Source organism: Pyrgilauda ruficollis, unplaced genomic scaffold, assembly GCF_017590135.1.
Source record: "Pyrgilauda ruficollis isolate IOZ18807 unplaced genomic scaffold, ASM1759013v1 scaffold290, whole genome shotgun sequence".
Lineage (NCBI taxonomy): Eukaryota > Metazoa > Chordata > Aves > Passeriformes > Passeridae > Pyrgilauda > Pyrgilauda ruficollis.
Window position 1 is genome coordinate 1 of NW_024524267.1, and position 72,089 is coordinate 72,089.

General features: G+C 38.5%; 1 long non-coding RNA gene across 2 annotated transcripts; it reads left to right on the forward strand.

The window, feature by feature from the left end:
- The first annotated feature begins 6 nt into the window (after positions 1-6).
- On the forward strand, positions 7-28,359 carry LOC121356287. Of its 2 annotated transcripts, XR_005955534.1 has the most exons (4): positions 7-217; positions 2,753-2,966; positions 20,497-20,617; positions 26,855-28,359. It is a non-coding gene; the product is annotated as an uncharacterized LOC121356287 (long non-coding RNA). The 2 variants fall into 2 exon arrangements; XR_005955535.1 differs by lacking the exons at positions 20,497-20,617; positions 26,855-28,359 and adding an exon at positions 6,532-6,747.
- Positions 28,360-72,089: the final 43,730 nt, after the last annotated feature.

Below are 72,089 nucleotides of genomic sequence, written 5' to 3' on the forward strand. Positions count from 1 at the left end.
CAATCTAGGTGGTCCAGTCTGGATTGCTGAACTGGCCTTTCCAGCATCACACATCTGTGTACTTCAAATTGCTTTACTGGGTCTTCCTCAGCTGTGTCCATTCTCTGGGATGCTTCACTCCCCAGGACATCAGCAGGAATCCATCAGATCACGAGGCCATACATTCACAGCCTTAATGGTCTGAGTTTAGTGCACAATCAAGCATCGAAGAAGCAAAGTGAATATAATTCAAGCTTCTTTTTTTCTTTTTTACTTTTTCTTTTCTTTTTTTTTTTTTTTAATTGTTTAAACATTTTATTTTAATGGCCCCTGGTATGCTGAATAGCACAAAGAACATCATGTGATGAATTCTGTTTGATAATCAATGGATGCTCTGGTGAACTTATTACATGAAATCACAACAGACAACCTGACCTTCAATGCATATCCTTCCTTTTTAAAGAATTCTGCCTTCTGGGCTGGCATTCTCCTTTTATGTGCTTCATTCTCCAGGGGACTGGGAGATTGAATTTAATAGTTAGCTGAGCAAGGATGAGCTGAACTCCACTCATGTTAACTTAATCATTCTTCTCAATGAGAAAACTTATTTTGGGAGTGTTTATGCACCTTATTTAGCCCAGTAACTGTAAATATAATATGCAAAAAAGGGATTGTTTTGAAACCCCTTACTGATCACATATAATTTTATTTAATATAGAAGTCCCTGGTTAAGGATTTGCAGTCTTAGATGAGTTGAGATTTTGAACCACTTGGAATCATACAAGACAAATTTAAGATTGCTCATGTAATAGATAAATCTGTATTTTAATTGGCATAATTTTAAATGTCAAATGTATCAGGAATGTATCTTTATGTGATACATTCCTGATAGTTACATATATTTAATTGGAATGAAGCATAGGATTTAATGCTGAATTCTTTGTGCAAATTCTGCTGGCCCAGGCTGTGATATCATCATGAAGGACATGCTAGGACATAGCACGAGCAGTTGGCATCCTTTAGTGTAAACCCAAGCCACAGTGATTAAATTCCACCAGAGCTAACAGGAACACAATTAACAGGTACTGTGGAGACAGAAAACCCCAGGAACTCAGAACTGAACTAGGGGTGGAAGTGTGTGGCCCTGCTGAACTGAGGCCTTAAGCACACCCTTTTCCTTCCCTGTTTCTCAGCCAGTCCTCTGACCAGTGCCTGTCTGACTCCAGTGAGGGCATTTAAATCACTCTTCAAATGCACAAGTTTCTCACTTTTCATCTTACTGTTCTCTCCCCCATCCTGCTGAGGGGGAGGGTGTAACTGCTCCTGTGGTACTCAGTTCCTGACTGGGAGGCAACACTCCACACCAGTAAGGGGACAAAAGGAGAGACGTGTGTGCATGGCAGGCACTGAGACAGAGAGAAAAAGGTGTGAAAGCAGAGCAACAGTTTGGGGTCATCCTTTTTGGTGATAACAAACCATTCCATAATTTAACTACATTATCTGACCACATACTTGTGAGAAGACCAAGCAAAGACCAGGAAGCAGCTGTAAAACAAAGCAAATATTCCTACAGCTTTGGCCAATAAGAACAAAAAAGTTTAAGTTGAAGGTCAGAGATACCCAGTGCCCATGACTTCCTACACCAGGACAGGGAACATGGCCAGCACCAGCATTGCATTAAATCTCTGCCCGTGCCTTAGGTGTCAGGTAAACCTGAATGAATAAATACATAATGTTCAGGTGATTGTGTCTGAAGATATACACAGTGCTCCCGAGGCATGGAGCCTCAGAGAGTTTCTATGAAGGAGAAGCAGGAATGAAGTTTCCTTTCCTACAGGCTTTAAATGAGCCCAGGTTATTTCCCAAGTCAAGCTGTATCAGTGAGTGACACTTCCTGAACTGCAATTTTTGCAACCTCAAAGAAGGCCTGGTTAAAGCAGCAGTTACCCATTTACGTAACCTTTACTGCTGGTAATTGAGAGTGTGCATTTCTCAGACAGTTTGGAATCAGAATTAGGCAGAGGGACCTTTAAAAGAAAACATGTAAAAAGCTTCATTCTGAGTCTGATTAGAGCTAAGGTCAATCTTCTTTAGCTCATCTCATTAGTGCTCTCTGGCAGCAAAACTTACTTCAAGACTCAAATATTTAATTCTTGGATATTTGTTTTGAATGGACAGCTAATAGGGGAGCTAATAGGGGAGATGTATCAAGATGTAAAAAGTCACTTAAGCTAATTATTGTGCAAATAACATGTGTAATTTTACATAATTTTCCCTCATCCTGTAATGGACATAATCCATTCACATACCCATGTAATGGCTATCCATATAATGGATCTAACCCTGCATGAAGTCAATCCCTTTTTTTGAGTAGCCTCTGTGTCTTTCACTCTACTGGGAGTCGATGCATTACATTGAGGCTTCATGAATATCCTGTTCCCAAATGAGGAACATCTGAAATTCATTGGGAAAAATAAATAGGAAAGTAAATCCAGGTAAACACTCTCAGTTTGATAAAGGTGGTGGAGTTTGCATTCAGGATCACCACACATATACAATGACAAGTTTGACTGAAATCCTGTGAAATCTTACTTCATGAGTGGCTGTGTTATTGTAGCTACACAACAGAAATAAATTCAGAAGCAATTCATATTCTATAAGAATATAGGGAGATAAAATGTATTTCCCTTCCTGAGTGTACCTAGAATATGTAATAGGATATAGATCTGAGTAGTCATTTATTTCCTGTCTTTCTTTCTTTATGTCCTTGCAGGTGCTAAATTACTTAAGCATCTTAAATAATTGCAGACAAAAATTTCTACACCAGAGCGAGGAACCAGGAGCAATTGCTTGTCTTGGAGTCAATTCCAAACCTCCCAACAGCATGCTCAGGATCTGGAACTCAGTACGTCCAGGCTATTTTAAAAATAAGTCCCTTTCGTATCATCCCCTCCCATCCTCAGCCAAAACTGCATTTCCTTCCACAGGTATGTAAAGCCTTGGACCCTTCCTAGGTGAGACGTCAATGTTGTTCTTGAAAATTTGAAACAAAAATCAGGTGGTTGGGATAAACCTCAATCCTAAAGTCACTTGAGGGTTTCCCAGTCTTCATATGACATTTTTCATTATGTTTATTGAATAAGTTTCAAGACAGAGATGAGTTTTTTTCCTCTTTCTTTTTTTTTTTTTTGAAAATACAGTAGTTTCAGCAATTAGATAGAAACAGTTTGTAAATGGCTTGTAATGAAAACTCTGAGTTAAAACTTAGAATCTTTTAAACTGATGTTTAACAAGCATTAGAATGAAAGGCTTCTGAGGGAATGAGGCTGCTGCTGCCATGAAAGAGCAGACACCCAGCCTGTTCCAGGTGCTTTAAACCATGTTCTCCTCACAAAGACTCCTCACAGGACTGTGAGGAGCTGCTGATAGGACAGATTTTTCTTAGGATTAGGCAGAGCAGATGTAACAGGACACAATTCAGCACTTTCTATACAAAAAAATGTCTTTGCATTAAAGCTACAACCTTTCAAAATCTCATCTTAACATCTCGTTTCATTATTGGGCCTGCATTTCCTGTCCCTAGACATGCCAAATGACTGTTTCTAAGATGCAGATGATACAATTATATCCAAGTGAAATTAAGTTTTCCAAGCAGTCTTTTACTTGACTTTCTTATCTTTACCTTATTTCCCTTCTAACTCATTTCATGTTGTAAATTTTGATGGAGGTAGCCTCCCAAAGCAATCTCTAGCTACGGGTCACTGCTGGCTATATTTTTATATGTATTTAGAGTTTTATTAGTAATTTCAACTAATTTCCTTTATTTTGGTAGAAGGAAAATTGAAGAGAATAGTTTAGTGGATATTAAAAACTAAAACACAATGGACCCCATATATCCAATTTAAGTGCTCCAGATATGAAAAGCAGATATATAGGAAAAGAAGGAAGTGTCTTTCATAAATGCTTCATGGTTCATATATTTTATTTCTGTGATTCAGAATGCAGAAAAGCTGAATTATGGCTTGCAGAGAGGATTACCATATTGGTAAAACAGATAATTTTCCAAGGATTTTACTATGAATTCCACTAAAGTACTATCAAAGAATGGTTTGGTTTAGGAGGGACCTTAAAGTTCATCCCATTCCACCCCTGCCATGGGCAGGGACACCTTCCACTATCCCAGGCTGCTCCTAGCCCCAGTGTCCAGCCTGGCCTTGGGATCCCTGTCCAACTGCCAGGGATCCAGGGGCAGCCACAGTTGAGTAATAACTCATAAATATCAAACTATACTTAATTCAATGGAAAAGAATGCTAACATGGTCAAACTTGTAAGGAGCTGTAGTTAAAAGGGAGAAAAATCTTGAATATGTTAACCAAATGACACTCTACAGAAATGAGACATAATTGTAAAACAGGCTGAGTAGTAACTAGAAATAAATTTTTATGGATATATTTTTAATGTTTTCTAATAATTCCAAAGGAAAAAAAAAATGGATGGTGAAAAAAAATTATTAACTTAGATAAAGCATTAGATTAGAAATTGTTTTACCTCAGCAAGAAAGCACTGCTACAAGGAGTGATAACAAATTGTGTCTGTTGGGAGTTCTGAGACTGCAGAGGAGGAGAGAGCACAAAAAGGGTTTATTTGGCTTGGAGGTGGCAACAGAGCTAATTTGTGGGCAGGCTGTGACTGTGTGTGGAAGGCATTAGGAAATATCAGGGTTTGGGTTCATTGATCAGGACTGTTATCTCCACTGGAATCAGGACTGTGGGAGGAATGGTGGCTGGAGAGATGTCAGGGGTTGTTTTTCCTTCACTGTACAGGCAAGGTTTATGGTGCTTTTGCTACTTTTTTTCTAATTGTGAAATCTAAGGGGAAAAATAGAAATCAGCTGCTTGGTGATGGGTTTTCCACAAAATCCTCACATGCTTCCATAGGCACAGGTTTCATTCAACTTGTTTAGTATATTTTGAAAGAAAGAAATAATATTGTTTTTTGAATGAATTAATGAACAGTTTAAGGACAGTCTCTAAGCAACCTGCAGCCTTATGTGTCATAAGAGATGAGTGCAGAGAGTATTTTAATTTTTTTTCTGAAGGGTAAAAATATTTCTACTGAAAAGGCAAAAGTAGCTCTTTCCCTTAATTATAGTTGGAAATTAACTAGTGAAAGAAAGACTAATTCTGAAGCTACAGTTGTAAGCATGGCCATTTTAGCCATGAAGGGGGATAGAGGAGACCTTTTAATTCCATTTGGTCAGGAGGGGAGAGCAGGGTGAGAATTTTGTATCATTCAAAATGTAGTAATAGCTATAAGTATAATATATTACTGGTATGCAAATAGGTTTGATCACTTGAAAATCAAAAGCAACCTTGCTTTAAGAAGTGTTAGCATGTTTGGTTAATTTTTCAATGGCCAAAATATCCTTGTCTTTTATATCATGAATATACTCCAAGAGCATTTTGAACATAATACATTTTCAATTCTCTCAGGCTCTTCCTTTATCTTTTTTTAAAAAAACCCACTGGCATGTGAATACTGAAGTGCATGAATGCATGGGGAAAAAAAGAATAATTTGTTGTAGTTTCATTTGTAGTGGGATGTTTGTGAATGAAAATAAAAATAATAGACTAATGTATAGCATAGAAGATTTTTGCTTATATTCTCAATTTGTCTTCTATTTTTTAATTATATATTCTATTATTTTATATTCTGTATAATCTCTGTGATCTATTTTTCTATACTTATTCAGGTAACAAACAAAATACTTGTCCTGTACCTTGCTATTCATTGAAAATGGTATTCAGTTTTTGAAGTGTTTCTTAAATCATTAACTAAAACACACTGAAAAAGTGTTCAACCAGTGCAAACTGTTAGAGTGAGAATTATATGATTAAAAAGCCATTTGCTTCAGTGATTTTAAATCTAAATATAGGATTTGAAATGAAAAGAAATGACTTATTAAGTAAAAATGTGTAAAAAAAAAACTTTAGCACAACTACCTCCTGACTAGTGTTCAAGGACATCAGAAATGCTCACAGGAAAAGCCCTTCCAAGGGACTCTTGCTCTATGCTTCATGATGCCAAGATTCATTAAGTTGACTGTACATGCAAAACACAACCTCCCCTGTTGTTTGTGTAACCTCTTCCAGCACGTCCAGGCAAAGTCAACAAATGGCAACAAATCACTCCCAAATCCATCAGCACGACAGCAAAGTGCATGATCCATGTTCTGGCATTATTTATAATTTTTCCTCATGGAAACATTGTTTCTTGGTGTGGTGCACAGCAGTTAGGAGATGCAGAGGTGTGGGAAGCTGTGTGAGGGTGTACCTGGGATGTTTCCAGGGTATTATTTCACTTATATCCATTTTTATGAAGCAATAGCAAAGTTTGGGAGGGTAAAACTGGCACTGGGAATAAAATGCACTGACTACAACACATCATGAATTAGGGGAAAACCAGTTAACATGGTCCTCACACCAACACATCCCTGGCTTCTCACTGAGTTGAAAACTGCTCACCAGCTTCCTGTAATTCTTATTCCCTAGGACTGATAAAGTACAGCCTTTTACCAATGCATACAACCCCCTATGAGACTGACTTCTAATTATAGAAACTGCAAGCTGCACAAGCAGAAATGGCTGAAATGAGCTTCACATCACATCTTGCCTTAACCCTCCTAGACAAAAAAGCAATTTTGATTACTCAAAATACCTGAGAATGTTTAACTTATGCCATTATTATTGAATAAATGTATTATTAAATTGAATAAACTCCTTCTGATAAAGGGATTAGTAATACCTGCACTATTTTTCAATATTTTCCCTAGTCAGCCAGCAGCAATCTTATTTTTTTTCTGCCTTGTGGAGAAAATATTGAGTTAGTTGCTCTTCCTTCAGGATTGCTGTAGTGTTCTCTTACAAAAAAAAAAAAAAATCCTGTGTAGTTTTACTTATCCCAGAAAGTGATAATTAAAATCTGAATAAAGGTGAGTAAATGTGATTCTACATCACGTACCTCCTCAGCTGCAACATAAATTAGGAATTGCAATGACTTTTCCGTGGTTCAACCTCTAAGTGTGCAAAAATTTTGGAAATGGTGGTGAGGGATTTAATAGAAGTATATGAAACTCCCTCCTTATATATAATAAAATCATAAAATGGTCTGTGTTGGGAGAAGCTTTAAACTCATCTTGTTCTACCCCCTGCCATGGCAGGGAGGTCCTGGCTGTGCTGGAACCCCAGGGCTCTTATGTGTCTGTGATGACTCTTTCCTGTCATGGTGTGAATTGTACAATTTTGTTGCCTTTCTTTTGGGAATTTGCCACACTCTTAGATTTTGGAGATTTTTTTTTTCTTCTTTTTCTTTGCCTGCTTATACACAGAATTTACCTAAGTGTGAATTATTTCTGAGAAGCTGCTGTGATTGATCATAGTGCCAGAGTAGGAGCAGATTATCATTCCTGGATCTCAAGCTTTCCTGTTATAAATATCTTACACTAAAAGATGATTACATTCAGCTTATTTAGTGAGTCCCAATGCTACAGAAGAGATAGTACAAAAATAATAAACAAGAAAAATTCAGTGTTGCTGCAACACCAATGGGAGCCACAGTTTGAGGTAAAACATATGCTGAAGAGTCAGTACCACAATTCAGAGGAATATCTGAGATAAATGCACTTCATTCAACAGAAATTAGAGTGGTGTTTTTTAAAATGCATCTGACAGACTGTAAGAAAATGGAGAAAAAATGCATAACTCTGAATTTTAGACTATAGACAGATAATTCAATCTTCTGGATAAAGTGTATGCAACAGCTTTTGATTCCTGTGAACATCACAAATGTTGTAGATGGAGCAGTGGTTGGTACAGAGTGGTTGGTACAGAATGGGAATTCTGTACTCAAACTCCTGCAAAACAGACAAAAATGTAAGGGAGAAGGGGTTGGAAATGCTCCTTTGAGTAAAGTTTTTATTTTATATTGCAAGGGATAGAATAATGTGCTTCACTTCTGAAACCCCGGGGCTGTGTAAGGGCAGGACAGATTCATGATGCATTTTAAGCCTTCAGTCAGCTCTGTTTTGGACCCAGGCAGAGAACTCTGGATTCTGTCTGTGCTGTCTTCTGGCTTATCCTGAGTAAATCGCAAACTGCACAGCAGGAATTCTTTAATGTGCACATTGGGGAACTGATTTTGCTGCTGCAATTTCTCTTTATAAGGGATTACATGAACCTGTTTCATAGGTCATAACCTCAAACTGTACAAACTATATTAGTCTGACAGGACTCCATTAATTTGGCCAGTGATTTCCTCTGGGACAGTGTGGTAGTGGTTCAGACTGATAAATAATCAGGTTTTTCAGGAGAAATAAACAAGGCTATTTACCTGTACGCCCAGAAGAATGTAGTAGCAGGATGAAGAGGTGTAATGAAAATGTTAATATATGTATTTCTTAGTATGGTTGATAAAATGCAATATTAAAACCTATTATTAAAAGGAAGAAAGCAAAGTGTTCACTGAAGCGTCTGTGGGGTTTTTCTGATTTTATAATGAGGTGTTTCTACTGGCACCCTCACTCTGAGGAGCTCCTGAGACCCCATTCAAATTGTCTTCTTATATCCCTTTTGAAATTTCATGTTCTTTTTTATCCTGGGCTCGTAGAGGGGAGAATAAAACCATGTGTGAGAACAGAGAGGCTCTGAGAGCTCTTTGGGTTCTTCAGGTGGCTTTATCACTCCCAATCTCTTTTAATTGAACTATTTACTGTAAAGTAAACCTGTAACAAACAGGTGATCTGCCATGCATATGAAATTCATAAACAAAATATCCAGAGTCACATTTTTTCCTTACAAGATAAACTGGAGAGTGCAATCTAATAATTTCCTGGAATGTAATTAAGTGGCAAGGTATTTGCTCCCACAAGAGCTTCCCCTAAGGAGCTGAGATAACACGCTTGGTAGAATTGCTTGAAAGGTGATGAATTTGAACAAACCAGACAAAGCAGAAATAGAGAGCTAGGGAGAAGATTACGTTAATTGTACTTAGAGGGGGTTTCAAAGAGTCAAAGGCATTGAATTCAGTTGCAATAGGAGCAAATCCTACATGTGTAACAGACAAATAGACATTATTTCATCCATGAATTAAGTATTAATAAATGAACAAATATTTAATCACTGGTCAGAATGAAAAGAATGTTCTTTTATACAGATGAGGAACTTATCAAAATGAAAAAAGAAGAAATAGTTGGAGACTGTATGTTAAGCTAACATTTAAATTCTGTACTAAGTATCAGCAGCTACGTGGATGTATAATGAGGCAACAATATAAATCCAATGCCTAAATCACTGAGGTAGAAATGGGGTTGGGATATGAAAACAGCTGGGTTTTGAACAGCATACAGGAAGAGATTTATATCATAGTGCAGCATATTTATATTATAGTCCAGGACAGTTGATAAAAATATTAATATAGTTAGTAATAAATATTTTTAAATAGCTTTTTCCAATCCCATGTGTTTTTCTGCTAAATCTTTATGTCTGCACAGAACTTTCCTCATGAGGTATCACCTTTTTTAGCTGGTCACGAATGTTCCTCGAGGATTTGTTTTAGAGTGGAAGCTTCCACAATTCCTTAAATATTTTCACTCAGACTTCCTATTTTCCTTTTGCTTTCCCAGTCAGCATTTATTCTTTTTAGATGCTTCTCTTTTCCTTCTGTCCTTCTGTTTCTCTTTTACCTGTAGCTGATGTTTACGAGTGGGATAGCTTGAGTCCCACCACAACTGAGAGCTCAGCCTGAGTAGTTCTGACTTGAAAACCTGGATCTAAGGCAGCATTTCCAGCCCAGCACACAGAGGGTTTCAGCAAGAATCTCATCTGAGATAAAAGTCCTACAGATAAGCTCCAGGAAAGTGCAGCCTGATCCTCTCTGTGAGTGCAGCCTGGTCCTGCTGGAGCTCATTGGTATGGCCAGATACTGGCTTTGCTATTTAATTATTTCCTTGAGGTTTCCCAAGTTCCCTCCATTCCAGTCTGCTGTCACTTCTGATAAATGAAGACCTTGCTGGGAGTTAACTGATTGGATTAATGGTGACAGAGGGTGTTTTTTAAACACATGATATAAAATTAGATACTTTACTTGTGGATTCTTAAGTGTTGTAAGTTTAAGTGTTTTTTAAAAGTGTGAAAGTTTAGTATTCTCTTGCTTGTGTGAGGGTTTTAGATTATTTTCCTTGCTTAGTATTTTAGTTCATTTGGAGTTAGTCTCATTTGCACTAATGAAAAGCAATAATGATTTCGTTTCCATTTGGATAGCCCAATGTTTTTGACAAAATAAAATATTTCCCTGTTCAGGTACTTTTAAAGTAACACACTAACAAATATTTGTATCTTATAGAGAAAATAATTGCATTTGCTCCCCATCAAAGCATTTTCTGAGTTTCATGGATCTCAGGCATCTGCCACAGGACAATCCAATTAAGGCCCTAAACAGTGTAAGGACAATGAAGGTTGAGAAAATGATAATTTTTAAAATTTTAATTTGATAAAATCAGTATTATCCACTGACAGTAATATCCAGTCACATATGTTTTAATACAAAGAGGGTTTGTGTCATGTCCTGTGAGGCACTTGGTCAATATGGGGCTGATATCAGCTCCAGTGGCACCAAACTGGAGGGGATAGACAGAGTGACCCTTCAGTGGACCTTAGAAGGGCTGAAGGAATGGTCAGGGTGGCCTCCTGCTGCCCCTTCAACCTGAATTGTTTTATGGCCATTGATTCTGTGTACTGTAATGATCCTTTGTACAAGCTCTGAGTCTGACAGGATTTTGAGAACACCTGAGATGAGCTGACACCGTCTCTCCTCATTAAGAGATGGATGGAGTCAGCTAGTCCATTTTGGAAGTCTAATCTGAAGTGCCACTCATTTAGTCCATATATTTGTTCATTTATTTTCAATGACTTTCACTGCTTTTGGTGGCAGCTGTGAGGCCTCTAGTTTGGCTTGTAGGCTGCAAGAAGAGATAGGAATCCTCTAGAAAAGCCATGGGAAGGACTTTTGTGGCACAGGCAACAGAGTCAGATGATATTCAGATGCTTTAATACATACTGTAAACCCACCTTCCTGATTCCTGGATGTCCTGCGTCTTTCATTACTCATTTTTCACCTCCAACAACAAGTGGAGAAGAAGTTCTATGAACAGCATCCTTCAGTGCACGTTAATCAAGCAGGTCAACAAAACATGCCATGAGTCCTGGGGGGAATACTGGCACAAACATGCTGAGTGCCACAATCCTGAATGTAGATCATTCCCAGCAACTGGCTGCACAGAGTTTAATGATGGCATATACCAAGTGTATCACTTTCATGCTGTCACAGTATTAATGAAATAGATGTTCAAAGAATTCTGCTGAGGAAAAACCATCATAAATGTCAATCTAACTTTTCTTCTATGTAAGAATCACAAAGTAATTTGTCATTTAAAGGGCTTTATAAACACAAGGAAAGTTTAGGAAGCAGGAATCATAACCCACAAATTCCATGCTATTTTTTGTAATTCAGGTTATGTGTTCCAAAAGGAGAACTTTCCCAATATGACTTAGGAAAGGAATTGTGTTTCATTTCAGGACCAGATAGGTCTCTTTGATTTAACAAAAAATATCGTAAGAAATTCAAAGTCTTCTTGTTTTTGTGCAGAAGGAAAAATAACTGGGCAGATTAATTTTCATTTAGCAAGTGGCACTGAGAAGTAACCCGGCCTTTGATGTTGGTTAGCATAACAAAGGAAAAATAAAGATGAAACTTTAGATTTCTTTTGTAGCCAGATTAGAGTGTCAGGTTTGGGATAATAATCAGGAGTGATTAATAGGATCACTGTTATTTTGGAACACAGTTTGAGGTAGATGTGATCAAAAACATGACAACAGTGTCAGAATTTTTCCCTTTGGAACTCCAGGATGACGCTGTTCTCCAATCTTCCTCTGCAGTGTTGACTTTTAAGCAAAAGTAATTTCCTCATGTGAGCAGGGAGAGCTTCAAAATCTCTATTAACGGGTGGCTGTGGAAAACACAGCTTTTAAACCATGAATACAACCTTCCATCAAATATGTATTTAAAGGGGTTTGTTTTTAATTGATGGCATATCTTTTCTGTCTCTTTCCCTTGGCTCAGTAGTTTTACAAGGTCAAAGGTATGCAAAATCATCAGAGAAAAAGAAACAAATCTGTTTGAAACCTGTAAACTTTTCAAGTTTTGTGTCTTCCCTTCATGACTGTTACTAAATTATTTAGGAGTATTATCCTACTTTACATAGCCAGGGAGATTTTGTCCCAGGTCTAAATTAATATAAGGTTTTCAATCATTCAAACTGATTCATACGGGTCATTTTATATCAATTACTAGAAATACAAAATTATATCCATGCTTATTATATTGCTACCTGTTGAATTGAACGGTATTTTTAAAAACGGTGTTCAAAAGATAGATGAAATTATATTTAGGAAGAAAAATATTCAAAATCTACCACAGGAAGGTTATGACCTGATAAGAACAGGTCTTCCTTTTCTTCTTTGTTCAATTAAAAATCAAAGTATTCTATATAACATTACACTGTGTAAATATGATTGGATAATTAAAACAATTTTACAGTTTTTCACTTTTATTTAAAGGATGGTTATCTCTTCAGAGTAATCTCTCGGAGTGACTGTGTGCATTTTATAGCTGACATTCCGCCTTATTGTTACGTTTTTCACATTACAAGATTAATTTTCCTTTAATGATTCCCTGCATCATCTCTCAGCCAAGGAGAGCGGGATTGGCCCAGCATCATCACCTCTTCCATCACAGCCAATTTAATGGTAATGAGAGTAGCTGCTGTAGAAGGCAGGAGGTGACACAGTAACTCCTGTGCCGCAGCTGGGGAGGGAGAATAGCAACACCCAGCCTCTGCTCCTGAGAGAAAGCTGGAGAGTCCTCCCAAAATCTCCAGCGCCTCCTCTGCTGTCCTCTCCAGACATTTCCCCAGCCCCTGAGAGGCTGCAGCAGTGCAGGGATCCTTGTGAGAGGGTGAGCTGGGCTGTGAGAGGGGGATGAGGGGTTCAAAGACTGAAGATGTACTGGAAAACTGGGAGACAAAGAGGAAGAGAAATTCCCAGTGCCGCCAATAGATATGCTGTGATTTATGGCCCCTCCCAATCCCTTTCAGCTGCTCTTACCATCCTGGGACTGGAACAATGTTGTACAATCCTTCCCTCTCTTTGTCTCCCACTAAATCCTGATGACACTTCCCTGCTTCCCTATGCAATGCTACAAATTGACAATGATTTAAAGGATTGAGAGGTCCTGGATATGCTCTGGCGCATCTATTGGCCATTTTTATCTGGCCCTGATTGATATCAGGAACTTTAAGTTCTGCTTGAGCTGCAGTGAAAGCCATGGATGCAGAGGCAGAGGACAGTGTGTGTATGTGCACACAAACCCCATCTCTCTATTAATATGTCTGTTGGAACAATTTGATAAATGTTGCCAAATCTTCAAGAGATCAGGAAAATATTTTTGTGAGAGTGCACATAGAACTCTGTTACGTTACTATCCAGAAAGTTGCTGTTGCCAGGCAAAGCTCATTTGTCTTAAAAAAAACAGAGTCAGTTTGGATTTAAAATTATATGAAAACATACAGGTTATGGTAAGGAAAAATCTTTAGCTGAGCAATACCAGCTGAACAATGTATAGTGCTCATGGAAAACAAGTACCAAAGCAGGTAAATAATAGGAAAAGCTGCATGAAGTTGTGTGGGAGGGGAAGTTATCTTTGCCTTCACAATTAATTTTGCACTCTTCACTGTATATCTATTTTATCTATATTAGTGCATTGGCAAAATTGTTGATGGTGAAGTTTTCCACTTAATTTTAAATTCTGTGAAAAACACTAGTTTTGATAAGTACCACTTTTGAAAAGCTGAATACATAGGAGGGTAATTTAAATATCATCTCAATAACATAAAATTCAGGAGTATTGAATCACTGTGACCATTTCTTTGGGTTGCTCATCTCTTACAAACCAATCCTTGCTGACTTGCAAGGGTTTTATGAGCCATCTGATTAAAAGTTTGGTTATTAAAACTTTATCTTAGTAATACAAGGGATATTAAGTCCTACCCTTCCCTGCATGCTCTGAATCAGTCTCTGATTTTTGCACAAAAGCTTGATCTGAAGCTGATCAAAATAAAAATTGATAGCAAAATGTGTTGACTGCATTTAACATAACATCATATGATTAAAAAAATCTTTGGAACAATTGCATATTGTGTCTTTCCGCGAATAAGAACTCAGCAGGAACAAATAAAGGAGCAAAACTGAGGTGACCAGCAGAAGGGATGGCTTTATAACAGCTCACTGTAGCTTAGCAGGTTACACAAGATAGCAGGAAACTAAAGAAAGTAGTAACTGTTCAATTATTTAGTTAAATGACTTTGTTGTCCAATGGAAATTTGTTTTGTGTGGTGTCGAACAAAGTTTTAAACATCCAGATTCCAATTTCCTTGTGAGAATTCCCCAAATAAAGTTACACACTATCTTCAGGGCATTAGTCCTTTTGAAATGACTGATCCTGATAAATGAAAATCAGAAAAAAAAATTATTCCTCTTCTTATGCTAAAAATGCATTTCTAGTTAGCAATGAAAGAAGAAGACATAGGAATTTTTTTTCTCTTTGGATTATGCTCTATTTACTTCAAGATTATTTGTGATAAAGAATTGCAGTTCTTGATAAATAATGGTTCCAAGATGTGGCTGGGGACATTGAACATTGAATTCAGAGGGTGATTGAGATTATAGTCTCAAACCAGAAATGTAGCTCTTTCTTGTAGTACAGTAGTTTTCTTTCTGTTACAAATCTTCTTCTCTTGCATGCAAAGTTATAAAAAACAGGTGTCAGATCTTAAACTTTTTATTTTAGGTGAGATTTCGAAGTAGATTTTGAGGGATATTGAACACCCTCATTTTCAGACACAAACTAGTGCAAATTTGTGGAATACCACACTTGGCTGGAGCATGTTTTTATTCTGTTTGTATAATACTTCATGTAATAAATACATTCCATAAATCAAGCTGAAGTGATTGGTAAACTAACTGAAAAATTCTCTGTGTTGTTATTGACTAGAGCCACTGATTACTGAGGTGATGATTGATCCATCCTGAAAGCTGAAAGATCACAGAATTTGTTGCTGAAATAATATGTAGATTTTGCTCTTGTTATAATTTTTGTGTGAGTAATGAAGGAGTTAGAAAATAAAAATTCATTATCAGGCAAAAAAAGCTCACCAATAGGACACACTTTAACTAGGAAAAGCCTTACAAAATATTTTGTGTCTGCTTGACACATTTTTTAAAACTACTTACACATCTTCGACAATTCAAACATCAGACTTTCATAAGAGGGAAAAAAAGAACAATAAAAAAAGACCGAGGAGTACATGTTTTTGCTAAACTTTGATTTTTAATCCTGAACGCAGTGGGGTTAAAATGTCCCCCATCCTAAGTTTTCCTTTAAAATGCTTTAAATTATATAAATACATAATTTTTTTGTCACAAAATAACTTAGTATTTCTTGCTCCATATTGTAAATCTTTTTTGCCATCCAAAAACATGTCCAAGTATTACAAAGCCATCATTCAAGTCAATTAATACCCTCATGTTACAGCCACAGAGGGATTGTTCTTGACGTAACACAGTTTCAAACATTCATTTCACTTCCTAGAAAGAACTTTCTGATGGATTTTGAAAAAATACCCACTGAAAGTGATGAAAATTTAAATACCATTCAAACACAAATATGGGAAATGATCCAGCACTGAGATGATGTCAGAAGAGAGGAGAGGGACAATTCATCAGGAACTGCAGTGACAGGGCAAGGGGGAATGGATTCACATTGAAAGAGGGGAAATTTAGATTGGATATATGGGAGACATTGGTGGTGAGTGTGGTGAGGTGCTGGAATGAGATTCCTAGAGAAGCTGTGGCTGCTCCTAGATCCCTGGAAGTGTCAAAGGCCAGGGTGGACATTGGAGCTTGAAGCAGCCTGGGATAGTGGAAAGTGTCCCTGCCCATGATAGGAGTGGCACTGGGCTTTAAGGTCCATTCCAACCCAAACCATTCCACAATTCTATGATTTTATGTGAGACACATTTTTCTGCCATTGCTGCAGCTGACTGTTCTGTCAGAGTTTTCAGCAATAACTGATACCATGTCTACCACAGGCAGAAGCTACTTTTAGTCAATGTGAAGAACATCTTAGCACACATCTGAATTTATATCCATAAAGAAAACGTTTAATTGTCCAGTGTAAAGTTCCTGCACAACCAAGTAATTTATTCCTGCATCCAGGGGCTATTTTGTCACCTTTTTAAAAAGTCTACACATGTCCAAAAGCTCTAAAAAATTACATTCTCTCTTCCTGTTATATTCACATCTGAGACAAATATGCTTTCAAAGGGGAACTCTTTCCCAGTGAAGATCATGTAATGGTCAAAATGGTGTTAGGCAGTGGAGCCTGTGGTGGGCTCTGGGATTATTGTGGGCATGTCTGGAACCACATTTTTAAAGGAAGTAGTCATTGGAACAAATAGCTTAACAACATCTGGTGGTTCTTAGATTAAGTTAACTAAATAAAACTGAGGACCTACTGATCAAAGAAAAAGAAAAAACAATCCTCATCTGGATTTTTCCTAATAAAAACCCAGGAATTTTTGTGTCATGGCAGAGGCTTTACAGATGGAAAAAGCTGCAATTTTTCTGTTAATATAACCAAATGCCACTGATGTGTTTGTTAAGATATGAAAAATTATGCTAATGTAAAGAGTAGGCAGGTGCAGGAGCAAAATATTTTAATAACATTTATGCAGAAAACTATGTAAAACTTCCAAATTATTGCTTTTATAGCATTTCAAACACTTGTCATTTGAGATTTCTGAGTAACACCTGCTACAGGCAAAAATAAATTTGTACTTGATATGCTGAGAGGAACATTTTCAGTGGGAACAAGGGTGTAAGTCCCTTCTTCAGCACTGATAAACCACTAATATAAAAAACATGAAAAACTTCTTTCTGAGGGTAGGAAATGGGAGCTGCAGTTCATTTGCATGGAAAGGGCAGATGCAGTGAAGCAGGAGGCACTTTGGCTGGAAAAATGGCATCAGCTGGCTACCATGAGTCTTTTCCTTGGCATAAGAGGCTGTTGAAATACAACCTCAAGAGAGAGGAGACTGCTTAAGTAGGGCTTTTTCCCCTCTGGCCATGGAATCTGACGTTTGCCTGTCTTTTCTCAGTCAGTAAATCACATTGCATGGATTGAGTGGATGTATTTTCTAATTTTCCTATCATTCAACATCTACATCACATGTTATATGTGATGATTACCAAACTTTCCTTCTCAGTTAATTGTTGCTTCCAGCAACATTCATCTAAGCCAAAGTTTCTAAAAACTTAGGAGCATTTTGCCATTAGCATTTGGGGATATTTTGCTGATAATTTTTCAAGATTACTTTATCAGTGCTATATCAGCTATACAAGGGAAAATAATTCTAGCTGTGATTTATATATTATGAAATGTTCCCTAACAACTGAAATGAAAAAACACTTCTTATTGTAGCACAGTACAAGAACACAATTTACAGGATCCAATGATCAGGGCCATTGACTTGCCTGTGCTAACTAGGTCAGACCAAATCTTGATTTTAAGTGTAGTCTGCAGCAATAGTATGGGAATATCCTCTAGGTCACTTTTGGTTGCTTGAGTTTTTCCCAACAAACAATAATGTTATATTGATATCACTTCCCTTTTCTTATTGACTGCAGTGTTCCCTGTTTCTGTTTACCAGTGTAAATGCAGGAGAAATTTTAAATTTATAATTTAATTAATTAATTAATTAATCAATCAATTGCAAATGCAATAAGAGAGAAAGTCTGTTTTCTTTGGCAGTGAAAAAAATTTGAGAACCTGAATAGCCTGATGCTTGGGGAAAGGCTCAGCACAACATAAGACTGAGCTTCTTTAAGGCAGCAAAAGATACAACTTATTGAGCTGTTCAGTTTGGCATTACTGATCATATCCTGGTTTGTTTATATTGATCAATTCCATCTGGCATTATTGGTCATGTCCTTGTTTGTGTTCTATTGATCAATTAAATTTGGCATTATTGGTAATGCCCTGGTTTGTGTTCTGACCTGAGAGATGACAGAAGCTCAATGAGATGATTTTATCCTGCTCTGATATCAGTGTGCTTTACAGCTGAAATTTAGGGTATTTTTGTGGTAGTTTCTTTCAGCCTTGGGCTTTATGAAGCAGAAACTTGAAGCAAAATTCTGGGATGGAATTGGTGTTTCTGTTTTGGTCACAAGCAGCACTCACTGAAGGTATGGGGGGAGGCAGAGAATATTCCTGAAAAGCAGCCCATCCCTTTCCTTGCCATCACAAATTTTCTGGAGAAAACACTGAGTGCTGGGCTTCAGACTACAGGGGGAACAGTGAGATTGATCCCTAACTTTCATACCAAGATGGTGAAAACAAATTGTGATTACAAATCACAATAAATTAAGTCTATCTGGAAACTTATTCCTTCACTGAAAGCAGATTGCTGCTTTTCAGCACAAAATTACCACACAGTTACTTGGCACCTGACTTGTTTGTTGGTCAGGATGATGTTTGTTATGTTTACATGATATATTTTTTTACATTCTGACATTATTTGTCTGTTTTACAATATACAGTGTGATAATTTGTTTCATCAGTCCCTGGGAAATGAATAGCCAGGGGTTTCATAGTTTAACAAACATATTATCTATATTGGCTGCTGAATTATATGAACTTTTTGCAAATCTTTGTAATAAAAAAAAGAAATAAAAGACTTATAAAATTAGCTTATAATAATTCATCATAGTTTTGTGAATAACATTACTTGAGATTATTTTGTTTTCTTTTAATTTACACAGTGATAAACTTTTTAGTTAGATTTTTTTAGCCTTAGTTATCTTCCATCCTTCAGTTTTAAAACTCTTTAATTTCTCCATTCAAATAATTTTCTTAGTGTTTATCATTTATTCACAACAACTCTGCTATATTAAAATTACTATCTGAGAACAACAATACCACAGTCTTCATGATACCCTCTTTCTTATGAATATAAACTGCTTCTTGAACAAAGACACAGTTGCACTTGCAGACTGTAATATAAGTAAGGAGAATATACTGGCATGTGTTTGCAAGTCACCCAAGGAAGCAGTGGGAAAGAGGGAACTTTGAAAGTCTTGAAATTTCAATGGAAAGTGTGCCCTGCATTATTTACAAGGGCCTGGAGGGGCAGAACAAGGGGAGCAGAGCAGGGCTGGATGGGATATTGGGAATTAGGAATTGCTCCCTGGCAGGGTGGGCAGGCCCTGGCACAGGGTGCCCAGAGCAGCTGTGGCTGCCCCTGGATCCCTGGCAGTGCCCAAGGCCAGGTTGGACACTGGGGCTGGGAGCAGCCTGGGAGAGTGCAAGGTGTCCCTGCCATGGCAGGGGGGGCACTGGATGGGCTTTAAGGTCCCTCCTGAACCAAAGCAGTCTGTGACTCTTTGATTAAGGGTAAATAATCACAATCAGCTGCTTCAGTCCCACCTATCCATCACACATCTCTAACACCTATCAGTGTTTCAGCTCCATGAAAATGTGGGTTGTTTGTTGGTTTTGCTTTCATTCCAGCTTAGCCTGTGAACCCCAACTGGTTCTGCTTTTTGTTGGTCATTGTTGATCAAGCGGTGGGAAGGGAAATTTTTCAGAGAATGCAATCACTGAAATGTTCCTTTGCAACACCATGGGCTACAGCCCTCCCTGCTCCCTGTGCCATTTGGATTGTAAATAACTTTCCCAGGGAGACAGATGTGAACCCTACATTGCCCTGCTGCCAGCAGTGGTGAGCTGTGTGATCACCAGTCATGTCACCCTGCTGCTCATGCATTGCCATTCAAAGACCACAGAACAAAATAAGAACGATGCAGAATAAGTTCTGCAGCAGTTCAGCAGTTTGGCTGATTTATTCTCCAGTGTTCTGTGATATATTTGTCCTGTATTTTTATAAGGTCTGCATGTTTATGTCACATTTCTCCTTAATTTTAATTATGTGGCAAGTTGGTTCACTCATTTTTGAAATAAAAGGGCAAGGAGACCTGCTCCTTTTGGATGCCTTTATTAAGTGATCAGCTCTGGGTGGGGGCCCGAGGGGTCGCGCACACCGCCGCTGCTCCCTTCAGCGACGCAGAGGAGGAGAGAGGCAGTTTTGCTTGGCAGCAGAACTGGGGCTTCCATCCTCACGGGCGTGCCTAGGAAAGCAACTCTTGCTCTTGTCTGGGGTCCTCACCCTGGCTCAGTTCCAGTAAGGTCACGGTGACACTCAAAGCTTTGCTGGTAGAGTAGGGGATCTTCCTGCCAATAGGGCTCATTGCTTAGTTTGTTAAATTTTCAGCTCGTTCTTTGTTTCTAAGGCCCTTCGTTGGAGTTCCTAGAATGTCTCTTCATCTGCAGATTCCCCGGGGGTGTTATCCTGCGCCATCTTAGAGAGCAGGGGAAGCACTGCCCGACGGAGGCAACAGAGATATCAGTAAGGTAGGGGATTAAAAGTGTAACATTCAACAACTATTAACATTTTTTAACTGGTTACAATTTCGAATTATCATCCAACACCTCTAATTGTATCAACTTATGAACCCATTCCCAACAGTTGCAATTTCAACTTAACATTTAACACTTCTAATTGTATCAACCTCTGAACTTGTTCATAACAATTTTCCTCACTGTATGCATCTTTTGCAGATTTGGTTTACTTTTCCCTGAGATTTGAAAAGTAGAATTGATCATACATTCCAGAAAATAAAAGTAATAAAATAATTTTAGTCACTTACTAAATTTCCCGCATGAATTTCTGAATGGATATTATTTCTGGGTAATGTCACCTCCAAAATATCTTTTCCTTCCAATTCATTTAGGGTCATATATTGATAAGGAACAAATTTTTCTTTAGTAAAGCTCTCCAAAATCTGTGACCGAATAATGACTTTTTTTCTGGTTATGATGACATTTTTTAATGGGTGAGAGAATTTTTAATAAAGGTTGTGCAGAAACTAAAGAGAGACGGGCACTCAGCCAAACATAGCATTCTGGTTTTGCATCACGGAAATGATGCAAAGAGAAGCTGCTAGCAGTTTCCTCCGTGTCTGACAAAAAACCAATCAGTAATTAGCTTTAAGAATTGACAATCTGTTAAACCACTGAGAATGCTGATACACCTCTGTGAACACCTATGTAAAAATCGAAAAAGCCCAGGAGGGCCCTTCCCCTTCTAGTCAACGATGAAGTAGCAAGGCCCCTGTCTCAGCCGAGCCGGGCCGGGCCGGGCGGCCCCTGCCGCAGGCCGGGCCCCATCAACTACCAGGCAGGGGCAGGGGAGGCCGCAGGGCCAAAGCCAGGCCCGGCCCCAGCAGATGCAGGGTGGGGAGAGGGAAGAGGGGAGAGGGGAGAGGGAAGAGGGGAGAGGGGAGGCCATCAGCCGCTGAGTCCAAACCTGGCTGCTGAAATGCTTGCCGCTTCTCCGTCCGCCGCCCCCTGCCCCCGCGGCGCGACTGCTGAAAAAAACCCAAAAGCAGCTCTGCAACCCATACAGAAAACAACCCGAAGCCAAACCAACTCAGCAAAAATTCTACCACCATTAAAATTCACCCACAACCACTGGGCAGAGGGGAAGAAAAGCCATCAGCCCCAGCGTGCTGGCTGCTAAGTTGTAGCCTAGCTATTAAAATCCTAGCTGCTCTCACCTCTCCAATCCAACCCCAATTCCAGCCACAAACGACTAAGCCCAACCAAAATTACATAGCCGTATACAAAGCCCAAACAAAATATTAACTCTTTAAGTACTTCAATCCACATTCAAATTTAAAAAAAAAAAAAAACCCACCAAAATAAATTAAAAAATCAAATCCCAGGGGGGAAAAAAAAAATTTTAAATGCCTTAATCTTAAGGCTAAAAGCCTCTTATAAAACTATAAAAAAATTAATCAGTTGAACTTTTTTCCCCTATAACATGTTAAAAAATTATAAGAAAATAAATTATTAAAACCTATATTAAAACAGCTATAAATTTAATAAGAAATTTAAACAAAAAAGTAATCACAAAACTGCCTATGACCCCCCAAACCTATTCCCAAAAATAAAAATAATCTCAAAAATAAATAAAAACCCCTTTATTTTTAAACAACTCATCCTTAAAATAATACCCCATAACTTAACATAGTCTATAAACACAACTATGAAAAAAACCTATTGAAAAACCTTAACAATCACAAATTTTCCCAAACAATTACTATTCATGAAAATTTAAAACCACAAAAAAACTATTATCTTATAAAGCAATCCCCATAAGTTTACTAAAAAAACTCCTGTCCCTAAATAAACTGTAAAAAGACTATTCTAAAAGTAAATAACTGCATTATTTCTCTACATTATAAGTTAAAAAAAATGTATAAGAAAAAGAAGTATTCTGAAATTTTAATTCTTATTATTCTTCCTTTTAGTTACAATTAATGAAACTTTCTTTATATCCTTTTAGTTTTAAACCTACTTCACCTTCCTCCTAATCCTATCTCACAACAAAAAAAATAAATATATACTAATAAATACCCTAACATTTAACCAACACTAAAATCCACCACATTAATTAATACATGAACCAAAACATCTCAAATTAGCAAATGCAAACCACTACACCTAGGAAGGAAGAGGGTGAAAGCTAAGCCATTTTTTATGTTCATGACACTTTTGCCTCAGATACTTTAGGGAGGGAAAAGAAGAAAGCTGTGTATGACTGGGTGTGCTACTGTGTAATTCTCAAATATGACTTACACATATCAAACTATAGAATATGCCAGGTTAATCAAAGTTATTAGAGAACATAGAAGGTTTCCCTTAGCTTTGCTCTACAGCGGAATGTAGGAGACATATTCAAGAAAAGCTCAAGTCACATCCACTCTGAACAGATTTTGTGTGATTGTAATTTGCTGAAGTAACCTTGAGTAGTGTGGATTATTCTGTTCAGTGTGTGGGCTTAGTGCTACAATACTGAAATATTTCATAACAATAGAAAAACCCTCAAACAAACAACAAAATCATATTTCTTGCCATCTCACATTTCCTCTATTTTGTTGGCACTTGCTCTTTTAGTACCCACCTGCCTCTGGTTCATAACATTTCTCTTTAATGATCTTGTTTATAGAATATCCATGCTGACAATTTGAAAACAGGTTTTAGTGATAAATTCTTTTTAAAGAGTAAATGTTCAATTAAATATGTAACCAGATATTAGTGCTACGTCTCCTTCGGCAGCAGCTTTTGTTTTACTTCAGCCTCTGGGCATACCATACTTCCCATATCACTTTTACTCAATTTGATCAACTATTCAGATTTTACAGCCATTATTTTGATGCCTTCCTGGCCTACGTTTCTTACATACTTGTGCACACAAAAGTTTCGAATAAGGCCTTGCTGCAATTAGAATTAAAATTAACATTAATGTCATGGAATCCCAGGCTGGGTCAGGCTGGAAGGTCCCACAGGGCTGCTCTGGTGCCACCTCCCTGCTCCAGCAGGGCCATCCCAGAGCACAGGCACAGCAGTGTGTCCCTGTGGCTCTGCAATGTCCCCAGGGAGGAGACTGCACAGCCTCTCTGCCCCATCTGCTCAGGGCTGGCACTGCCCAGGGCAGCAGCTCTGCCTCCTGGGCAGGGGCAGCTCCTGGGCTCAGCCCTGCCCGTGGCTCTGGGGCCATGGCTGGGCCCGGAGCAGAGCCTGGGCCTGCTCTGCCCTCTGCACACAGGGACACCCAGGGCTGGGCCCCTCTCAGCTGGGGCTCCTCTCCAGGCTGAGCAGCCCCGGCTCCCTCAGCCTTTCCTGGGCACCGAGCTGCTCCAGGCCCTTGCTCAGCTCCAGGAGCTCCTGTCCCTGCTGTGCTGTAAAAAAATTTACTTATATAACACTTGCTGCAATTTTTTATATATTTTTTACTTCATGCTTAGCACATAAACAGAAATAGTTGCAGGAAATAAGTCCAGCTACAAGTGTCTCATCTGTACCAGCATTCAGAACTCCTTTCTTCTCTTCTGATCTGCAGCTGCAGGAAAGGGGTGAACTGAGGGCTTTTTCCACAATGAAGCAAGGAACAAGGAGAAGTATCTCCATTAGCAGATGCTCTTGTGTTATGGTTTGATGCTGGTGCAATGTCAGTGCTTTCATGAAAATATATTCTTCTTAGTGGCTGCTGTGAGATGTGACTAGAAATAGTGCAAAGCAAAGCCAGTTTAAGAATAAAGGAAAAAAAAACTTTATTAACATACAAATATGTAAAAAGGAACAGACACAGAACTCAGAATGAAAACTTTCCAAACTATTCTTCCTCTTCTTTTCAGTTTCCACCATATCATTAAATAAAACCTTAGATTTTCAATCCCGTCACCACCTTTCAGATGATCAACTTTCAGTCCATCACTAGCCTGCAAACAATCAACTCTCAGTTCATCAAGGAGAGAGGAGTCCTTCTTGTACTACAGGCTTCTCTCAGAAACACAGTTGAAACTTTTTGTGTTTCTATGTTACTCTTGGTACTGCCCAGAGAACATTTGTCTTCCTGACATCTTCTTTTTATGTCCAGTGCTCTCACTACTGTGCACGGACTAGAACTGCTTTTAGGGTTTTTGTTTTAAGGATGCTTTGTCCAGTTCTAAAAAAGTAACAGTCTCTCACTTTTGGGACACCAGTCCCTCTCAAATTTACCCTCTGGGGCCAAGGGTCTTGTGAACAGAGATCATTTTCACTAAAGAAAAGAGGGCACCACCACATCTTCGTCATCCGTCTCTGTTCATGCTACTGCTTCACATAACATCACCGCACTTTTTTGGCTCTAAGGCATTGCCTCCCCCTAAATGTAGTCTCTGTGTCACAGGAAAAATGGATTTGTCTATGGTTGTACAAGAAAAGAGTCCAGCCAAAAGCCACTCTATCATCTCTTCCCACTTAGGATTCTTCTCAACTTCTTCTGACATCTTTCACTTGCATAAACTTTTACTACACTTGCTCATTTCTTCCTGTTTCATCTCTATCTCTCTTCTCATTCAGATCTAGGAGTATCAGTGTTTGTAAGGTCTCCATCATCTAAGAAAAGGGTTAAAATCTTGCCTGCCCAGAACCCTCATGGTGGCCGGGCATCTTCTTGCCGTATTCTCCCTTTCTCCTTCTCCGCTGGCTGTGCTGCCAGCACAAGATACCAAATTTCAAGGTAGCACAGGCACAGGCTCTCTTTCTCTCTCTCTCTTTTGGGGGGCCTGCTCGATGCTTCTCAGTGCTCCTCCACTCCTTCATCCTGCAAGGCCTTCACCCCCCTTTTCTGTCTAAGGTTCTGGCCTATGTCACTCTGGGCCACATGGCGTCTCCTCTTCCACCAGCTGCCCCGCAGCTGGGCAGGGGAGGCTTGACTTCGTTCACGGACCAAGAGAGTTTCCCTGAGAGTTCTCTGCTTTTAATCCCCTGTGTTCCCAGAGGTGGTCCATGTCTTTAGTGGTCACACCAGGTGCTAATATTCAAATCTGACTACTGACTGGTTTTGACTACAACTTCCCAAAAAACTCACTTTCTTATCAAACGAGGACATCTTGCTAATCTTTCCTGTGGTCCTTACAGTGGAAAAGTCAAGTTTGTGAATATTGCTATCACTTACATATTAGTTTTAAAAAAAGAAGGAAAAAAAAACCAACCAAAAAAATCCACAAACTAAGAGAGACAGGTTTGAACATCTGGGTGATCCACCTTTCTCTTGGATCCTCTCTCTGCTGGCCTCAGCTCTGTTTCAAAGCAAACCCATCTGTTTGTAGACACCTGGTAACCATTCCATGCCTGTGTCAGAGGAGAGCACTGATGGGAAGGAAGGTGTACCTTTGCACACCATGGACACATTGGAATCTGGACAGATTTTTCCCTCTAGGTGAGGGGAGCACAGCTTATCTTTACCCAAAACATTTAAATGAGCATGGAAACGCAAACTTACTTCAAGCTGGGTAAAGGAAATGCAGTCTGCAGCCTTTAGCAGAAATCTTATTAAAGAGAATTCAATAAAAGATTAACTTCTAAACTCATTTCAGCTCAGGAATGACAATGAAGAGCTTTTTCCTGGTAATCCCCTTACTGCAGCATAGAGGCTTGCTGATAACTGGAGGACTTTTTGTCCAGATGTTGCACGATATCCTGAAGTAAAGCAAGCTTTCGAGTATTTTCTCTTGCCCAGTTTGTTTAGGAACAGCTCAAATATTTTTTATAAAACTGCAAGAGAGCCTGAAAATTTGTAGCATCATGCTTGAGAAGTTTTAAAAGTATCCCCTGATATTTTATTATGAAATTAAAATACAAACACCTATTAAAGATGAAAAGGTATTTGAATGTCAGTTCAACATACCTTCTAGTAGAGCAAATTTTACCTTACTGAAGCTTAAAACTCAACAAAATAAGACTTTCAGATAAAACATTCTCTGCTTAGACATTTCATTCTTGTTGATGCTGAGCACCTTTTAGAGTGCTGAACTCCAGTTAGGAAAGTCCAAGGCTGATGGAGCTCCAGGAGCATTTGGACAACGCTCTCAGCCACAGGCTGGGAATGCTGGGGTGTCTGTGCAGGAATTGTTGGGGTGTCTGTGCAGGGACAGGAGTTGGACTGGATTATTCTTGTGGGTCTCTTCTATAATTCCATGAATCTATAACTATTTTGTTTATTCATTCATTTGTTTGTTTCTTTCTTTTCATGGCTGACAGATGAAGCATTTGGACATCCTTATCCTGCTGCTAAAGAAGCCAAGGAGAAGCTGAGGGAACAGTCCAGAAGGGTTTCTTGAAGTCTTACTTTTAACTATTATTTTTGGTGCAGCAACATCAAAAGTTCCTTTCCAGGTCTACCTCCCACTATAATAAGAGATACATCTCTCACGCAATAAGATCATGAATTGCCTGTCCTCCTTCCTTTTAGCCCACTCTGTGCTCCTGCAAAGTTCTCATCTTCCCTTGAGAAAAACACAGCAAGAACAAGACATTTTGTAAAAAATGGCCAGTAAGAAATTTTTCTGGTTAGGTCTATTCTCATTCTCCAAGAAATGCCAAATACTCTATTTTATGGAGTTTCTCATTCTATAGCCCTTGCACATCACAGACATGTTGATATTTGTTACCTCATACACCAGTGTAAATGAAGAATTCTGGTTATATAATTGCAGTTCTTATTTTCCTGTTCCATGTAAGCACCATGGGCAGAGTAGCATTCTATAGTAGTTTCTTGAAGTTAAATAAAGAGCAGTTCATGGTGCCTGGAAATCTGGAAATCTAGAATGTTCTGTGGCATCTTCTGCTCTTGTTGTCTAAGTTAACTTTAGCTGCTCTTCACTGAAAGTTGAAATATTTGTGCTAGAATTGTAATTAATTAGTTGCAAAAGTTATGAAATTTTGTTTTAACTTTCTATCGCTTGACTTAAAGCAAAGAGAAAGAATCATTTTGCTTAGAGTGATTAATCTTGCATGACTTAAGTAGATTTTGGAAACTTTCAGAAAGGACGAAATTCAAATCTTTACAATGGCTTGTTTTTCAATCTTTAAAATAATACACTCCTATAAGGGAGGCATCTGCTCAACTGCATCATTTCCAGAATGCAGAATGCTCAGAGTTCTTATATTGAAAATGTGTGGTAAATGCACCCATGTATAAGATATGAATCAGGAGATGATCCTGAATTTTGTGGGAGGCTGCGTGAAGTTGAAGATTAATGCAAAGTGGGAACAAGCAGCTAATTGTGTTTCTGAGCTTATTTAATTGTTAAACTAAAAATAATAAAAACATAACACAGAGACCCAAACCACACAGCTGAGCAATCCTTTCAGTTCTGTTGGGGCAAAAAGATGATATCACTAAAAAATAAATATGAATAAATACAGCATATCAGAAGTTGCTTTAGTTAAATATCTCATGTAAAAGCTTTAAAGTTCAGTGAAAACTTAACTGAGAACTTCTTTTTTAAAAGTTGAAAATATAACCCCTGAATCCTGTAGCATTAGAGGAAATGCTGGGGAAAAAATCTGTGAATATAGAGTTCAGATCACAGCAGGGCCTGTCACTGGTGCTGGTTCAGGGGCTTGGCTGGGTGCTGGGAATGCAACATCTTTGGGACATTGATTGAATCATGGAATGGTTTGGACTGGAATGGACCTTAAAGCCCATTCAGTGCCCCCCCCTGCCATGGCAGGGACACCTTCCACTGTCCCAGGCTGCTCCCAGCCCCAGTGTCCAGCCTGGCCTTGGGCACTGCCAGGGATCCAGGGGCAGCCACAGCTGCTCTGGGCACCCTGTGCCAGGGCCTGCCCACCCTGCCAGGGAACAATCCCAGCTCCCCCAGCCTTTCCTCCCAGCAGAGATAGTCTGGAATATGGAACACCATTGTCAGTGTAGTCCTGCAGTGATAACTCTAATCAACCTACCAAAGTACTACTACAGAAATGTATAATTAATAACCATGAAACTTCCAGTTATGAAGTCAGGAATGGCAGTTTTGATATAAGGTGCTGAGATATTGCACAACTGGACTACTAAGAAAACAAATGTAAACATCAAGTCGTGGTGCCCCGGTCTTCATTTCTCAGCAAATTCATCCTTGCCATGAAGAGAGTGTAGTATGCAAGAGGTGAGAATCAGGATTATATTCTACTTCTGAGAGAAAATGCAGGAACTCAGTTAACTTTTGCTGAGATCACATAAAATACCCATGTCTTAATGAATTAATATTTAATATCAAGAAATGAACAGTGATTCAAAACATATACCTTAGGCCTCACATCTGTATCTACTTTATTAATAATCATATTCGCACTTTCAGTGCATAACCCAAATACTCAGTGTTGTTTGTTCATGAACATTGAACCTAAAAAATTAAGGAACTACATAGAAAAGTTTAAAAAACTATTTATACTACCCCAAAAGAGAAGTACAAAATCTTGAGTATGCCAGCTTGATGGCAGGTATGGTGCTGTATTCTATCAGTAAACTGTAGACCAAACTCTAATTCAGTAAATTCAGTGGACTAACTCACTAAATTAGCTCTAAACTCTGGGAAATTCTATGTATGAAGCCTGTTCCAAGAAAAATGGAAATGATTTACTTTAATTTTTATCCTTCTGACAACAGTTTTCACCTGCCTAAGTTTACAGGCTACTTGAATAAAAAGGAAGCTTGAAGCAAATTCACATGAATAGATATGTTCTTAATGTAATTTCATTTTTCATTTAATTTTTTATATGTATTGAGCCCAGATAACCTTCATTAAGGCTGCTTAAAACAGGCGAAAAAGAACAAATTACTTTTATACATATTGAGGAATGTTGTAGAAAGATTGAGGGTCTGTGGTGTCCTTGTCCTGTCAGGATGAAAATTCCTTGTCTTCTCTGGGAAACCTGTTCCTGTGCTCAGTAAGAACCATTCTCTCTATTCGTGTTCTGCCTTTAGATTGTGTTTTCATTTTAATCCAGATATTATTGTGTTTAGAGCTCTGATGTCATGGTTACAGCTGCTTGCTGGCTTCCATGCTGATATTTCTCTGAGATTATTTGGTATAATTGCAGTAGTGTCAATTAGTCAGTGTTATTATCCTGTTTGAACACACGGCAGTTACAGAGCATTAAAATAAATAGCATTTCACAACACTTCTGAGGTGACCAGGATATTAATAATTTGAAATGCTGATGTGGTTTGCTTTAATTTTTTTGTATAAAGTAAATAAGTTCCAAATAATCTATATTTTTTTTAAATCACAAAGTAGTTGTTAAGCACTGAATAAAGCCAGTATTTAAGAACTCTTTATTCTGAAATAAGGTAACAAAATTCTTAAATTTTAATGTATACTGATGTATGTTTAGGGGCAAAAAATTATGCTTTACGTGGAACAACACAAAAAATTAGATCGAAGTAATTTTTCTTCCAACAGTACCTCCAACAGCTGCCTGGTAGTTTCCAGGGCTGAAATTTTTGAATAGGAATGAAGACAAGTGCCAAAGACTGAGGAAAATTCTGGATAAAATATCACCAGAAGCAATTTCAGCAGGATGAGAGAACAGTCATGGGACTGGGCATGCAGCTGAGATTATAATTCACATATTCCAGATCATAATTTCTCTATTTTTTTTTACTGTTAAGGAATTGGGGATTGTGTGGTCATTCAGTCTTACCATCTTCTTCTCTTCACCAATGACAAAGGAATCCTTGGGCCAAGTTCAAGTACCTTAAAAATCCATATGGATTTTGAGCTTCCTATAATGAACATTTAATATGGATAAAAGGAAACTGGGATCATCTAATCAAAAGATTGTAAATTGATCCTTGTATAATGACTTATTCCTGCTAAGGAAGTTTAAAAAATAAAGAAAAATATAAAAATAGAAAATTCAACGCAAAGAGCCTGCTGAATTACTGTAATTTTTGCAACCACACCTCTTGACCACTGGACAGCATAAATTGCATAAAAATTCAGCCTCTCTGAAATCACTGATTTGAAGACTACTATCACTAACGGTAAAAGAATCTTTTCCCTTTAAAAACATGCTCTTAAAATTTGAAAAATAATCATAAAGTCATGTGATTTGTATTGTTTTGAAGATTTTTTTTTGTGAGATAACACTGAAATAATTTCTCTGAAAGACATATGCACTTTTAATTTGATCGACCAACAGATATGGAGTTAAAAAAATGTGGGCACTTCTTTTTCTGGTAATAACTGTTGATGATGATAAAGACATGTTTATATAAATTCATATTTTATAAAAAAGTAAATAAATAAAATGTTAAGCTTTGTAGTGGAGAAGGTTCAGCATGTTTAGACAGGATAAGATAAGATAGGATAAGGATAAGTGGTCAGCCAGTAGGAAGGAAATATCTCTAGCTTATTTTTGAAAATAGGAGTTTGGATTTTAGAATTTTTTTTCTTTTCATTCTTTCTCAAAGACTTTTTTAGTGGACTTTTCTTGTGTTATGGTCCTTTGGCTGCACCCTGAACTCAGCTTTGATGGCTTTGCTCTGCAGTTTATTTTGCTGCTTCTTCAGATAAAAATATATTATTCACTTGTGATTTAAAAAAAAGTAAAAATAGTAGGAATGCCACCATTCAAATTATATTTTCATGACGGTGTGGAAGGGTGATAAACTATAACATCATATTCAAATTCTGTCTAATTGTGATGTGTTCTTGTGACTGTGTGACTATGTTTGTGCTTCTGTTCATTATGATGGAAGAAATCGATGTTTTTCCATGATATCACATCAAACATTAGAGAAGAAAACACAGGAGATGGAGCAAAGAAAGACTTAATAGCTTAACTAAAACAAACTAATTAACCTCCTGGATATACAGAAATTACTTATTAGTAGCTAATTAAATTGATCCTTTAAAAATAACTCATCTGAGAAGAAACTGATAACAAGAAATACTTCAGATTTTTCCTTTTTCCTTTATATTTTTCTTTTTTTTTTGTAAGACTCGCCTTAGAAGTAATACCATGTGAAGCTTTGAGTTTTAAATAATCAACAGATGGTTGACTAATGCCCTGAAAGAGGAGAATGCTCAGAGGAATTTGAGGTACAGTGGCTTTGGTTAGAAAAAGAGTTTTGGTGTAATTTTAAACACATCCTTCAGTATTCTCCCCAGTTACCTGAACTGGGGTGATTTTACCCCCTAATGCATTTACTTCTTTGAACTCTTTTCTTAGAACAAAGTGAAAAAATCGTATTCTGTCTCCACAAATATTACAGTATTTCAGCAGCTGGTTTCATCCTAAATTTTAGCAAATGTTGTAGTTAAAATATTTTTATGAGTGAAAATAGTTGAATGTCATTTGAGAGATCTCAGGTTTGTGAGCCAATAAATCAAACAAATAAAAAATAAACTTTGCTGTCTGATAGTATTGTAGTGTTGGTTAATGTGTGTCTTTGCTCTTTTTTTTTAATTTATTGTGAAAATGTCACTCTTTATGAAAGAATGAAGGGTGGCTTCAGGTTTGGGGAGACCTGCCATGACTGTCCTTTGACAAAAGGAAGACTTGTGAGCAGCCAAGATGACTTCAGTGTTTCAGATCAGCATTCCCTGGCTCTTTCAGCACGACTTCTGTGACATGTCTGGAAATGCTTGAGTATCCCATATGGTATCATTTTATATAATCAGCTCAGAGCAGGTTGCCACAGTGTCCAGCTGTTTAATTTATGATATTTGAATAATTTAGAAGAAACTCCAAGCAATTCTAGAGCTGCAGGTGCTTTGATCAGCAATGCCTTAGAATTTGAGCCTTTTTCTGTGGAAAATTGTCAGAATTCAATTCTTGTGCCATAGAAAGTTGTGGTCAAGAGTTTCTGTTTGGTTCATCATCTCAGCAATTCCTCTCTGATTTATAATGACATTTTTAAACAGCCCTTCTTCAAGACATGATTAGGTCTGATGAGCTGCTATTGATCAGGGGGTGACATTTACTCAGAGCTGTGCATTCAAAGTTCCAATACTCTATAAACATAAATAACAGTGTTCATGATTGTGCAGCCAAGTCTTTAAAGATACCTGAAGAAGCAGCCACTTCAGGGATCACTCTAAAGGGACATTAGCTGGTTAGTAGATAAGATGAGATGCTACTGAGGAGGAATTCTAAAATTCTGCACTTCAAATAAAAATTGAAACTCATTGATATAGATACTGCTGTTAAAATTCATACGATCACAGGATAATCCTGGGTTGCGAGGGACTCACAAGGATCACTGACGTCCTGCACAGAGTAGTACAAGTCCAAAACCTAATGGGATAAAGGAACAATTTTTTAAAAACATAGAGCAGAATTTGTCGCTCTGGAGTCACCACTTCCTTTAGTGCTGGGGCTTTCTGTTTAGATTCTTCTTCTATTTCTTGGTTTTTTGTTACGAAAATTGATGACAGTTCTTGGACCCTAAATTTTGTTGTAGTTATTGTTCTCTCAGTGTAATTTAATCACACTTTTAGTTGTTTGGATTACCAGGTCTTTGCTTTGGCTGTGAACTTCCCTAGGCAGCACTGTGAGCTCGATGTGAGATAGCAGCCATTCTCTCCTGGGTGAAGTCAGGTCACTTGTCATTCCCATGACTAAAGCCAGAAATATTTGTGCCCTTTCCTTATTTTCTGAGAGTTATCTGAATTGTTTGTACACTGTCTTTTCCTGTTTTTCCCCTCTGTATGAGTTTGATAGACTTCTTTCTGGTCCACCTGAATATTCTTTTGAATCAATGCTGCTTGTGTTCCCATCTTTGATGTGCTTATTTTCTGGTGCTCTTGAAAATGAGGCTAAACCAGCAGCAGAATGGCTTTTCCTAAATAATTGGCAATGTTTGCTGTAGTGTAGCTTTGAAAGGATGAAAGGATTTTTGGCACTTAATCTTCATTCTGACATAGGTAATTCCATTTATTTAGAAATCTTTGATTGCATTGTCAAGGATTTGTTTTGGGGCTTGTAGTTCTTTTATGTTTTGTCACAGATCTTGGTTAGGGGTTAGTCCTTTTAAGACTGTCCAGTGTCCGAGAGATGAACCAAGTGATTATGTTTTGTTGTAAATAATTCTCTACCTTTTTAAATTGGGAATGCAAATTTTTGTGTGTGTGTGTTTCTGCCAGTTGGGGGTTTGTAATTTAAATTTGTAATTCTCCCACCCTGCCTCAAATTTAATTAGCAGTAAGTTTTTAGTATCTGTTTGGTCAGTTTCGACAAGGAATTATTTTGACAATTTTATCTTTCTTTCCCTGGTATCTACCCTTCAGTGCAGTGTGATAGTCAAACCTTTCTGCTGTTCAGTGTGCTACAGCTAAAATAAGGTATAATTTTTTTTTGTAGTTCCTTTCTTGTGCTTGGTTGTGGTTTAGTTTCTTTGGCAGTATTTTGCGGTTCAGTGTGGCTCAGCTCCATCCAGCAATACGGAATCAGAAGTTTGCACTTTTCCTAATGACATCATGGTATGTGGAGTTTCATAGCTCTTCCACAGCAATGAAAAGCTTTTGGTTTTGTTATTTTTCTATAAAATACCCACATCTAATTGAAGTATATGGTTCTCATTCCCAAGCTATGCAAACTCCAGTAAATGCACCTATGTTTTATTTTATTTGCAACTGCTTGATGAGTTTTGTGCTGAAAGAACTGAGCTGCATCCATTTTCCTCTCTCAGGTACTCCACATAGAGGAGCAAAAGAAAATGAAATGCCTATTGGTGAATGGGGAATGTGTGGAATTACTGGAACCATTTTAATCCTAATTGCTTCCTAGCAACACTAGCACATCTATAATGATGCATCTCACACAACTGGATACAACACAATAAAACAAATAATTCCAATCACACAAGCCTGACAGCACTTTTGAGGTAATTTTCTGCAAGTTGATCAATAAGATGTTCACATCCTATAATCCACATTGAATTTATTCCTGTAATTCATTTTAGCTTCTAGAGGAGCAGTGGTTAATTGCTAATCCATATTTATTGAAGAGAACAAATGAGGACAGCAAGGGTAGACATCCATGCACCATCACATCAAATGTGGAACTTCTGAGCTCAGTTTTCCACTCAGATCTCTGGTGTTTGTTTAACTTCTGCGCCCATAACTGTACACAAAGTCTTTGGAGATTATCAAGGAATTTGCCCAGCTGCAGCTGGTGCTTTCATTGACAATGCCTGGTATTTGCATAGATGTTAATTAGACATTTCAAGTTGTATGAATCTTCTGGAGTGCAGTTATTGTTGATCACCAGAACGCATTTGCATTTTATACGATTGATTGCACTTTGGTAATTACTCTTCAGAGCCCCCTTTCAAATCTATATTTCTTTCATCTGCAATGTATTAAGCTTGCAGTGGGAGCTGCTGGGTTGTTCTTGGCACAGCAGACATTTTATTTTAAGGTTCACCTTTGAGCACAGCATACTAAATTTATCATTCAGTTTTTAGGGCTTAATTGAATGTCCTCTGAGGTTGACATAAAAAAAAAATATTCCTGTCTTTGACTCAGCTTTGGGTGATGTTCCTGGTCTTGTCCCTTATGCATGCAGCTTTCAGACTGATCCCAGATGGGCAGGGTTTTTCAAGTATTTGCCAAGGAGTTCATGTATTTCGGCAAATAGATTACTTGCCACGTATGGGGATGTATGAATCACTTTCTGAATTATTTTTGTTCACTCTCACTGTTGCTTGATTTGTAACAGAACAGGAAAGGTTTTCTTCTTTGTAATGATAAGAGCTTTTAATAGATGTGGAACAAGAAATCAATCACAGTAAACCACAAGCAAATAATGAATATTCTTGTAGAAATACTTCTTCTCTGAAGAAAACACAGGTATTGATATGAAGGACTACATTCTCCAGAATTAATTAAGGAAATAAAATTGATTTATGTGAATTTATGGAAAAGTCCAATAGTGATTTTGTTTGTGATCCACATCTTATAAAATTCAGCTTCCATTTTATCAGTACATCTATCCATTAACAGAAATGGAATTAAATGGAATTCTGTTCATGGAATTAAATCCATAAAATACATGCAAAATAAATACAGTAGAATAAACTTACAATAAAATATGACATAAACTGGTATTTATATTTGAAATATTCAACACTTGATTCCCAAAATCCTAGTAGAAAAAGAGACTTCTTTTTGAACAAATTAAGAAGAGCTTATTTGTTATGGTCAGGTAAATAAGAAATACAGATAAATAATACATAAAATTGACTGCTTTGGCTATGGAATTAGCAGAGGCTTTGAGGATGACATTTTTTAAAAAATAAACGGTACATTCTCCTCTGAGTTCAAAAGAGCAAATATTTTTGTTGGAAGTGTTTCTCAGATTGTCCCTCTCCTGCTACACAAAGTTTAGGAAAAAATTCTTTCTTTCTGTGACCAGAAAGTATAAAATATTTTTAATGATCACAGTAGAGTTGTATAAGTCTGATGAAGAATTAACTTTCACCCCACCGACTGTCATCACAAGTGGCAATTGCCATGTCTGAACTTGAATTTAGAATCTGATTTTGCTGTAGGATATTTCTATAAATATGCTGGCTTAATGCCTAATTTGCAGTTTTGTTTCTGAGTCTCACTTGCATGGGATATAAAGCAAATCTGGAAAGAGAAATTAACCAGACTTCACTTTACTTGGACTAATCTAATAGGAAGTGTAACTGTGTAACTTTTCCTCCACATTTGTGAGGAGACACTTGAGTTGGGAAATGCCAACAGGAGGGATGGGGGCCAGGATCTCTGCGGGCAGAGTGGAAATGACCAGGTTGTAGGGAAGGAGGTATCCCACAGAAGGCAGTCCTCTTTGAAACACTGCAAAAGATCTCGGAGAAATAAGAGCAGGCCCACAGGCACACTGTAAGGAAGACTTTGCATGGTTTAGAAGGGGTTAGAAAGAAATACTTAAAATACTGATTTGATATGTTGAACACCCAAATTGGATAAGGGGAAATTTTGGTCAGCTAGATGGAAATTCTTCCCCGTGAGGGTGGGGAGGCCCTGGCTCAGAGTGCTCAGAGAAGTTGTGGCTGCCCCTGGATCCCTGTCAGTGTCCAAGACCAGGCTGGACAGGGGCTTGGAGTAGCCTGGGAGAGTGAAAGATGTCCCTGCCCATGGCAGGAGATGGCATAAGTTGAACATTAAGGTCCCTTCCAACCCAAACAGTGATTCGAATATAAGAATACCTTGATTCCATAAGGATGGATTTGACAAATTAGTAGCTGAGTTTTCATTGCCTGCACCTCTGAGCACTTTCTGAGTGCTGGTGGAGCACAAAATTTGTAACACAAAGTTATTGTGTATTTTCATTTGAAATGCTGGTTCTAAGTAAAATTTCCATGATTCACATAGATTCTGATGAGGGTTCCTTTTTCCTGGTTTTGTAATACAAAGCTTTTAATGATTCATTAGGTGTCTCGAGTTTCCTGACCTGATGGATATCTGAAAATGGGCTGTGGTTCAGTCAATAGGCAGCACCACGGAGCAAACCACAGAAAGCAAACAACAGGATTAAGAAGGCTCCTGTGCCTTCAGATCTGTAAAAAGTTTAATGTATTTGTCATAATACAGTGTTCTGACAGGACTTTTGTTGGCATAACTTGAATTAGCAAATGAGGAGAGCTTACATCAATCTTTCATTGAAATAGTGAGGTTATTTTTCACATCGTGCACTTTGCCTCAAAACTGTGCACATAAATATTCTGGGAGCATAAAATGGACCTTGCCTAGGGATGGAGTGTTGGATAGAACAATATTTTCTGTTTCAAAAGCTTGTAAGTGTTTAGTGTCAATATGATTAGGTGGATTCATTGCATGACAAAAGTTCTAACTTTTGTTTCTTATAATTTCCTGCTTCTCGCGGCAAGCCGACCCTGCCAACATTTATAAGAATTGATCTGGTGTTGAAAAATTAGTTTTAAGTGAATGGTACTTTTAATGCTTAACAGAATTTTAAATTTCTTTTTCTTTCTCTTGACAAGTATTCAGGAATTCCCAGGAAGCAGACAGTATAAATCAAAGAGCCTGGTTTATGAAGCACAATTAAAAAAAAAATTGGTTAGAGTTTTGCCTTGCTGCAAATCAAATTATTGCGAACTTCAAAATTTATTATTTAGACTTTTGAAAATCCCAGTTAATTTTAATTGGCTGTGCTTGGTTTTGACTGAAAAGATAGAAACACATGTTTTATGATTCACAAATAAAACAATATCTTGTTCTATTTTAAGTAGAAATAATTTGGGGGGTGGATAGGAGATTGAGGACAAGTAGGATTAATTGTAAGGGCAGTCTCTTTCACTCCCTGTTTGGAAAGGATCCTGAATTTACACTCCCACTATGGTTCATGAAATGAGACTCAAACACAAAGTTTTTCATTCCAATATTCCTTGTTCTTTAATGACTGTACTGTCAAAAGATACTGACTCTATAAACAAAGCAAAAGGAAATGATAAGTGAAATAATGTAACACTAAAAACATCAGTATAAGGCAACTTGCTCTTACCTTTCTGAGCATTGATGCATATTGCCTTATCTGATTTTTAGTGCTGTGTGATGAACTTTACCATGGGAAACAATATAATATAAATTAATTTTTTACAGAAATGATAATGAGAATAAGAATTTATTACTAAACTTGCTCATACTTCCATAAAACTACAATCTAGTGTAACAACAATTGACAAAATTATATAGTTGTAGTTTATTGAAAGATGTGCTATGTATATTCTGAGTGAGAAAGTCATGGAATATCCTGAGTTGGAAGGGAACCCCCAGGATCATGGATCCAGCCCCCGGCCCTGCCCAGACCCCCCAGCAATCCCCCCTGTCCATCCCTGGTGTCCAAAGGCTCCTGGAGCTCCGGCAGCCTCGGGGCCGTGCCCATTCCCTGGGGAGCCTGGGCAGTGCCCAGCACCTCTGGGGGAAGCAGAACCTTTCCCTGCTCTGCAGCCTGAGCCTGCCCTGGCCCAGCTCCAGCCCTTCACACATAATTCTTTCAGATTCTTAGAGTAGATACTTTTTCTGCCACTACTAGGACCACTGCTGAACACTGTTACAACGACTTGGTATTTCTCTGAAGTGATAGTTTTTATACTACATGGTGTTTCTTTCAAAATAAGGAAAAAGTTTAGCTTTCAGTTTTCAAACCTGCTACATCCTCTTTGTCCTTTTCTTTACATTGAGATGTAATGAGTGGTTTCAGTCTAGCAGAGAGACATGATTTGATGCCAGGCTCTGTCACTGACGTATTTTCTGAAAAATCCTTTTGCCAGGATCTTTTCTCCTGAGAAGCTGGGAAGCTTCAGCTTCTCCATGTTGTGCTGCTTTGGAATGCGATCTGGAGAATTGTTTACCCAGCATGTGAAATTGTTTTTACTTGATGACCAATCACAGCCACCTGTGTTGAGGCTGTGAGCAGTCACAAGATTTTGTTATTGATTCCTTCCTATTCCTTTCAAGCCTTCTGAAGGATCCTTTCTCTCTATTCTTTTTAGTATAGTTTCAGCATAGCATTTTAATATAATGTAATATCATAATACAATTCATAAGCCTTCTGAAACATGGAGTCAAGATTCTCATCTCTTCCTTTGTCCTGGGACCCTCGAACACAACCATAAGGCTCTGCTGTTGTGAAATCCTGGTGGCTTTATTTTCTGAACCTAACCTGTCTTCTGTGCTCCAAGGAACAGTGGAAACCACCAAGGCGGTGCTTTTATAATATCCTTAGTGAAATGATAATATTAATAATACAATGATAAACGCCCATGTGTTTTGCTTTGCCCTTTCTTGCATTCTTCAGTACCAAAATTACATTCTTTCCCTTACCAGCACCTTCCTGCTTGTTTCTAATGTGTTCTTTCAAATTAAAGGTAAAAATCGATTACTGGGCCTATCAGACTTTGTTTTCATCTGCCAAAATTGAATATATTCTCAACTCTTGTCTTTCTCAGAAGACACTTTCATAATGGCATTAAACCCAACACGCTCAACAAAGTGTGCAACCTGCATGTAAATAATCCAGTATGAATTAAGAATACAATTAGCAGCTTGGAGACTCTGCAAACTGAAAGTGTAAACTGTCTTCAGATCTTGGCAAAACATTTGTAATGAACTGCCCTTGATTTTACTTTGAGGAGACGTTCCTACATAAAAGAGAGGGTTTATTTATGGCTACTCAGTGGAGCACAGTGAGGTGACGAGCTAAAATTCTGCTAAAGGGGAAGAAAGGCTTAATGACTTACTAAATATTTACAATGAGATTTGAAAACAAGGGGTTTTCTGTTTAATTTTGTGGGTAGGAACAAGAAATTCAGTGGGTTTTGGTCTGGACCTCTGATGAATGACATCAAAAACAATGGGCAAAATGATGTGCAGTTGGTGTAAAGAGCAGCTTTTTATGAATTATGGATTTCTGTTGGACAAGAAAGTCTTTCTATCAGGTTCACATGTTAAGCAAGTGTTTTTGAAAACATCCATTTTGTCAAGAGAAGAAGAATAGTGAAGTTATTATGATCCAAAACCTATTCTTGGTTCAATAGGGGTATTTTATTCTTTCCCAATTCTGCCTTATTTTTCTGCTTGGGCCTTGCTGGAGAAGAAAGGAACAATCAGTCTTAGTCTTTCATGTAAACCTAAGGAACCTGAATTGTTGCTGCACCACAAAACATGACCCAAAAAACACAGCTGGGATACTTCTAACTATGGCAATTGCAAGGTAAATGTTCCTTCAGCTTATTTAGAACTACATTGCCCAATTAAACTGAAAGATTTCTAAAACATACTATCTCAATATATCAGAAGGAAAAGTCTTGCTGATCTTTCACAAGAAGAAATATTTGTCAGCTCTCTCTTTAGGTCAGGAAAAGACTATTCTACTCACTTTGTTACAGCAAGATTTGAAATATCAGCCCCCATAGAAGATTTCTGTGGCATTGCCTGAAATAACTTTTTTTCTTCTGCTGAAAAGTGACAAATGTAATGCTCTAGTAGAATATATTGGATTAGAGGACTTCTTTGTATTTTTAGAGACCAAGATATCCTTTCCTGTTGAGAGTTCCTGTTTAGACCATTTTCTAATGGAGGCACCCAACAAGTGGGAATGCCGACATTGTAAGCAGCTGAGGTAGTGAAGTGCCCAAATATGCCCATCTGTGCACCTACATCTTCACATGGGCTCCTTCCAAAAAATGTGTGTTTTAAGAGAAGTAAATTCTTCATGGGAAAAAATGACTAATCAAACAAAGAAAACCCAAAAATAAGTCTCCACATAAGTGGAAAAAAAATTTCTGCTACAACAGCAAAGGCTAAACCTAATGATGTATTTACTCACCTAAATAAATATCAAATGTACATTAAGAAAGTGCATAAATTATGTCATCATTAACATGCAAAAAATTTTCTCCTTAGATTTTTTAAGGTGAAAATAGGTACACTGGAGAATTCTGTGGGACTTTCCCCCCCACCATCAGTTAAAAGGTGTCCTGAAGGTTCTTTCTGAGATAAAAGAACTTTTGCTCAGAGGTTTGTGTTGTCCAGCTTTTTATGATTTAGTTTAGTACAAGCTAGTGTCTCTGCTTTTTCAAATTAGATATTAGCATGAAATTCTTTCTGACACATAATTTTCTTTTCACTAAGGAATTTTATATACTTTTTATCTACTGTTTTCTAAACAGAAGTGTCATTTAATTAGAGCTGTTGAATTCTACATGACCTTGGCTTTACTTTTTCTAAACATTTGATGCACTTTTTATACTAATCTTCAAAGTGTTCTTAATAGAACACTGCAGTCTGAGTAACAATATAACATCCTTTGGTTTATATTTGTGTTTTTATTTACTGTAAATATTTTGCAGTCATACTTTTGCACACTATAATGCTTTTACTCAAGTTGAGCTCTATGTCAAGAGTCTTGGGTTGCTTCTCTACCAGCAAAATACAATCATAAGAAGTAGGACTCAAAAGGAGCTTCATTACATAATGTAGCAGATTTATACCTTATGCAGTGTCAGCCATAATCACACATTCCTGGCACGTGTTTGCACATGTTCTGTACCAAAAGATGCACGTGATCTCTTCAGGCTGTCTGGTCTGGTACTGCACTGAAAACTGCAGTGTCAGAAACCTTCTCTACTACTTCAGTATCAGAAAATTTATTGGTGTTTAAAAACAAACTGTAGTGGTTTTGGTTCACCAATTTGAGATTTCCCAGCCAATGCACCAATGAGTGTGGTGGGTTCAGTGCTAGACAATCACCAGTGCATTCACTAGGATGCACTCACCCATTTCCTGCTGTGAGGTAGGACCAGGAGAAAGGCAAAGCAGGCTCAAAACTTTAAAAGGGTATAAAGAAAAGTTTATTAACAGTAACTAAAAGAAAGAGTAATAAGAACACTTCTCCTCCCCCCAAAACCTTTTCTTTCCCAATGACATTGTAAAGAAGCAAAACCTAAAATTTCAGTCAGTTTACCACCTCTAGAATAGTCTTTCTTCAGTTCACTTAGGGAAAGAAGTCCCTCTTGTTAATGTTATGGAAACTTGTCCATAACAAAACAGCTCTCTCATGTCTTTCTTCACAAATAGCAGCTGCCCAGGGAAATCTGCAATCGTGAAATTCCTCCCATTTTCCACAAGCTTTTCCCACAGCTGTGTTTATGGGCCATGTCAGCTTCTGGGGTACTCTTTTAAAGATGCACTGTTCAAAGGCAAAGGTTCTCATTATCTCTCTCTAAAATCATCTTCATCTCGGGGACAGAGGTCTTCTCTCCCTCGGAGCACAAGGTCTTCACTCTTTTCTCTCTCCCTCTCTGTTCAAACTTCTCATAGATTACAACTACTTTATCATCTGCTTACTTTGGAATGGAGGCCTTTGCTCGATATAAATTTGAACCCTTCATCTCTGAAATAAATGGGCAGGAGATCTTTCTCCTTTTTAATGCCTGAGATAACTTGGGTCAGTTTTTCTTTTATACAGTCAAAACCACAGTTAGACGCTACGATAGCCACAAAACTGCAAAATTGAAATGTCACTTCAACCTCTGTATGAAATGATAGCAGTAATTGTTTTATGGATTGTCCATTCCTTGTTGTGGATCCCCAGGACTGCTACCTGTTCTCTTCCTTACCCTTCTCTCCCAGCCATTTGTGCTAAGCTCACTCCATGTCGCCTCTCTTCCTTTTCCACCCTCCCCGCTGCCCAGCCTCTGTTTCCCACAATCAGCAGATTTCCTTCCTCCTTGCTTCTTGTTTCTTTGGGGTCACTGATTAAATAAATCCCACACGAGTGGCCTGGTATTGATCTTTTTTTTGTTAGTGTTTTCCCTCTGCTCTGAAGTGAATTATTTTTATGAGCACCTGTCTTTAGAAACTGAGCTGGTCCATTATCCAAGGCAGCAGCTCAGCAGTGCTCACATTATGATTGTTCTCCTTACACATACCATTGTATCAGATTGCTCCAAGAGCAAGTGAAACTTGTCTGTGACTTCCCTACTCTAAGTGCTTTTGTCCTTGTTGTGGGATGTGAAAAACGCCAATCACTTGTTTTTAAAATTTTAAATGTTTAATAGTAATTAAATGGTTATAAAAATATCAATATAATTAGAATAATAAAAATTTGGACAACTTGGATTAGGACAATGTGAGACAATAAAAACAAAGAGTTACAGACAGTCCCGGTACCTCTTTCTGGGCAATATAAGCCCAAAAATGGATGCACATTAACAGAGGATTAACCCTTAAAAACAATAGCCTGTTGCATATTCATACAGCTCATACATGATGCATAAATCCCATTCAAAAAAAGGATTCTGTCTGGTCAGCCTCAGCTGCTTCCTCTTAATCCTAACAAGGTCTTTAGGGCTGAGCAAGGCGGGAAGAAGTTAGTTTCTTCTGATAATGAAGCAATAAGTTCTCTTTCTCTGAAAGATTTAGGTGTCCTGTGGCTGCTAACTGGTGCGAGTACCTCATTCCTTTCTTTAAAAAATATCCCACGTGCAGAGTTTCTATTTTAACATTATGTTATAACCTAAAATGATATTTAATGCACTACTTGAGAAAATTAATATAGCATAACTTTATAACATAACACATATAATATTAATTTTAATATTTGCAAAAAGCCAATCATAAAATACGCATTTTTCACATGGGACCCAGAGAAAAGTCCCTCCTCAAACAAATCCTTGAAGTCACTGCTCTGGGCTTTCTTTGCGGGTTTGGTTTTAAATACAGAATAAGAAAAATAAGCATTTGTTCCTTTTTCTATGCATTGCTTGAAGTTTTCTTTCTTTTTATTGCAAGTGGTATTTTGCTTAATGCAAAGGAAGAAAATTAAAAGGGTTTGTTTATTCATTCTTCAAAAGAGTGATGAAAATCTCAGGTGAGAAGTAGAAGTTTCCCTGTACATCTTTTCTTTAGTATAATGGCTTAGAGGCAGTAGGGAGGAAAGAAAAGTTATTGATGGGGAATTTGTCCTGCAAAAGCACCTTTTTGGAATGTAATGCTTCTGCCCATAGGAGAAGGAATAGAAAGCCTCTAGAAATTCATATTCGTGACCTGGGGAGACTCAGGTTGGGTGTTCACAATAATCGTGGCAGTGTATTATGTTTGTGTAATGTATGTAAGTGTTTGCTCTGTTTAGGTGAAAACACTGCAGCTTAATATCTGATAATCTGCCCCTCAAATTAATTCCTTCATCAATCAAAGAGCATAATTGAGCCTGACATTAGCAAAACAAAATCAGGCAACTGCTGAAAAAAAGTGATTAAACAAAATGCTCTTCAACCAGTACCACTTCAATACAGGCACAGGTGTGAATCACATTTGAAGGGAAAAAATTGCTTTTTGATTCATCTTAAAGTGTAGTCTAAATTTTTATGTGTTACTGATGACTAAATGATGTTCCAGTGAGAGATTCTCTTGATAAATTTTAGGAAATGTTGTTCTTACTTTCTGAAATCAAGCTATTTTTCTAGTGGAAAAAGGATTTAGCTTCAAACGTGTTTCCCAGTAAACAGAATATTCTGGTGATATATTTGATTATATGGTTGTTTTATAGCTCTATAATGAGCTGAATTACAATAAACAGACTGGGAAGCAAAAATTGGATGCCAGTATGTTATTGATTGTTGAGCATTAACATTGCTAAAACAATTTAACAGTGCAAATTAAGGTTATTAAAAGATGAAGAGTAGTATAGACAAGACAAGAAGTCTTAAATTACTTTCTATAGCCAGCTTTCTCTGTTCCTTTTCTTTCATTGCAGTTGATTCTGTGAAATGAAGACATTTTCCATGTATGTATATTTCTACTGTACCAAGCCAAATCATATTACAGAAAGCAGAATGCAGTTAAATGAGAGTTAAATTACTCTCAAATGACAAGGAAATTTTCAGCTATGAAATGTGTTGTGGGACTAATGTGCTCTTCTAAGTCAGATTGGTCAGGAAAAAAAGGAATTAAAATAAAAATCTGGGCTTGTAAAACAGAAATGTGATTTCCAAAGAGGTCTCTTCTAGGACAATCTGGTTGACAGGATTTGGACGTGGGATGCTCTGATGGAAACAATCAGAATTAAATTAAAAAAAGGTTGGTGGTCAGAATTTCTAAGTCCTGGTGTTCCATGTGCTGTGTCCTGGTTCCAGGCTGAGGTTCTGCTCTCACAGCTCCTCAGTCCCAGTGGCCTCACTGGGCTCTGGGCAGAGCCCTGACATGGCCATGTGTGGGCTGTGAGCAGGGCTTGGGAAAACTCCAGGGTTCTGACAGGTTGACGAAATCAAGTTTTATAACTGAAATCACAGATGGGAAATCATGACTCTCTTCAGTTTAAAACTGCCAAATTTAAATGGCATTTCATGGGACCAGCAAAACACATTTGTTCAACAACCCCAAAATTTTCTTTAAAACAGAGTCCAAAGTTTTGTTGGAAACCATCAGTTTTAAAAATCGTACCGGATAAAATTAAATTTATTCATTCTATGATGAGAAGCATTAGGTGGCTTTCATCTGAACTATTACCACTTCTCAGACTCCTACTTGCATTTTTTTTCTTCTCAGCACAAGTTTGCTGTCTTCGACACCCTAAGACAGGTGAGTATTAAGAAAAGACTGCATTGGAGATGCACTGCTTTGCAGAATCTTCCTATTACATTTCAGAAGAGCTGGAGGAAGTCCCAGTTCAGGAAGGGTGATTTGCAAGCAAGTCCAGAGACGTCTGAAGGAGCTGGTCAGTGGTGTGTCCCTGCTGGGAGGACAGAGGTTGTGCAGCAGTCGTGGAGAGAGGAGGCAGATGAGGTAGCAGGCACACCTTTGGGTTTGCCTTGGAAGGACTGATTCCCAAGGATGAAGTGGAAAAAGAGAGGTCAGGAGAATTACTGAAGGAGAAGCAGTGATGAAAGCCAAGAGGGCAGGAATTTGGTGTGAGCCTGGAGATCATATTCTGTCTTGTTTCAGGCTGTTATTAATGAATTCAGCAGAATGGGAAATTTAAAACAAAGGAACAAACAAGATGATTACTGAGAATTTTTACCTGAGAAATTTTGCTGGGAGAAGGCATCAAAACAGAATCAGTCCCTAGTTCTTTAGGAAGAGTCAGGGATGGATCAGGTAGTACTGTCTTAGGTGCAGAATTTTAGTGATAAGAACAGCAATGACACTAGTAAAGTTTGGAGAGAAGTCTTGGTTTCCTCTGGAGATCACCTCTGCCTGTGTTTAAGCTGATGGAAAGGTGTGCCAGAGCAGGATACAATATATCTACACAACATAAATAATTTTGTATCTTTCTGCTGTTAATATAACAGTATTTATATTTCTTATGAAAGAAATATGGATATTCTTTTCCTTGGGACAGTCATTAAATTTCATAAGATTGGTCACTGATTAGGAAAATACAGGTCTCATTAATCAAAAATACACATCTAATCTAGCTGGTTCTGATAAAAATCAATAGTTACCATTTGATGTTTCATGAGCTGGAATAGCTACAAATATTTATTTTTATATAAATCATGAAATCATAGAATGGTTTGGGTTGGAAGGGATCTTAAAGCTCATCTGGTCCCACCCCTGCCAGGGGCAGGGACACCTTGCACTGTCCCAGGCTGCTCCCAGCCCCAGTGTCCAGCCTGGCCTTGGGCACTGCCAGGGATCCAGGGGCAGCCACAGCTGCTCTGGGCACCCTGTGCCAGGGCCTGCCCACCCTGCCAGGGAGCAATTCCTAATTCCCAAGATCCCGTCCAGCCCTGCCCTCTGGCACTGGGAGCCATTCCCTGTGTCCTGTCCCTGCAGCCCTTGGCAATTGTCTCTCTCCATCTTTCCTGCAGCTCCTTCAGGCCCTGCAGGGCCACCCTGAGCTCAGCCCAAAGCTTCTCCTGTCCCGGCTGAACAATCCCAGCTGTGCCAGCCTTTCCTCCCAGCAGAGCTGCTCCATCCCTCTGCTCATCCTGGTGCCTCATCTGGGCTCTCTGCAGCAGCTCCAGGTCCTGGCTGTGCTGGTCCCAGGGCTGGGGCAGCTCTGCAGGTGGGCTCTCACCTGAGGGGCAGAGAGGCAGAATCCCCTCCCCTGCTGCCCACGCTGGGCTCAGCCCAGGGCAGGGGGGAGGCTCTAGGATGGGGCATATTCAATGCACACCCACCAGCTCCTGGAAATCCTTCTGCCAGGGCTGCTCTTAATCTGTAAATCTTTTTACATTACAAAGCTAAACCAGCAGCTTTTAATAGTAATCAGTTAAAAAGAAATTAATTCTTAGGAGGAACATATTTCTTATCCCTAAAATACCCACTCTGAATTTCTCTGGAACTCCTGGTTCAACCTTTGATAGTTTATACTGTCAATCAACACCCATTATCTCATGGCCAACCTAGCTGACAAGCAGTTGTGCTCCATCTGACACAGTGTGACCCACTTCTACTTGGCTTATGTGAAAAGAATACATTAGACATCTGCTCCCCCATTTGACTGATTTATCATGCACAGTGGAAGTGCTTCAAAAACATGCTGAAACCCTTGGTAATGTGCTGGGAACTTAAATTAGATCACCATTGTTCCCACCTTTCTGAATTACTTATTGGAAACAAACCCAGCTGATTCAGGATATGAATTTTAAAGATATCCTGAAAAGGAATTATTTTATTATTTGCTTATTACTCATTATTAATTTATAAAGGCTTGAATAGGAACATTGTGGTGTGAAATGTAACTTCATGGTGAAAGGTATGAAACAAGGTTTGACATAGAACCATTTGGCTTTTAAGGGAGTATTAGAAATTATATCACCTACTCCACTAATTCTTATGTGAGAAAGCAGAGCTCTGATGCTCCCAATGTAAGAAGGGCATGTGGAGCAAGTCCAGAGGAGGCCATGGATAAATGAACTGGATAAATGAAATTGATGTGGAGCCAGGCTGGGAGAGCTGGGGCTGCTCAGCCTAGAGAGGAGAAGGTTGTGTGTACAGCTCACAGCTCCTTCCAGGATCTGAAGGGGCTGAAGGGAAACCAAGTGGGACAATCCCTTAGGAACTGGAGTGACAGGACAAGGGGAAATGGCTTCTAACTGAAAAAGGGGAAATTTAATTTAGAGATAATTTTGTTTCCACTATTAGGCTAAAAAGAAAAATAGGCAATGTAGAAAGTTGTGCTAAACCAACAGCCTGGGTTCCAATAAGCAGTATCTGTCCACTTTGCCCTTCTGGAAATGAGACATCCAGAAAGCTAAATTAGCTCCAACATTGTAATTTTTACGCAGTTTTTAACTGCCAGTACAACAAATAAAAGGCATTAACATACCTTATTTTTCCTGACTGATGAAAATGCAAGCAAATAAAGGAATAATTTCTTTAATGATCTGTTAGAATTAATAATGAATGGGTTATTCAAGAGGGTTTTTTTGGCATGGCTGTTGTTTTGTAAAGAGATTTGCTTTCCTCCTATTTCTCCTGTAAGTATTTAATTAATGATGTGATTTTTAAGTAGAGAATTTGGAAGAGTGTTAGTAATTTTCTCTAAGAACATTATTCAGCTGCTAATACTTTTTCCAAATGGCTGCTTCTGTACTGATGCTTTCACATGAGTCACTAAAAAGAAGAGCAATTAACTTGTCTCTGAAACTATTTCCTATCAATATTTACGTATTGTTTTTCGCTAAATTATAAGCAATAAAACTACTCCTGGGGTTCTTTTGTCACCACAGATGGGATGATAGAATTTGGTCCAGCCAAAGGAGCACAACCCTACTAAAGCTACTGATTTCTAGCTCTTAAGGAGAACATGTAGATGTCTTTGACAAGGCACATGATGGTGCAGTAACATGTTGTTTTTCTTCTCCATTTGGAGTGAAGAAATATGCTGCTGATCATTTTTGGGGGCTGACTTTTGGTCATCACCTTTTTTCAATGAGAGATACAAAATATTTGTCTGATGGCTAATTATTCCTCAGGAGATTTCAGTTTAAGACCTTCTCTTGAATTCACTAATAATATTTTGATAAATAGTTAAAATACTCTGTGGTTTTAAATACATAATCCTGTATTTGTCCAGTGATGTCAGAAGAGAAGGTCTGAGATCACTTTTAATGGCTATAAATATCTGGGTGACTTTTAGAGTACATTTATAACCCAGCTCATTGGTGGGGAGCTGACAACCTGAGCTGCCAACAGATTGTGTTGGAGAAACAAATGGACCTTTGCGCAGAGTTCCCCACTGTGAGAGCACACAGAGAGTTGTGACACAGCACATAAATCACAACCTCCACAAGAAAGATTGGCCAGCTCTTACACCTGACTTTTGGTGATATGTTTAATCTCAAAGATCTTTTTGACATATTGGAAGACAGTAAGTTGTTGCTGAGAATTTGGAGTGGAAGGCATGGACCTGGGACATGGAAGTGTGGTGGATCATGCTCCAAGTACTCTCTGTGGTAGAGCAAAAATAGGAGAAATATACTCGCTATAGGATGCAGCACATAAACTATATTTCTTAGCTGCAGTCTGGCCTTTTATATTGATTATTGTCATCTCTGCAATACTTGTTTTGCACTTTTGAATCCAAGCCTCCAGTTCTTTAAATGCTGCTCCTGGATTGGCATTTTTTCCACTTGGGAGAAAGGGCCAGTTTCCATCATCTTCCAAGCAGCCCTACTTTGTCAGGAGCTTTTGGCACTGTAGTTCCCTCCCCAGGTGGGCTCTGGAGAGCCGGAGGTGTATGGATGTTTAGGGTGCTGAGCTTGGGGCTGTCCTGTGTCCCTGCAGCCTGAGTGGATTGGGCCTACTGGCTTATATAAGGGAAGGGCAGCTCAATTTGATTTCTCCTACCTTTTGTTAAATAGTCCTTCATATGCACCAGGTAGACAGGGGGAAAATATGGGACTGATTTGATTCTGAAATGATTTTTCTTTTTTTTAAAGTGCTAACAAGTGTGCTTAGAAGCTTAGCATTTTTATTGTCCTTAAATAAAAGGTAAGTAAATATTTCTGGAGAGGACTTTACTAAATGAAGGATACTGAGATTTAAACCAAACAAAGCCCCAAACGCCCCATATAACATCAGTGTTCTGTTTTAGTTTCATTCTACATAAAATGATAAATCTTTCAGGCTCCATCCCAAACGAACAGCACATAAACAGCTGCTTGCTGTGGCTGTCTTTTCAAATCCTTCATCTCCCGTAACAGGCACAGACTGATTCCTGCCCTTAATTCAGCAGTAGGCTTTGCAAATTTTCCTACCGCACATGTGACATAAATACTTAACAAAACCAAAAAAAGCAACAAAAAGAAAATATTGGCAAATTACCCTAGATTGATATTCCTGATCTGAAGTGGAAGGAGATGGAAACAGTGGGTGAAAATATATATACACCACCTTTTATTGCTTTGTACTGGAGACTTTCTTTCTGTAGAGTTGACTATTCATTAAATGTTCATGAATATTTGAAGGAATGAAATATAACTTTTATGTAAAACCCAAGTCCAAAAGTTTTACTTTTATTTTTAAGAATTCCTTTAAAAAGTTATTTGCATGCTTCAGATAACTTCTTGTGGTGGGTTCAGTGCTGGACAGATGCCCCCATACCCTCTAGAATTATTATTTATCATTTTCTGCTGTGAGAGAGGAGGAAGCCAAAGCAGGCTCAAAACTTGAAGAGGGTTTAAAGAAAACTTTATTAACAGAACTAAAAGAAAGAATAATATGAATCAGAATGCAACCTTTAGAATGCTTCTCATCCCCTCTACAACCATTTTATCTTTCCTACTAACAACATAAAGAGACAAAACCTGGGATTTTCAGTCAGTTTAACACTTCTATAATAGTCTTTCTTCAGCTCACTTACAGAGAGGAGTTTCCCTTGCCATGCTATGGAGACTTCTCCACAAGAAACAGTTCTCTTGTGGCTTTTAATGCCCATGAATAACAGCTGCCCAGGAATCTGCATTTGTGAAATCCCTCCCATCTTTCACAGCCTTACCACATCTGCTTTTCTGGGCCTTGTCAACTTATTGGGGTGCCATTTTTAAGGATGAACTGTTCAAAAGCAAAGGTTATCTTCTATCTATCTCTGAAATCATCTTCATTTCAAAGAACAGAGCTTTTCTTCTTTCCTGGGAGCTGATGCGGTTCACCAGCTAGCCCTTTCTCCTGGACCGTGCCAGGAGTGGCCACTCCCTATCTGCCCAAAGGCCAGTCTGGGTCGTGCTTGAGCAGGGCTGCTTGGCACCCTGAAGTAGCAAGGCTGCTCTCTGCGGCTGTTATTCCCAACCCACATCTAGGATTTAAAGTGAAGGAACAAGAGGGGTCAGTTGCATGGGTTCCCAAGAGGTTTAATCCTGAGAGGAGCCAGAGGCAAATGACAAAGAGCACCGACTTGCAACAACTTATGTAGAGGGGAGGGTACAAGGGGACTTCAAACTTCAGCCAATTGCAGGAAACCTGGGGAAGAGCACAAGGCAGGGAATACGTTTCAGCCAATGGAGAGTAACAGAGGAGGAAATAGTTTAAGCACAACAATGGGTTCTCATGGGATACAGGATTGACATGGAAGGTTCTAGGAACAAAGGCAGGGCTACAATGACAGACAAGGGATGAGGGCAGGGTTATACTGACTGGCAGAGAAGAATCCAGAATAAGGGGTTTGTCTTTGGGAAGATGGACAGGGAAATGGGAGGGTACAACTCTGGGGTAAACCAAATATATGTAGGGGCAACCAGAATGAACCATTATGAACTTATAACAGAAAAACACACCACCACAGGGAGCCAGGGGTCTTCATCATTTTTGTCTCTCTCTGTTCAAGTTTCTCATCAGGATCATAGCTACTTCAACATTTGTTCACTTCAGCACTGGTCCGTCTGTCCATGGCTGTAATTAAAACACTATATCCGCCCCAATGCATTTTAATGAGTTACAGGGAAAAAGAGTCTGATGTATCAATTACATTCTTCTCCACAGCCATCCTCTTTTCCAAGAGGCTTTCAGCCTCTTGGAAAATGAAGATGCCTTTTAGAAGACTAAGGCATCTTCTCATTCTTCTTCCATCTGGGAGTTGACTCCTTCTTTACTGACCTTGGTGTCTTCATGTTGTTCTCCATGCGTCTTCACTCTGTCCTTTTCTCTCACTCAAGAGAGGATTGAAGATCTGCAAGTCTCATCTGTGCACTGAAAGAGTTAACATCTCACCCGGGGCCTGCACATGGCCATGTGATCCCTGCCACAGGGGGGTGGAAGCAGTCGCAGTGATGGATTTCTGTCACCATGATATTTTCTGAAAAATCCTTTCCCAGGATTTTCTGCTGAGAAGCCTCAGAAAAGAAATGTAAACAATAACTATCTGATGGCTGTGGAATGTGGTCTGGACATGGTTTACCAACAGGTGCATCTTTCATTGGTCCATGTGGATTGTTTTTATTTAATGACCAGTTGCAGTCCAGCTGTGTCGGGACTCTGGTCTGTCATGGGTTTTCGTTAGCCTTGCCTTGCCTTGCCTTGCCTTCTGATGAAATTGTTTATTCTGTTCTTTTAGTATAGCTTTAGTATAGCATTTTTCATATCATATCATATCATATCATATCATAATATAATAAATCAGCATTCTAAGAAATATGGAGGCAGATTCATCTCTTCCCTCGTCCTGGGACCCTCGAACACAGCAACAGATTTCAGGCTGCACTGGTGGGGCTGTGCCAGGATCTCAGGGTCCCCAGGCCAGAATGGCGTTGGCTGCTTTGGCCACATGGCTGGTCTCAGGCCCCTGCTGCGTTCATTTCAGCTGTGGGCTAATGGCTTCCCCCCTCCCCCGCTCCCCCAGCAGCCTCAGGGCCCAGCCCTGCAATGGGCCACACAGGCCGTGGTGGACGGGGCCTGGCCCGGCCCATAGGCGCTCCCAGGGCCCGGCAGAGCCCAGCTCGGCCCAAGCGGGCAGCGGGGCAGAGCTTAGTAGCGGCAAGTTGTTAGCAGCCATGGTCTGGTCCGGCCTCGGTCGGGGCCTCACAACTTCCCTACCCAGCCACTGGGCCAGGAGCAGGGGAAGAACTTCTGTCCTCAAAAGACAGGAAGCCAGACAGCTTTTCCCAGGCTTGTTCAATTGAAAATGTGAATCTCACAGAGGTGTGTTGAGCTCATTAACTGGCTTATTAACATGCCTATTCTTAAAGCCAGCCAGCAATTGGTTTTGCTAGGCACAGAGGAAGCTCTTAACAGCTTCTCTCAGAAAAAAATCACTTCCGTGGGTGGCTCCAATGAAAAACTAGTACACTTCTTATGAAGACATTGGCTTTGAATGAATTTTAGCAATACCTGCCTGTATCATTGTATTGCTGCTTTCTTTTGAAGAAAATTTAGGGAGCACAGTGAAATCTGGTGACAACACAATTCTTAAAGCATTTCTAAAGCAATTCTGAAAATTTTATGAACTATAGGGCTGACACATGTCTACATTAGCAATAGTAACATGGCACTTTGTTACTTATAAACCTGTTAGGGTGTTGTTGTTGGGGTTTTTTCTTGTTTGTTTGGGGTTTTTTGTTGTTAGAGATTAATGACAAAATGCTGAAATCTGTGAGAAACATTACCTGTTTTCAAGGTCATAATATGAGGCAGGTCAACACAAGGCATAGGTCTGTGAAATATCATCAGATCAAGAGAGAGGTCAAGAGAGATGCTGTCTCTTTAAACACATGATTTTTAACCAGGCTAAAATAATTTACTTGACCTCTGTATGAATATCACTTTCATTTATAATTTTTTGGTTTATAAAATGATAGAAATCTGCCTGTATTTTACAATAAAAAGCCACTAAGTACTCCTGACTGACATATATAGCCATGACCGTTTCTGAACCTGTTAACCTGTTTTCTTTTTTTTTTTCTTTTTTTTTTTTTTTTTTTTTTTTTTTTTTTTTTTTTTTTTAGAGGATGCTATAGAGCTAAAAATTTTACTAAAAATGCTGTTGACCTATAATGGAATATCAAAAATTTCATTTAGAAAAATATTTCTTATATTTAAGAGGCGTGCCAGAGAGGATTGTAGTATCATCACAAGTGTGAACAAAGGGCCTGTGCCAAAATTTTACTGACATAACATTTTTCTGTGGGATATGCAAGTGATATTTTTTTTTTAATCAGCTGTTGCAGTATCTTAAATTGTCAAGGCTGAGGAAGACAACTTCACGGCAGAAAAACCTAAAAAGTGCCTTAATACTTTGTGCTTGAAATATAGTTTGAATTGAGACTTGTATGCAGGATAAAGCAAATTGAGGTGTCCCTGAAATGCACTCAGATTCAACACTAAAAAAAAGATTATTTAGGAGGCATTGTAGAGGAGGTAAAGGAAGTCAGGATATGGAAAGCTAATTATTTTCCTTCAATCCAGCCCCAACGAGTCTTTCAGTCTTGCAGATAGACTGATGAGTTCTGCCACTTAAAAGAGAGGGATATTAAACTCTCAGGAAGAATTGCAGGAGCTAAAGTGAGTAAGCAGGCTTGGGAACATCCTGCCTGAGGAATGAGGGAGGCTGGCACGGCCACAGCTTTGGGATCACTGCATTTTCTGTGCTGCTGTGCTATATTCCAGGGACTCAGCACACAATGATTTCTTGAGCTCACGGGTTATTTTCCCCACAGTTCTCCTCACACTGAGGTTCGAGCAGAGGATTGCTCTGGGTAGGTAAACACTGCCAGCAATCAATACATGGCAAAGGGGCCACAAAGGCACTGAAGGGGAAAATTGCCAGGCTGTGTTCCAAGAGTGTGTCAGGGAACACAATTAAACATTGGCACCTGTCCTGTGTGTAAGCTTATTTATTTATTTATTTACTTACTTAATTATTTAAAATGCAGATTATCAGTTGTACAAGTAGCAAAAATTAAAGCCAAAATATCCAGAGGTTTGCATATATACATAAAGACAGTGATTTTTCATTGTGCAGTACTACACTCAGCGCTACTACATTAACAGCTTTTCCAAAGGCTTTTCTCACCAGTTATGAATTAATTTTGGTTTTCCTCCATATGCATGCAAACCAATGGGATGTACTTCTCTATCAGATGATGTTCTCTGATTATTTTCCTTGACAGAATCATACTTTTGGCTCTTTAGTAAAAGTTGTGTCATGAAAGAGAGAGTAGGGGTAGGGGGGAAAGGGAAGAGGAGCCTCCAGAGTCAAATATTGAATCTTCATAGAAGTGTGATCAATGCTCATTTATTGTTAGGTTCAGGGTACATTTATATGATTCCAGGATTCAAGCAACACAGGAAAGAATCTGATTGGTTAACAAAGCATTGTGCGTAAAACAAAGAACATTTCTTAAACATATCTTGGTCACGTAGCTCAGCTTGTCAGCAATATCAGTAGAACATCTTCACATCCTCTGCTAACATCTTCAGACCATGTTCTTTCACATCCTCTTCCCTTGGATGCAGTTGGCAAACTTTCTCATGCTGCCTACCCAAGGGCAGTTTGTTTCTCCTATCAGGCACGTACACAGAGTGTTTGCCAAGTATGCTTCTAAATCCACAGAATGTCCATTGTTTTTTGCCTGCAGGGTTGTGCACATAGGCCACAGCATCTGCCCAAAATGCTCTCTAACAGTTGTGTGGGATTTTTTTCCCCTCTTCTTTGCATGTTACCCCAGAGGTGACACCAGTGTAACTGATGGGCTTGGCCCTGGCCAGGTCTCTCTTGGAGCGAGCTGGGATTGGCTCTGTTGGACACGGAACAAGGGCATTCTGGCAGTTTCTCATAGAAGCCACTCCTGCAGCCCCACTGCCAACAAAATGCCTCAGCAACACAATGCAGTCAAAATGATGAAAAATGTGGAAAGAAGGAAAAGGCTCTGAGAATATGCGAATATTATCTCCATCAAATATTTATTTACAAATGAATAGCTCAGATTGTTAGTTTGTTAACTGGTGCCAGTGCAGAAACTTGGGTGCTTCCATGCGGTGCTTTTTGTGTCCTTTTCAGGTCCTGTTCTTCATTTACCTTTATCTTTGGGGACTCTTTATGAACATTTGTGTCTTCCTAATTTCTTTTAGTAGCAGGGGCATTCAACAAATCCTCAAGACTGCTTCAGTGTCATTTAACTAAAATGTCTTTATTTAGTCTATGGTTTTGGCAACAGCACTATCAAGATGCTCAGTTGTCCCTACATATTCATTTAAAATATGCTATATGTGAGGAAAAGATATTTGTATATTCATCAGTGCTGATATAATAGACAAATTAGAATATCAAACTTCTATGACAATAAAATCAGTTACAAAAAGATAAATATTTAAAAGCAGCACATATTTTCCTTTATTAAATACTGGAAAGAAAACCTGTGTTTACTTTTTAGCTGTTTTGTTTAGCAATGCCAAGTTACAGGTCCATGTGAAGCTTTCCAAGGACAAGGCAAGTGTAAATGTTGCATAAGCAATGTACCTGTTTCTGGGCAATTTTTCAAATAGACAGGTTTTTTTCCTCAAGACTATTTTCTTTTCTACTGTGAGGTTTTAGTGCTTCTACTAATCTCTCTCTCTCTTTGATTTGAAAAACTGTTATCTGTACAACAGACCAAGCATGGCTGGGAGAAGCAGACATTTGGGACTGGCAGCTCATTCCAGAGCATTCAGTCAGAATCCTTATTTAGGACAGCATTTAGTATGAAAAGTTAGAATTATTTCAGGGCAGAAGTCAAGTGTATTTAACTTGAGGCACGAAGTGAAGCATAAATGATTCTGAAGAGAATTCACTATCTGGCAACAGAGGAATTGAGCCACTAAGAGGTATCCAAAAAAACTACATTTTGAGATTGTTTTAAGAAGAATCTATTAAAGAAAAAACAAAAAAAAAAAAAAAAACAACCCAGCTAATGATAAACAATCAAACATACAAAAAAGAAAAAACACAGAAAAATAAAACAAACAAAACCTCAAACCCACCAAAACCAACCAACCAACCAAACAAAATAAAACAAAAAAACCACCCAAACATACAAAAAACCAAAAAATCCGAACCAAAGAAAAAACCCCCAAACAACAGAAGGGTCCTAAAATAAAGAGGGAACAGGCAAAAACTCTGTCACTGCAACCAAGTATATGATTGGAGGGTTTTAGACAAATCTTCTGGAAATGGAAATGCAGATCTGGTTAAGCACATTAAGAAGTTACAAGTTTTACCCACTGTAGTTTAAAAGCTGGGAATTAGGAGGGCTCTGATGGAATTATGTCCAATCAGCAGTTAATGAGAAATTAAATATTTCAGACACAGGTAGTCTGTGAGACAGCTGCTGGGTCTTTGGGCTGAGCAAAGAGTGAAGGGAACACTTAAGGTGAAGAAGGTTTCTGCTGCAAAGCTAAGTGACTTGGTACTCTTTTCAAAAAATAGAAATTAAAATGTCACAGGAGGCACTTGAAAAACATTTAGCAGAAATAGAAGAGGTCCAGAGAAAGGTGACAATATAATTAGAGACCTCAGATGGCTTTCTAAGAGGATAGATTTAGAATTTTTAGAACCTTCTTTGTGGAGCAGAGAGCAATGATATATGACATAAGAAGCCTGAAAATAATGAATTTAAAAAAAACCCACATTTATTGCTTTTATGGCTGAATATGTACCTTTTCACCAAAACATAAAAATAGCCTGGGGAACTCACTGCCACAAGCTGTAGAATATTGGGTGGTTTCTGTTTTGGGTGTTCTATATAATGTAGGCCTTAAGATACCACAGAAAAAGTCAAAGAGTTTTAGAAATGTCAGTGTATCAAACACAGGAAGATAATGATGAAATTTATTTTAAAAATGGCTTATTTTATTACAGAATTTATACAAATTTCCCCAAAGTACCTACAAGTAGCTTAGACAGAGGAACAGTTTAGAAGCAATATTCTACCTAATGGGCAAATTCCATATGTGAATTAAGAATTCAGCCTGGCAATTCTGTTTCGGTTCAAAGAATCACTTTAAGAATGTATTTGTGTAGTTTGCTAATATGTTTTCCTAAACAGGCTTTCAGTATTTTATTATGTGTTACTTTTTACCTACAATGCAGTTCTACAACAAAAACAAGGCTGGAATTCATTCTTCCACCATAGCTTTTTATATGTGTGCTCTATTGCATATAAATTTATATATAGACATTACTGTAAAAGAAAACAGCATCTGCATGACTGAGTTTTTAGCATTCTTGTCTTGTTGGCTTCTCTGGCATTATTATGTTGTGTCTAAGTTTCATTAACTCATTTAGCATTCCAATAATGTTTAAACTCTAAAGGCTAATGCTTTTCCCTCCCATGGAATATGAGTTAAAATGGAAGCAGAAATGCCTAAATGTAATGACTTGTGGGAAAATTCAGTCCTTGGGAACTTAGAGGAATATGAAATACAGTGCACAGGAGTGATGGGACCCCTTACACAGTCTTAGCTGCAATGGAGGAAATAGAAACATGTTCTGGTTTTTTCTTTCTTGGCAAGCAATGAAACAATTGCTGTGAGTTTAGCATGTGGAAATCAAAATATATTGGTTAGAATTTGTCCTTTATAAGGGCCTTTTCCAGTCTGGTTTGTGATCTGAGGGCATTTTAGTGTCCTTCTGCAAACATGTGCTGGCAGTGCAGTGAAATATTTTATAGAAACACAGAACAGTTTGGGTTGAAAGGGACATTAGAGCCCATCCCATTCCACCCCTGCCATGGCAGGGACACCTTGCACTGTCCCAGGCTGCTCCCAGCCCCAGTGTCCAACCTGGCCTTGGGCACTGCCAGGGATCCAGGGGCAGCCACAGCTGCTCTGGGCACCCTGTGCCAGGGCCTGCCCACCCTGCCAGGGAGCAATTCCTAATTCCCAATATCCCATCCAGCCCTGCCCTCTGCCAATGTGAAATCATTCCCCCTTGTCCTGTCACTCCAATTCCTGGTAAATTGTCCCTCTTTGCCATCCCTGTAGCCCCTTCAGACTTTGGAAGGGGGTGTGAGTTCTCCACACAACCTTCTCCTTACCAGGCTGAACAATCCCAATTTTCTCAGCCTTGTTTTTCCTTACAGGAAATTACATATTGTCTATATCCATTCCACTTCCTGAATCCAAGTTTTAGGAAAAAAAGGAATATAAAATAAAAGGAACAAAGTAATATTCAGGAATATCTTATGAGCTGGTTTGGTTAATGAATTTGTGTCGATTTCTACATTTTAATACAGATACTTACCTTCCAATAATTTTAATTGTGTTCAGTTCTGTATCTCATGGAGAGACTGATTAGCTAAAACCTTTTATCTCTGGGTTTTGTGTTTTTACTTTCTGCACGTTATATACAGGAGTTATTGTTAAAGATAGACCACTGGATTGTTTAGTGATGTAAATGTAAGTACAACCATGAGTTTTGTCCTGGTCTGATGACTTGGTTCACTTAATTCCTTGTCGTGGGAGATTCTTTAGCATAAAACCTTCACACATATTCTATTAACAGCTTACCCAGCCAGAAAGAATTCATCAAAACCTGGAAAATATGTTTTAATATGAAAAGAGAAAAAACCAGTAAAAGTGCAAGTTGACATGTCTGTCTAATTGTCATGGAAAAGATGAAGTCCCTAAAATGACTCTAGTTCTAAATGTAGTTCTAAAAGTGTTCTGGGGCTGGGCCATGGAATGATTTGTTCCTTAGAACAAACTAAAATAGACACAATTATACAGAAATGTTTTTTCTTGATACCAGTGGTGTTCCACTCCTTCAAAGACATGAGGTAAGAGTTACTCATATAAATAATGATGTTAAAATAATCAGTCATTGCTTGCCAGAGATAGGGAACAGAGACAAAACATGGGTTGGTTTTGGGGGGTGATTTTTTTCTATTTGGAATAAAATCAGACATGAACCTAAAACCTTGTCGCTCCTGGTATGATGAGAGCTTTTAATCTAACATCTGTATTTTGTCTGGAATGTGCACTTTGTATGGCTGGCTGAAAATTTAGACAGGGGATTCCATCTGTATTTATCAGCACTTCCATATAAAATCCATCAACTTTTCCATCAGATCTTTATGCCAAACCTTGTGCTCCATGGCTGCTAACAATGTTCTGTTTCTAATTTAGCACTGAGTGTAGCAGGGCATAAAATACTTCTGAAGACTTTATTTCCCTATGGTATATGCTGTATATAGCTTCAGCAAAAGATAGTTTTATAAAGAGAGAGAAAAAAAGGTAAACTTCAAGTGCAACTACTGCATTTGCGGGGTGCCCAGATGAAGGAAGGAATGACGAATCTGACTCCATGTTCTCAGAAGGCTAATTTATTATTTTATGATGCTATATTATTGTGGTAGTCTGTTATTTTACAGTTTGTTCTTTTGTAATGGGTTTTAAATATTCCTTGTTATAAGTTTGTAATGTTTTGTTCCATGTACCCTGTTTGGCTTCCCTGATAGTTCAGTCCTGAGTTGTTTACCCCAAGATTTCCTGCCAAGTGTATGTCAATCCCCCTATCAGTCTCCTTGTACCTCCCTTGTTCCCTTGTCTTACCTTTGTCTGTCAAAGATAGCACACCCTTTTGCTCTGGAATGTTTCCTGTCCTTCATCCCTTCCTTGAAGCAACAAGGTTTGCTCCTTCCCCGTGTTGGCTTCTATTGGATAGCCCTTACCCTGCACCCCTGCCCTAATGCCTTCCTATATGGGAAAAGTTGTGTCCTCCCCTTATTCCCTTCCTTCCTTAAAAGCAGTTCTGTTGCCCTCCATTATGGTCACTTGTCCCTGACTCCCCTGGGGAAATAAACTTCCTTAGAACTCGAAGTGATCACTCCCTATTCCTTTACCTTGGTTCTCCAGACTGTGCCACCCACGCCACAGCTGACCACTGCAAGGAGCCACAAGCCCCTTGCACACACCGCTGCCCGGGAACGTCTCCGCACCAATCCAGGGGCAGCCCCTAGCGAGACTGTGTTGGTCTCGGGGAGTGAGCAGCAGGAGAGTATCTTCCTGTGATCGCAGCAACACAGTGTCATATTATATAAAAGAATACTAAACTAAACTATACTAAAGAATACAGAAAGGATACTTACAGAAGGCTAAAGATATAATAATATAAAGTCATGACTCTCTCTAGAGCGCTGATACAGTTTGGCCCTGGTTGGCCAATAAGTCAAAACAATTCACATGAAACCAACAAAACGATCACCTGTTGGATAAACAATCTCCAACCACATTCCAAAGCAGCAAAACAGAGGAGAATCAATAAGATAATTATTGTTTTCCCTTTTCTCTGAGGCTTCTCAGCTTCCCAGGAGAAAAATCCTGGTTGAAGGGATTTTTCAGAAAAGATGAATGTGACATGCAACCATTTTTTTTCAATTATTTTGTAAAAGAATTTATTCCCTGCCTTTTAGTAGGTGCCCTCTATATATTCCTCCTATGTATTGGGGCCATTGTGTTTATAATGGAATAACTCATGAAAGCAAAAAAGGAGCATCAGAGTGTTCTATATGATCCTATAGTTAGCCTCACCCTAGAAAACAACAATTTGAAACAGTTTTGCATAGAGCAAATGAAATAAAACAAGTATAGGCAAATTCAGCTTTAGGGACAGTCTCCAACATGTATGAAATTCCAGCTCATAAGTGCCTTTAGATCTGAGAAATTTCTGTAGTAACTAAGTATCATTTTCTGGTTAATGACTGACCCCAGCTCAGCTGCTAATGAGTAGTGGTTTTGTTTCTTTTTCTATTCTTATAAATGCTGAACAGCCAGTTTGCCTTTCAGGTCACCTCCATTTCTTCCTTTTGTTCTGTCTAAATCCACTTACTAATTCCTCTTAACCAAGATATTACATTTTCCAAATCACTGCCTGTCCTTACTTGTTTCTTCGTCTCGTGTGCTTTGTACATTTTTAATCACACATAATGTACCAAGAAGGTTCATGCTCTCAAACACCACTTACATGTCTTTCTACTTCCATGGATTAGAAAGCACAGCTGTGAGTGGCACAGCAATGGTGGGTTTTAATTCCTGCTCTTGTTCTGAGTTCATGAAATAGTGGTTGGCACTGGGTTCAGTGAATGAGGAACTGTCTTGGTCGCCCTTCTTGTGTACCAGTCACCTCACAATCTGAGGGAAACAACACCTGAGGTGGAAGGGATGGGAGCTAAGGAATGACAGTAATATGGAATGTGTTTTCTTTCTCCTTACCTGATTTTGGCACTCCCAAGAGGAGAATTTTGAGGGCAGAGATCTCATTTCTTACTGAGCAGGACATGTTAGATATATTCTAATCAAGACTGTCCTTGTTCTGCAGTTCTTAGCAGTACTGATAACAGAGACACAAAGGAGAATGATCAGATACCACTTCAGGGAATATTTCAGGCTCTGAAAATGAATATATTTCCTTGAAGGAACCCAAACACCATTAATTCTTATATTTTTTTCCTGAGAAATGAAAATTGAAAGACTTCTCCTGAAGGAGTTTTTCTTCAAATACCCTGGAATTCTAAATACTTTGGGGCTTATTTGAAAGCACCTTCTTTTGGGTATCACCTGTAGATTTGTATTTAATAATTTGGCAGGACTAGTAAAATAGTGTTTCTTTCTACCAGGCTCTAATCTGACTGTGTTTCTTTCGTCTATTTATTCTCCCACTGTTTGGTGAGCTCGTGATAAATCAAATCAGAGGGCAGAACAGATGCTGGCTAGTCAAAATGTTTTTTCTGCCTTACAGTTTTGAGAATCTCTTTTAAACTTTGTGATCAGCATTTATCCAGATAATTGGGTCAGGATAGTGTTTGGCATTGTTTTTCACCTCAATACTTCACATGAGCAATTGTTTGACCAATAAAGGTATTAAGACCATGTTAACTTGTTTTTCTTGTTTGGGTTTGGATTTTTTTTACCATGTCATGAATGCTTCAGTGGACTGCTAGAACAGCCTGACATTGCTTCAGCACCAGGTACTTTTTGAATATTGCTTGTATTCTTGTGCAAAAATTTTTTTCTTATTTTGTTCCTTGATTCTTGTTTTTTGTAAATCTCTGCTACTTTTCCTTGATAGGATTTTACTGCTGGTTTCTACACTTCAGTAATTTTAGAAGTCAGGTAGCTTTATTTCTTCGTTACACAATATTTTGGGTTCACCTAACTTCATATTCATGGGGACTTTATTTGCAAGAACTTCTAGTTTTATTTAATCTGGTGTACAAAGCATTCTTGTGAACACCAATTATTGTAAGATCAGGTCTTCCTGTTAAACATCCTGCCTTCCTTAACACCAAGAGAGAAAGAAGGAGACAGCAAAGGATGTAATTCCAGGGATCTTCAAGGGAATGTGGCATGATCTGAATTAGCTGATCACTTCCAGCTTAGATAAACCAACCCAGTCCCTAGAAGTCCCAGCATATCCCATCTGCTTCCCTTTATTGCTACATTTATCTCAAAAACTACCAGTGATTCCTTGACACAATCCAGGCTAAAGAACCTGCTTTGCTGAGAGCTCTTTCTCTCTGCTTTCACTTGAGTTTCCCCTCAATTACCAGCCAGTGTTGGAGCACTTTTACGGCTGTCATCACTCTGATTTCTTTGAAGCCTCCCAGATGTAGACTGTGCACCATGCTCTGTCCCTGCTCTATAAATACAGCACAAAATAAAAGTTTAAGACTGAAAGAATGAAAGGGGGATTACACGTTTCGTATGGGAGATGGCAAACTAAGCATAGCAGCAACTATCCTGAGGACATTGCAAACCATTAAGGCAAACACTAAAAATAGCTTTTAAAAAATCCTGAGCTTTTCACAGAGAGGGAAGGGATGTTTGTTTTCAAAGGAAGAAAATCCCAGTGTGTTGAATTAATTTCTCATCCATGCTGAGAGTGGGAGATCAGCACAAGGTAGGCAGAAGGAGAAACAAAATGCTTGAAAACTGCATTGTGTTATGGAGCCTGAAACTGATTCATGCAACAGTACAGGATTCTACCAAATTTATTCAGAGTAAGGGGCTCTGAGGGGTTGTGGCTGAAAGCAGGGAGAGCAAGAACACATAATCCAGCGGAGGCACCAACTGAGCTGCTCTTTGTCCAGGTTCTTTAGTCTGTGGTTAAGTTAACAGTACGTCCAGATCTGGAGCCTTTGGAAAATTTGGCAGCTGTTCTACTAATTCCTTTATCTAGGAATAAATGAAGCCCTCCTTGAGGGAAATTGTAATTAATAGTACCTTGACATCTAAAGGCATGGGCATGATTTAGGATTTACTGTGTCAGACAGAATGTGTGGCACCAGTGTATCTGCACTGAAATAGGGCCATGTCAAATACCAGTTAGTTATTGATATACGTAATGTATCATTCTACTTAGCTAAAGAGGGGGGATGGCTTTCTTAGGCACTATTTTTCCTGTTAAAAATGATGAAAAAAGGAGCAACCTAAGTGTGTTCTCGTAACTGGTAGGCAAACTCAGAAAAGAAAATGAGAACCAGAATGAACTAATGGAAACTTAGATTTTTTTATTTAGCGTTTACTTTTAATATTTCTTGGTAGATTTTTAATTATATAGGAGAGAGAGAAAAGCCATTAAATCAATCAAGGAGACATAAATTAATCAGAAAATCAAAGTTTACTAGATCAGGTAATTATTCTAAAAATATATGTTATGTAGTAAACATTGTTAAATGAACATATATTTCTGGTTTAATTGCAGTGAAGTTATTTCAGCATCCAGCACACCATTAATTTGGGGACATGAATAACCTCAGCATAATAAAGTGCATTGCAATATTCTTTAGCATCTCCTATTTCCATAAAGTCCATCTTTTGTAGTCAAAGGAGTGACCTTGTTGCCAGGGGAATTCACAGGACAGGGAGAAAACAGTGAGAGCCATAGGTAATTTACTCTAATTCTAAGCCTGCTCAAATCAAAGGCAATTTTCCTCTTTAGTTCAGTGAACTTAGGACCCACAAGGATTTTAAGAATCCTGATGATATTTTTGAGGGCATATGATGTTTTCAGTCTCATTTTCTATGAGAAGGCTTTTCTGAACTTGAGCTCTGTAGCTGTATCTGCATGTTTCCATCAGACTGATGAGTCGTGAAGATCTAAGAGGCAATATGTTAATAAAAATCAGATGTTTTCTTTAACAGAATTCACATGGAAGCCTTATTATCTACAGACATGCAAAGGCAAAATGTGCTCCCAAAGAATGAAAAAAACCAATATCCCTTAAAGTTAATTTAGGATTACACATTTCCTGAAATAGAAAAAAAAAAAGTGTGTAACAAGTGTTCTAAAATTACTTTGATTCTAATTAAATATATATGATGTAGCTCTCTGGAGATGCCACTAAGCTGAGACAGATTCACATCTCTTCCACTTGGGGAACAGAGCCACAAGCTGAGGAACTGGGTCAGTGCCTGCAGCTGATGGGATGTGACTGCAACACATGCTGTGCTGCCAAGGGTGCCAGGACACAGCCCTGCCAGGAAGGGCTCCATGCTCTCAGCTCAAAGTGCAGGTCTCCAAAGCACTTGTAATCATGGGAACTTCTTCATTTTAATGTTCTTTAAAGGAGTGGAGGACAGGGAGAAGTTGTGGAGAGCTGATTCAGCTGACAAACAGCTACAGGAGAAAGAAATTAGTCCTGTCAGGCTCTGCCTGACTCCTCTAGTCCTTTATGATCCCTGTTGCACATGCCTACTCCCTTCTAGATAGAAATCTTCAGTACAATTTACCTTGGCTCTCCAAAGCATGAACTGTGGTTTTCCCTCTTCACTAATTACTTAAAATAAATTGCTTTAAAAATAAAAATGTTTACAAATACAGTTTACTTCTGAATTATTTAAAGCAGCAACTTCTTTCTAAGGGCTAGAATTATGTTAAAGTTGATGTTTATTTAGGAAATTATATTACCTGCAGTGTAAGTCACTATGAACAAAGTCAGAAAGACTTTAAGCTTGCAGTATATATCCTTAGACCTATAAAAGGAGGCTAAAAGAACCCTCAGTTTTTATTTCTGAAAAATAAATATATCTAGTCCAGTATATGTCAAAGTTATTCTAATTTATCACTGAGGGGACTTAGAGGCAGTGTTTCCATGTAATAATGCATCCCTGTTCTTCAGGCTTGCTGATCAGGTTTCTTTGTATCAGCCACTTTAACTTCTTCTGGTGAATAAAAGATTTCTTAACACGTGAAAGCTGAGAATTTGCGTCTAGATCCCAATGCTAACAGCAGTGTGCTGGTTTGAAATATTAGTCTTATCATTGCATCTCTTTAGTTTCCAGAAATTGCATTTGGAAGTCATGGAGTTGGGATGTTTTGATCCACATCCTCACCTACTCTTGGTTAATTTTCTGAATGAAAGAGCCTTTGGACAACATTCTCAGGGATGCACAGGGTAGGATTGTTGGGGTGTCTGTGTAGGGCCAGGAGCTGAACTGGATGATCTTGGTGTGTCCCTTCCAGCTCAGAATATTCTAGCAGTACTTTGCTAACACCCAAGGAGGATGTAGCTTTTCAATTCTGGCAGCAGCATCCTGAGAATAATGTCACTGGGCTTCTCTGAAGGATTCTTTGACAACAGAACAGTCATACAAAAATGGTTTGTTTATTGAGTAATAGTGAACCACATCCAGGCAAACCTTGGAGAGAAGCAGTAGAAGCAATATTTCAAGATCTAAAAGTTAGATGTGCTAAAAGTTCAAAAGTTCTTCAAAAGCATGTTTTAATAGCATGCAAAAGAGAAGGAATAAAAGGGGGATGTGTGAAAGTTCTTTTGTCCTCAAGTGTGGGGGCTGTGTATGTGCAGGGATAAAGCATTTCCAGATGAGCTAATTATTTTTCCCTTCTTGCAGTTAATATTTTGCCTAAATTCATATTTAATCAGGAGTTCTTATGTCCACATGGTGATAAATAGCAGTTTGTTCAACACACACAGCAACTTTGCCTTAATGAAAACAAATGCTAATGGAAATAGGGAAATCTCTCAACTGCAGCAAATCAGTCTCTCTTTCTAATCAGTCTCTCCTGTCTATAAAATACACTCATGTATTAGAAAAAGTTCATAAAGTGAGAGTTGGAAGGCATCAGTGATAATGTATTTTAGCTGCAGAATTCAGTGCAGAGTGAGTATCATGCACAGTTGTTGTTGGAGACCATTAAGCCCAGCCATAATCTGTGCTGATGCCAGAGCAATCAGAACACTGTATTTCAGCAGGACCACTTACGAAATCTGTCATATTACTCAGCTGTTGCAAAGATGTCTTAGGTTTTCCCCCTGCAGAAACAAACTCTTGATGTGTAGGGCTTTTAAGCTGTTTTTTAATGTCCTGATTCTGTGGGATGGTTCATAACACATAATAATAGCAATGGATGTAATGGTCAAAGTGGAAGTGGATTGTTATTAGGCAATCCTCTAAATGGCTTGCAGGATGAATCCAAAACACAGTGGCTTGTAGGAATATTCTCTTCACAGCACCTGCTTGGTGTTTTCATTTGCAGTTCTTGAAGACAGTGCCAGAGATAAGTGGCAATGAGCTACCCATAGATAAAACATAATAATAATAAAAGTTGAAATAAGCATTATGTAAGCCACAAATGGCACAGTACTTAGCTTTTGTGCTTTGATGCTGGAAGGTGACTTTTCCCACTCTAATCCACTTAGAGTTGTTATTAATATGGCTTCTGCATTTGAAAGCAAAGATTAAGTTTACTGACACCCATCTCAGCACTGACAAGGGTGTTTAAGATGGAAATTCATGTCAGATGCCCACAAAAGGGTTAAGAAACTGAGTCTGGATATTTTGAAATTAAACCGTCTGCTCTGATTAGAAGTCCATGCAAGATCCTTTGCTATCTAAAGCCAGCATCTGTTGGAAGCGTGCTGTATGTATAGTGAAATCCAGGAGTTAGGGGAACAGTAGCTGCTCTTTCAGCCCTTAGATCTATAACATTTGCTAAGATACCACATGGGTTATGGGGTGGAGAAGGGTCTCTCTCCTACACACTGGCCTGGGCTTTCAAACAGAAATAAATTTCACTCTGATTGAAAGGATTGATTAAATCCTGCCTTGATGAATCCTTGCCTAAAATAGGGCCTAGGTCTTCACTCAAATCATCCTTCCTAATGTTCAGCATTTCTCATTCTCCAAGGTGGGAAAGGTCATTTGTCTCTTGTGGCACTCCCTTTGCCTTTCTTTCCCCCTTCTGTCTGTGACCAGGCTGTTGCTTCCCTCTCTTCAGCCTCATATTTATCCCTGTTTATTGTCTCTGGGAAGTGGGGATCTGTGGGAGGTGCACCATCTGAAAGTGCCAGCGGATTGTTTTTCCCTCTTAGCGTGTCTCGCTGCAGCTTCTGCCAGTCAGTGTTTCCAGATGACAAGTGCCTCCCAAACTGTGGGAGGCACTTGTCATCTGGAAAGCACCCTTCTTCTCCCAAGGCATAAGGAAAAAGGAAATCCTCCCCAAGTCCTGTCTGTGCTCCAGCACTTCCTTCTAGCAGTAATTTCAGGAAGCAGAACAGCTCCATACTCAGGAATTTTGACTCCTACTTGAGTGCTGATGAAAGGAGATCCCATTTTGTTTAGCTTTTGGTGGGAAATTAGTATCCTACTATGCTTCTCTAGGGAAAGAGGAGGAGAAAAGCTGTTGGATCTCCTCTGAAATCAGTTTCTAGGAGCTGTAAGTTGAGGAAACAAAGCCATCAATTTTTATTCCTGACAAAAGAAAATCTCTAGACTAGTCATAATTATAACTAATCAGTTCTGTATTGTTTTTTGCATTTTTCTGAGGAAAAAGTCCATTGAACTTATCTCTAAAATGGACTAATCACTTGGGCTTTTTTTCTCCTTATATTACGTGTAAACTCTGTTTGTGGGGAACTGGCAGGTGGAATTGAACTTGTTCTGGACATTACTCAATGGCCATGGGGTGATCAGTAATAAAAACAGGACAAATTATTCTCACTCTTGCCTATCTAAAGTTTGTCCAAATATGAGAACTTCCTTGAGAAAGCAGTGCATGATCTGCATTAAGAGTTATGAGAATATGGATGAGGGAGACAATGGAAAAGGCCTTATTAAAATTCTTCATCACAGGGGAATGTTATGCCCAGTTGCTTTTATGAGAACAGCATAATCAGTGCACACATCTGAGTAAATAGTGACTGGGTAAAGAGGGAATCTTCATTGTGGTGTATTAATTCTCAAGCTTAGTACTTTTTTATTTTAATTTAATAATATTTTAATATAAAATATAAATACCTATATTTCAAACATAAGGGGAAAACAACACTGCAGTATGATAGAGATGGTTCAACTTTTTAGTTCAGATATTGGTGTTTTTTTCAGTGCTGTGAATAATTAATTTTTTGGAGATAAAAAACTGGTGAGACAAACCTTGCCCTCATTTTCCTTAAGAAAAAGAAAAAAATCCATTTGAGGACATTTGGTTGGCTAATGTGGCTTCGAGTTAAATGTTTGCACAATGTAAGGTTAGCAGTAAGTCATAAATCATAAATCAGCAGTGACAGTAGGTGTGGAAGTTAAGGGTTGTTACTTGACTCCATTTTAAAGTATTTTTAAATACAGAAAGATGCTCTTTTTACTACTTTGTTTGCTTTTAGTCCCCTTGACACTTATTAGTCATTCTTTTTCTCCTGAAAAAGGAATTGAATAACTTTCACAGAGGTTTCAGAAGGAACAATCGCGATAACCTCAGAATGTCAGTTCATCTGAAATTTTAAATACAGCATTGTACAAGCTAATATTTTTAGTATGTTGTGCAGTATTTATGTACCAAAGAAAGAAATTAATATCATGGGAAGTGATCAGTTTGGGGGGAAATAGGATCTTGGCAAGAGGCTTGTATCATTCAGACAATTTATTCAGACAGATCAGTGTACTTATAAATCCAAAACTAAAAATTGAATCAACAAGGACGTCATTCTAATTAGGGTGGTTATTAGCCTGTAGAACTGAACATGAGAAGTTTACTCCAGAAGATATTCTAGCATGTTTAATTACAACCTCATTAAGTTTTCTTAAAGTTCTGATTAACTTGAATTAAATGAAATCTGGAGATTTTTAAAGAGACCCAGAGCTTAAATCAATGCAAGAACATACTAAAACAGCTTAGAATTTTGGGGTTAAATGAATATATAACAGAGACAAGGTCAAAAATTTACTATTTTCAGTGTGTGCTGTGAAATTGCAATGTTCTAGTGATGTACTTGCAGTATAATTTCCAAAGCTCGCACCTACAATCACAAGGGGGAAGATGCAGTTGTTAATGACAGGAATGTGTCCTGAGCAGAAACAGTCTCACTAAAAACTCCTCTTCAAATGTGGGAGCAAGGGCAGCTTGTCTGGATCATTTCCCTTCCTTTTCACCTGAGGAAAGCTGTCTGCCATGAAAGAACTTAAACAAAATACACATTGCACCTAACTGAAAGCTTTCAGGTGAAATAATATTTTTAATGTAAAAGATAGACAAATTTTGAGATTATTTTGATGATTTGTTTGAAAATTTTCAACAACATTAAAACTCCAATGTCCTACTGCAGTGAAAATCAAAGAAATATTTTTTTACTTTTTAAAAAAATTATTAAAATATTTACCAATTTTGTTGTAGCAGAGCTACTAGTGGGCTGTGGGTTTTTTTGGTTTTATTTTTTGTAAAAAATTACACTCAGTGCCAAAAATATTCTCAAAAGCTGTGGGGTTGTGGTCATCTCACTCCTTATACCTTCTCCCACCTACCAAAAACTTTACCGCTAAATTGATGAGTTTCTTTCCCATTCTTTGCTGCACAGGTGACTGATGACCATTTTTCTGTAGGCCATGGAAGTCCTTTTTTTTTGGGAGGAGGTGCATTTCTTTAAAGCACCCCAAGACAAAAGCAGTTGAAGCAAATGTTAGAATTAAAGCTTTGGAAGTACTGCTGCAGTTTTTCAAAGGAGGAGAAACAGAGTAAGAATAGGGATAGCTGGGCTCCCTTTCTGTGAGTTTTATCACAAACAGAACTATTTTCCTTCTGTGGATTAAGCTTCCAATTTCAGTCTTGTGGCTTTGCCTCATGGCAGTTTAATATGTTATGGACATAAAGGCTCTTCCACGTGTGAGAGGTGAAAAAAAAAGCAAATACTTTCAGTAAAAGTTCATTCATAGTTCTGGAGACCTGAGCAGAGACTGCTAAATTAATAACAAACTTACTAGGAAAAAAAATAGTAGAGGGAAAAAGGCTACCCAAGGTGTCAGAATAGATCTCAGGAGAGTCTGATTGTGTGATTTGGGCCTAGTTTTCAGGGACTCACAGAACCAGTGCTCTGGGCTGGGTTGCAAGGTGAGGATTGTCACAGGTTGGATTTGATGGGCTTGGAGGGATTTTCCAGTCTTAATAATTCTGTGATTTTGTCATAAAATATGTAATTTGCAGAAGTTCATCACCTTTAATTGATATATTTACAGCCATTTTTTCTCCTTGTGGATCAGGTTGTGCTGCTGTTGGGGGTTTTGCAATGCAATTTCCTACTCCTGGATTTCTATGCTGTTGATATCTACAGCACAGTGCAACTGATAAGCACACACAAAAGGAGCATATGTTTGTATTTTTCAGCATAGCTTGGGAATGCCTGATCCTATGCAATCAGAAGATTGACTGCTCTTGGCAGTGGGTAACAGGGCTGGCTGTGGGTTTGGGGAGCTATGTTTGTTTTTTCCTTCTGACAAACTCATAAAACTACACTTGAGTCAGTGCCTCAGGCTCTCCATTGATCACCTACCCAGGGAAAACAATCTTGCTCAGTCTGAGCTGGTTCTTGCTCAAATTACCAGCATACAGTGGGTTGGGACTGTTGTTTCCCCTTTCCTGCTCCCTGCAGAAGGGGAATTATCCTGAGTTGTGGTGAGAAGCAGAGAGCATCATCCGTTTCACCAGCACTCCCCTCAGCCACAGGCAGGGCCATGATGTCTGCAGGTTGCTGGCAGCTCCTAATAACCCCTTTCACAGCAAAATTCACAGAACACTTAACAGCATTACA